Source organism: Acipenser ruthenus, chromosome 1 (assembly GCF_902713425.1).
Source record: "Acipenser ruthenus chromosome 1, fAciRut3.2 maternal haplotype, whole genome shotgun sequence".
NCBI lineage: Eukaryota > Metazoa > Chordata > Actinopteri > Acipenseriformes > Acipenseridae > Acipenser > Acipenser ruthenus.
The window spans coordinates 67,153,643-67,225,731 of record NC_081189.1 but is presented as its reverse complement, the minus strand read 5'-3'; the positions used below and the strand labels follow the sequence as shown (position 1 = coordinate 67,225,731).

At 36.9% G+C, this 72,089-nt stretch overlaps 4 protein-coding genes across 4 annotated transcripts in view; 1 reads left to right on the top strand and 3 right to left on the bottom strand.

Moving 5' to 3' along the window:
* LOC131696719 (TBC1 domain family member 2A-like) overlaps positions 1-4,213 on the bottom strand; it is a 19,243-nt gene extending 15,030 nt beyond the window's left edge. The window contains exons 1-3 of the mRNA XM_059027901.1: positions 4,127-4,213; positions 1,378-3,600; positions 413-802 (exon numbers count right to left, since the gene is read on the bottom strand). Coding sequence (XP_058883884.1) covers positions 413-802; positions 1,378-1,404 — 417 coding nt within the window. The 5' untranslated portion in view covers positions 1,405-3,600; positions 4,127-4,213. The remainder of the gene's footprint in view (positions 1-412; positions 803-1,377; positions 3,601-4,126) is intronic.
* A 40-nt stretch (positions 4,214-4,253) lies between these two features.
* On the bottom strand, positions 4,254-12,291 carry LOC117421168 (TBC1 domain family member 2A-like). The gene is made up of 5 exons (XM_059027891.1): positions 11,920-12,291; positions 10,049-10,544; positions 6,576-6,720; positions 4,864-4,997; positions 4,254-4,389 (listed from the first exon to the last, which is right to left on the bottom strand). The coding sequence occupies exons 2-5, from the start codon at positions 10,493-10,495 to the stop codon at positions 4,321-4,323; spliced, it is 795 nt and encodes a 264-aa protein (XP_058883874.1). The 5' UTR covers positions 10,496-10,544; positions 11,920-12,291; the 3' UTR covers positions 4,254-4,320.
* Positions 12,292-34,789: 22,498 nt separating this feature from the next.
* Positions 34,790-55,788, bottom strand: sparcl1 (SPARC-like 1). The gene is made up of 11 exons (XM_059027862.1): positions 55,705-55,788; positions 46,033-46,100; positions 45,530-45,595; positions 42,972-43,715; positions 42,230-42,332; positions 41,774-41,895; positions 41,106-41,226; positions 38,784-38,920; positions 36,218-36,366; positions 35,404-35,552; positions 34,790-34,959 (listed from the first exon to the last, which is right to left on the bottom strand). Exons 1-11 carry the CDS (start codon positions 55,766-55,768, stop codon positions 34,931-34,933), a joined length of 1,752 nt encoding a protein of 583 aa, XP_058883845.1. The 5' UTR covers positions 55,769-55,788; the 3' UTR covers positions 34,790-34,930.
* Positions 55,789-60,722: 4,934 nt separating this feature from the next.
* Positions 60,723-70,783, top strand: LOC117420461 (dentin sialophosphoprotein-like). The gene is made up of 14 exons (XM_059027888.1): positions 60,723-60,946; positions 61,697-61,765; positions 61,892-61,936; positions 63,715-63,759; positions 64,037-64,066; positions 65,201-65,230; positions 65,724-65,765; positions 65,874-65,906; positions 66,061-66,093; positions 66,838-66,873; positions 68,822-68,863; positions 69,138-69,173; positions 69,376-69,441; positions 69,557-70,783. Exons 2-14 carry the CDS (start codon positions 61,712-61,714, stop codon positions 69,923-69,925), a joined length of 861 nt encoding a protein of 286 aa, XP_058883871.1. The 5' UTR covers positions 60,723-60,946; positions 61,697-61,711; the 3' UTR covers positions 69,926-70,783.
* The last annotated feature ends 1,306 nt before the right edge of the window (positions 70,784-72,089 follow it).

The window sequence follows — 72,089 nt, the reverse complement described above, 5'->3', positions numbered from 1 at the left end:
CATTTATAATGCCTCGACGTTAATAAAGAAACTACAATATACTAAAACGACTTCCTCTGAGATACAATATTAGTATATATTCGCTGGACCCCTGGACTGGTTCTACTATAAATGAATCATTCTTAGACGGGAGTGGCAAACAGTAATTGTGTGTCTGCTCCAATGCTAATAAAAGCTAGTTAAGATGTCATGTTTGTAATGCTTATTGGATGCAGAGAAGGTGCAGAATACCGTATGCGACACCCCAGCAGTGAAAACATGGATCACTTACTTTACTGCTTTTTCACATCATGCAGGATTACATGGTGGTCAAACAAAACCAAAAAAAAGAGTGTGGTTTTATCCGTGTTTCTTGAAACAAGAGTTTACGTACTTCCCATGGCTGTAATGTAAAAGTAACTTTTAAAATAACCTTGAGGTGCTCAATCTTCTCCTGCAGCCTGCAGAAGGTCTCTGTGCCCATGGAGTTGGCTACAGTACGCTGGGGGTCAGCCATGCAGGCGGCCACCTGCTCGGAGAGCTTGAGGATGACTTCCTGCTTGGCGTTGTTCTTCTCCATCATGAGCTGCACGTGCTGCTGCAGCTCATTCACTTGGCAGTCCTGCATGGCCAGCCGCTGCTCCAGCTCCTCCTTGTCTTTGAGCAGGGCCTCCAGGCGGCCGTCCAGGTCCGCGATACACCTCTCTTTGTGCCGCACCAGCTCCAGCCGCTCCTGCTCCCCTGCTGCTGCCAGGAACTGTTTGCTGGTCCTCTTCTCCTGCTGTGCTGCCTCCAGGGCCTTGTGAAGGAGTCGCACCAGCTCCTGATTTCAAAACAAAAACACTATGGTCATTTACTCTTAAAGGTGAAGCTTCATGAGCTGTGTTGGAGGTTCCTGTAAATAAATTATACTGTAGGTGGTCCCTGAATAATGCACCTGTACTTTCTTTGTAATCTGAACCAGGTGGGATCAGACCTATTCAGATTAGTGATTTGTTTGGAGTACTCATATTAAACTGTACCATACTAAAAATGCCTGGTATAGTATTTGTTTTAGGTTTTTGATTCTTGCATTTCCTGAAAAATCTGTAATATCCCTTTGAATAAAAAAATACTGTTTTACTTATCATATAAGAACAGCTGTTAACATCATGCATTTAATTACACTTATGGCTACAGGTAAATTCAAACTATTGGGCCTCGGATTAGAATAGTCTACTGTACAATGCAATTTTCCCTAAAAAACAGCCTGTTGCAGTATTTATTAGTAGTGCATATGAGAAAAGGCTCTGAAGCTCTGCCCTATATTATACGTCAATGGCCTTAAAACCAATTATCAGACATTATTATTATTACTATTTTGTTTATTTTGCAGACACCTTTATCCAAGGGACTTACAGAGACTAGGGTGTGTGAACTATACATCAGCTGCAGAGTCACTTACAACAACGTCCCACCTGAAAGACGGAGCATAAGGAGGTTAAGTGACTTGCTCAGGGTCACACAATGAGTCAGTGGATGAACTGGAATCTGAGCCGGGGACCTCCTGATTACAAGCCCTTTTCTTTAACCACTGGACCACACAGCCTACTATTTTAATAACAATGTCCTTTTTTTAACCAATTATAAAAGATGAATTCAGTGAAGTGTTTTTACAAAAGACCAGCAAAATGACTGAAAATTCTGCACACTGCCTGCTGGTGGTCATTTTTCAAACCATTCAGGAGATCAGCTTAACTTGTGTGTTTTTAACAGGCTCAAAAAAGACCTTGTTTTTGCAGCTCTGTTCTTTGTACTCTGAAAGAAGAAAACAATGATAATGCAATAAAAGTACCAAACACTGGAAATACTGTCCCAGTATTACAATAATAAGGAGCAATGGTGTCTTGTAAAGTGGTTTCATAAGGTCCAGGATAACCGTGTCTTTAATCAAGACACAAAAAACTAATGATAAAATAAGTCAAAATGCACATGCACAATAAATTCTGTGCACAAATAAAGATTGTGTCTGTTGGTCTAATTTTAGATCAAATATACAGTTAGCTACAAACTCTTGCATGTTGCAGATCAGGTGCATTTGAGCACCGCGTAAAAAGTCGTATGGGTTACTAACAGGAAACAAGAAGGCGGCGATGCAAGATTAAAGTTTATGTTTGGGAAGCAATAAAATATGCTTATTGAAGCTCATAAAAATGTAAAAGGAAGTTTTGTGACCATACAGGCAAAAATGTAAGCTGTCTTTTTATCATCATGAGATACAGAGGAGTCATGAGCGAAAACACAGAATTGCATTCAGGAGCTCTATTGTGACTGTTTAGATCTAGCCCTGCAGAAACAGTCCCTGCACAGGGCACAAAATTACCCTTGACTTCCTGACTCACCCTGCACACCATGCACTCATGCCTTTACCAGCTGAGCCCCTCGAGGGCCCCAGAGATTTTGTATTTTAATACACTTGTACTGTATGTGTTGATGACAAAATAATAAAAAAAATTCTACATTGTAACCTTTATGGATTCATAGGAACAGTAGTACAGCACAAGAGTTTCAGTTACAGACAATGAAGCAACAACAGACTCTCTTCACTGTTTCAAAAGTGCCCTTCAACCATATTTTACATACACAGCTACTATAGAACATCATACCACCATGTTTATAACAATTTGGATTATCAGCAATACAGTTATCACACTTTTAAAAAGCTCTCTACTGTTAGGTAATGCATGAGTTATTCTGCTAAATGTGTTTGCCTTCACACCCAGTGACACCTTAGCCAAAGAGGAAAGAAAATGCACAGTAAAGCAACCAATTTGTGGTCAGCATGCAGGTTTCTGACTTGTATAGAAAAAGAGTTAAGACATCACACAGTAAATACAGTAGATCAGTACTTTAATCAGTTTAGGCAAAATTGTTGCTGGTCTTGGATTTGAGTTTGTATTACTTTGTGTAACTGCTTGACTAAATCCACTGTTTCTGTCTTATGTTCATTCATACCATGCTTATTATAGATACAACATCATATTTAAATACTATCATACAACTTTATAAAGGTTTACCACTGTGTTTTTGCACAGTATTTTTTACAGTTTTCCCATGCTTTCCCCGTGATTAGACTGTTATTTTTCCACAGTGTACCGTGGCTTTCCATGTTTATTAATATGCTTTACCATACCTAGCTGGTCTTTACAATGCTGACCTATGCTGTACCACTATGCTTTATGATTTTACTATGGGAAACATTTATAAGGTTCAATCATTCATTGTACAAGTGCCTCACAAGACATATTCTTTAATAACTCAGTTATCAGTTTTTATGTGCTTAAATATACTTCAGTCACCCAAACCAAACATATAAGTTTTGTGACTTGAGCTCCTCAGTGAGCGTGAACACCTCGTGCTGGAGTCTGGATAGTTTGTCCACGGGGCCCCCCTCCTTTCCTGACACCACCTCCCCAGAAGGCTGAAGAGAACTGGTCATTTTCTTCTCCCTCTTGTTCATGCTGCTTGATGGAGAACTCTTTCCTCCAGTCTTTGCTTCCTGCGCAGACTCGTTTGTAACTGAAGAAACTGAAGGAGCTGAAAGGACTGTAGGTGCTGGGGGTGTCAGAGGTACAGGCGGTGCTGGAGGTGCCAGGAAAGAGAGCAAGCAAAGAAAGCATTTGAAATGCACGAATATTTATTTTATATATATATATATATATATATATATATATATATATATATATATATATATATATATATATTTTGTTCTTAAACTTGCTGGTTCTTTATTTTATTCTGGAGCCACCTACCTGACAATATACCCTTCATAATCATTAAACAAAAAAAAGAAAATAATGATTATTTCTGGAATTCAAATTTGTTATACACACAAAAATCATCATAGAACCCATAGTACCGATGTTAATTCTAGGGTGCCTAGCCAAAACTACAATTTGCTGCAAAAGAAAATAGTTGTTAAAAAGAGCTGTTGTTTTCAATGAAAGGTGAAACTGTGAGCTATCAAGTGAGTTTTCTAGAAATTTCTTAAAAAAACGGCTTTATTGACACTCATTCTTTATCTTATTAACAAGCTTTACTCCTGCATGGTTCACCTTTTAGGAACAGGAAACCTCTGCACATTTATAACAGCAGAAAGAGTTCTTACCCTGCATGAGAAGAATGTAATAGTTTCAGAGCCACTGTGGTGGTCCCCGCATTGAACTGATCCAGACATGAACTAAGCAGAGACACAGACTTTGCAGGGCAGTTTCCTGTCAACTGAAGGACGCACCTGTTGTTTCCCCCAGTATCTGTGTCACAGGATCCTCACAGGGACAGTCTTGCGACTGCTGAATCTTGTCAAAGTTGAACACACTCCGCCTCAGCTCCTGAGCTGGCTTGTTTCCACAGATATTGAGGACTGTGTTCCTGTAAGGGCAAGGCAGGGGAAACACAAACTGACTTCTGAAGGCAAAGTACAGATAAAACAAAACTAAATGCATAGAAACAAACACACACACACAAACTAAAGTAGTACACAACAAATAACAAAATCCAAAGCTCAACTGGTTGCTTCTCTTGCTTACAGGCAGCTGCCTGGATAGGGCTGACTAGTTTACATAACAGGTTTGAATAACTTCTGTAAATTTTCAAATACAAAATGACCTTAGGATAAAAGCACATGTTGCTTCCCACTAGTGAAAACTTTGCTGTTATTAAATAGAAGACAAGAAATATATTTTGGTTACAAAATATTTGGTGCTAGCAAATCATGAGCAACTGACATTGCCCCAGCCATTGCCGTGATTTTGGTACTTACACTGTACGTAAGAGAGCCATTTAATTCAGTGTGCGTTCCCATTAAGAGGCACATAAAAACAAGGTATGCAGGTAGTGTCTTACTGTATCTCTGTGATGGGGTGCTTGAGGGGGAGCTTTTGCAGTGCATTTTGTTGCCAGGGGTCTGGCAGAGGCTGCGGCTTCTCCGACTAGGCCCTTGGGGGTCTTTACTGCTGGGAGGAAGTCCTCTGTCCTTCCTGAAAAAGAGCACAAGCATCTCAACTGCCCATCCCTTCAAACAAAGTACACATTTCATACATATTCATTTATCATGTGGAAATGCCATTCTAATGTACTGTAATACATTTGTACTTACTTGCTGGACTTCATGGAGTAAATATAATTAAATGATTAGATATACAAATGTATTATTTGGTTCCGTTCTCTGTATTTCCAAAAGCTGTAGATATATGTATGTTTTAGTGAAATGAAAATTTCCTTCCCTGCACCTTTTGCTTGGGAAAGTTTCTGGCAACATTAGAGAGTCTCACTCACAACAGCTGTCAGAAATGGTGTTTGCGGGCTGTGTTGTTTAAGCTGCTGTCTTAAGAAAGTACAGGTTAAAAGTATATGTCATTCTTATACCAGAAGACAAGAGTCAGCTGTAAATACTGGGTCTATTTTATTATACATACGGAGGTGCATATACATCTTGCCAGCTTTAAACCTGTATACAGTACCTAGTCTAAAACAGCACCAGATCTAAAATACTGTAAGTCTACTGGGTGTTGTTAATAAAGAGTTCAGTGGTATTTAAATCTGGTGTTGTTAAGACATTTTTACAGCTTGTCTTGTGAGTAGTTTGGACAGGCAAAAGGACTGTAAAATATAAAAATTGACAATTTCATTATCACGGCATTATTAAAACAGCATTGGGAGGGAGCAATATTAACCCAATTTGGTTAACCTGAATCCAAGTATGAACCAAGTATTTCATTAACATACATTCCCCACCATGACTGTAAATTCATGACCATGACATAAGCATTATGAAATGGCAATGCAGTTTCCTGAAAAGTCCCAAGACATGAATGGACGCACAATAAATATTGCCACAGAATGTGTACACCTAGTTTAACCAAAATTAGATAGGTGTGACATACAGATGGACAGATGAACAGCCAGAGTCACCTCCACACAACGCTGTTGTTATAAAAATGGAAACAAGGCAGAAGATAACATCACAAAGTGAATCCCTGTCTAGTTACCATGTTTGTGTTCTCAGCAACTAAGCCTGCTTCAAGGCTTCAAGCACAACAGAGCCGGTGAGTCATCGGCAGAAATGAGACTGTTTCACTGTGAACATTCTCAGCATGGGTATGGGGCAGAATTGAAATCACCCTTTTGTCATTTTGAGTTCTTTCCACCACACAGCACCAACATTCTCCTGTATGATCATCATTTTTGATTGTTTGAATTCATTAAGATATCTGACACCAGACACAATAAACAAAGTCCTGGTACTTTTGTTACCTCACCTAATTAAAGCATTGCATTTCTTGCTTCACATTACACCTCATGAAAATATCTTAGATATAATTACAATAAAGGGCAAAACATGAAAAAATATGTGGTGGTTACAAGAGTATAGCAACACTTTGTAAGCGTTTAGAATAAATAATTTAAATTGGGTTATTCCGGTTCAGCTGTTTTGTTTTGCATGCACACAACACCTACCCTGGAACCCTTTTCCCCATCAGATCACAAATTGAAGAACCCCACCCCACACACAATTTGGTTGACTTGAATTAAAACTGGGCTGTCAGTGAGCTTACCTTCCCAAGGTGCAGAAGGCAGCTGGCAGAGCTGTGTGGAGGTAGTGGAGGGCTCTGCAGGTATTTTCACCAGGCTGGTATTGTGCTGCCACCGTTTTATTTGCAGCTGCTGCAACCAATACAGCATGGCTTGGCTGTTTAATGCCTGTAAAACAAAAACAAAACAAACTAGATGGTAACTTTACAAGTAAAGTTGTGGGGCTTGCTTTATTGGGAAAGTGGTCAAAGTAGCTGATTTGTGTCAAAAGTCACATTGTTTATTAATTTTCTCATGCTTAGAATGTGCTAGAATTTGAAATTTCTCAAAGTTCTATGACAGTTAATTCAACAGTGGGAAGTAGCCTACTGAAAGAAGTTGATGCGGTTACTAAAACAGCTGTACCTCTTGATTGGTAGACGCCATTCCTGTTTTGATTTCATATTTGAATAGCTGACAAGTAGAGGAAGATTTCATTTGCTCTAAGTAGTTGTCTAACTTGTTGGGAAAGTGGTCAAAATGGCAGTTTATAAAAAGTTAGAGAAAATTTTAGTTGGTGCGGTTACTAAAACAGGTGTACCTCTTGATTGGTAGACGCCATTCCTGTTTTGATTTCAGATTTGAATAGCAGAGAAGTAGAGGAAGATTCCATATGCTCTAACTTTTTGTCTTGCTTGTTGGGAAAGTGGTCAAAGTAGCTGATTTGTGTCAAAAGTTACATCGTTTACAGTAAATAGAATGTTGGAAGTCTGGGAGTTTTTAAACAATGGGGAGCTTTAGAATGTTGAAAAAGTCCCATTAAAGTGAAGGAAGATGGACAAAAAAAGGATAAAAAGCTTAATAGTTTAAAAAGTATAAAAGATATGAAAAAGTTGTATACAAGCACACTATTCCAGACCAGTCTACACGTTTTAAAGTTTGAACGGCGTTTCTAGCTTAAACGGTGTAAGAGGAGTAGCGTGCCAAAGAATAAGAAGAAGAAGAAGTATGTCGAAGATTTAAAGTGGGGACTCTTGCTTCGCAAGCCCCACTAATAAAAATGGTTGGTAATTGTGACAGAGAGTGAATGAATCCTCGTCAACAATCTCCCTCCCAATCTCTGAGGGCGCTGTATAACCAGAACAGAGTCCCCCAGAATGGATGTTTTGGCAGTTCATTCCAGGGTCAGTCGGAAGCCGGACATTCAGGAAAGGGGTGGGGCCACGATACCTGAAGTCAGCGCCTTAATGCGGTAGGTGATGTGTCAGTCACAGATTGGAGGAGACGTGATTAGCCGCGCCACCGAAAGAGGGCATGATGGAGGGTTTTAAGGGGAAGTGGCCCCAGTGATCTGTTCCTTAGTTTTGATGGTTAAACTATAAGGACCGTATGCACAGGAGAATTAAAAGTACTGTGAGTGTTTTGTGTTTTGTTTGTTTGTCAGCTAACTGTCATTGTTTGTTTGGCTAGACGGCTAACACGAACCGGGAGCTGTCGCTGCACGCCAGCACCAAACCCCGGACTACACTGACCTACTGTTACCTCTGCGTTTGTCTTTCACCATTCACTTGCACTAGAGCACCCACTGTCAGGAGACATGTCTGTGTCTGTGTATTGTGTGTTTAAAAAGTGTTTTATTATTTCGGGACTGTAACCCTCCTTTTGCATGGCGCAATACACATTGATGTGTAGAGCCCATGCTTATTATTTAAAGTGTTGTTGACACGCAACCCAGCTGAAAATAAAGAGCTGTTAATTGTGAACTGTCTTGTGTGTGTTTGTTCTGGAGCACTGCATCATCACTACACCTGCACACTGCAAACCATTCCTTCACAGTAATCCATTTTTTTCATTGCCAAAATTTTAGATGTAGGGAAACCTGCTTGGGGGATGCTATTGTGTATTATCAAAGCAGCATCTGAAAAGGATTCCCTTTGTTATACTGACAACCTTTTTACAGCAAACACTTACAGAGCTGCTATTTTATAGCTTCATAAGAAAAAAAAAGATTAAAATGATAGCCTTGCTCTGTTCGCTTAACTCAAACTATAAAGGAAGGCTGTGGATTTTAAAGTGGTCACAATGCAGTCAAATACCAAATTCAATATACTTTGAAGTTTAATCTTTTACCTTCAACTTACTAAACCCTCAATACACCATACACTAAGTTTTTGTCTTTTCTTTGGATACATTCCTCCCCCACATTATCATACAACAATCAGAGCCTTTTCTTGCACAACTGGCTGGATGATGCTCATGTAAGATTACAAGTGAAAAGTTAGTAAGAATCCCTTCTTTCATAGCCAATGAACAATTTATAACTTGTTAGCTGGACAGTTTATTCTGAGTTCAGGCCATGGGAAGAATGGTGTGGAGTACTGCAACGTAACTTATAAGTGACTATATACTAAGATATTAGAACGGAACATACATTATATATAAAATTGCTACTGCTTCAAATTAATTCAACAATCTCTTTCATAATTGATCAAGCTTATCCGTAGATCATTATTACGCACAGTGTTAAGCATGTTAGCTGCAAGCTGTTAGATTGTTAATATACATTTTAAAGACTGAGAACAACAAAGCTAGAACAGTAATGCTTATTTTTGTGTTCACAAGCAAGAGCATTTGACAAGAGCATTTGATGAAATGTATGCCAGTAGATACAGGGAATACATTTCTATACCAGTTTAGGATGAATGTATTTATTTTAGGTAAAGCATAACATGAGACCATACAATGGCTAATTTAATGGAATTGTATGCGTGTATAAATTACATTTATATACAGTATATATATATAAAACTTTCAGGTTCCCAGTGCTCAAAAGCTAATTTTACACCCTGCACCAAATGACAGACATTCAAACCCCTATTGCATTGCAGTTCCCTCCATTGCAGGTTTTAAAATTATCCTGATTAGCCACAGTGTATAAGTAACAAGTTCCGATGTGTCATATTAAACTCAAAGTAAAACCAGGAATGGATCAAACTGCTACCATCCCTGGAACACAGAGGTATGGTAAAGAACATTAATAAACCATGGTAAACTACAGTAAATGCATTGTAGAACCATGGGAAAAATGCTAAATTCCTGCGTTAAATTTACTGTGGTTAAATTTACTGTGGTTAAATTTACTGTGGGAACCCTTGGTATTGCACAAAGGCACTTTCTTAAAATGATACATCGTTTTTTAAGGTTATTTGAAAAAAAATGACAGTAAGTGGAAGTCCAAACTGATTAGTGTATCCTCAACCAAAGCGGTTGTATCTAACAAAATAACTTAATTAAGACATCAGTATAGGCACAAACAGTGTTTTTTTTTTTTGTTAATGAAAATACATGTTTGCTGTAACTTGTGTTTGTTTCAACTCAGAACTGCACTTGTGTGTTCTACTCAACGAATGGAAGTGCAAGATGTATATGATTAAGTTTTATTGGCTGGCTTGTTACTGCTTCACGTACCTTCGCAGATTAGGGGATTTCCTATTACTTTAATTTTAAAAAGACATACCTTCAGCACAACAACCCGTCCTGGGATTTGAATTTGAAAGGTCCCTTCCTGAGCTTGATCCGGGTAGCCAAAGGTAGCGTTAGCCAGGTCAATGCTTCCCAAGGGATTGACATCCTGTGATGTTCTGTAGTAGTACAGCTGGCACTTCTTCTCTTCGAAAACAAACCAGCAGGCTTTCCAGGCCTTCAAGGGCCCCCCAAGTTTGTTCAGGTATCCACACAGTTTTGTGGAGGAGGGTTCCATCTTAGTTTTCATGACTGGCTTCTCTTGGGCATTGCTCTGGTCCATGTGTGTGGAATCACCCTCGTTCTCCTTGGTGCTTCCCACTTCCTCTCTTGCACTGGCAGTGAGGTCATGATGATTGTCTGGGCTTGTCAGATTGGGATCAGCTGGAGGCATGGGTTTTCCGACTTGACAGTCCTGCTCCATCTTTACAGTCCTCACCATGTGTCCTCACCAGATTTCAAAGAAAAGATGTTAACTGGTTTGTCTTTGGCTATTGAAAAGAGGTGTAGTATGGTATAATCAATTTTCATTCCCTTTATTAGCTTTTCCCTGCCCCTTGTCAGTTAGTTACTTTCACAAACACCAGCTTCAGCGAGGGACAAATTTGTAAATAAAATGTTACATCCTTATTATTATTATTATTTATTTCTTAGCAGACGCCCTTATCCAGGGCGACTTACAATCGTAAGCAAAAACATCCTTACAGTCCCATGTGAGTAACAATTAGTACAAAAAAAGAAGCTATCAGCTATGAAGGTCTGCAGAAGAGGTACTAGTTTCCCTATGCTCTCTGTGGTGATTGCAGTGTCCCTTATTCAGGATTATGTTCTATGAAAAATAAAATCTAAACTTCACACAACTTTAAATTATTGCAACTTTTTTAAAACACATATTTTAATACAGGATTCTATTGTTAATGAGCACATTTGCTGTAAATGCTTTTTTTAAAATACTGTATAACATACAGGCACTGTAGTAAATACTACTGGCAATTACACCTCCTTGAAAGTATGCTATAGTAAATTCTGAAAATTTCTATAACCACTTTGAAGTATGCATTATTCAAGGAGGTTATAGTAGACTACAGTACTAAGTACGGCCACTATAGTTTACTGCTGTATAATAAAAATGCATTTACAGCAAATTACCACTTTAAAGTATAGTGTTTACAGCAAAATACTGGAGTAAAATGCTGCAGTAGCACAGTTCATTTTATTAAATAAATAAACCCAATCTTAAATCAGCAATAGACAATTGGAGTGTTCTGATGTAGTTAAGACTGAAGGTGGCCTCCATAAGGAAAAAACACCAGAGCCCAATGACAAGGAACAAAGCGTATTAATGTGTAGCAGGCTACTGTCGTGTTTTCAAAAAAAGGGTTTAAAGCTGCCTGACAATGTGAACTGTACGCATTGTATACTTCAGCATAAACGCCCTTGCCCTAATACTTTACTGGAGTAGGCTTTCATCCAGCTATTATTAGTCTCCTTCAGAAAATGAATTTGGGATCTAAAACTGAAATATTGTGAAAACAATTGGTATTTCCTAGACTTATTTGGTAAACTGACCGTGGTTAGACGTATCAGAGTGTTGGGAATAATGTTTTAGTTTCACTAATTACAAGACACAGTACAGTTCCACTTGTGCAATTACGATACATACTCCTAACAAGAACACACACCCTTCATGTACAGTAATACAAAACAGCTCACGTCTTAACCACGATAATTCTTCATTGCAAGTACACATTTACTATCAACTGCAGCTTCAATATATTCCACTTTCGTTTTTTCTTGAGTAAACAACCTCTGAATCCCGTAACTTGAGAGAGCACTTAAATGAATAACACTTCTCTTGGTTCTTACCTCATTCACTTACAGAAACGACTTCTTCATTGTCGTAATACTAGAAGCTTTGTGTTGTCGTAATAGCAGAAACTTCGTATGAACTTTGTTCTCCTCAATGTTTCACAACGACAGTTTAAACTTGTTCCCCGTGCTATGGTGACAGTATAGGTCAATGGACTTGTTTTATCTCCTCTTTGACGATCGTTTTGTATATGCATTTCCTTTGGGTGGGTTATTTAAAAGGTCTTCCTGATTACAAACCTGTTTCTTCGTTCCTTGCTGATAGTGTTTTGGGAATTTTAGCAATGTCACGTCTTCCGTGCTTGCGTAATCCCACACACCACTGACCTCTGTGGCAAACAATTACAACACTGAGCAGTTACCTTGGGATTACACACCAGGTTCAGACGCATTGATTGGACTAATGTATCAGCAGGCGACCTAAGACTCACCGTTTCAACTGTGTCAGTAGTGCTCAACAGAAAAGAATGCATACAGAAAAATATTGTATACTGGCCATGGGTTTTGGTTTTGCCCAGAGCCGTAACTAAGCATTTAGCTACCGGGGCATGCATATATATATATATATATATATATATATATATATATATATAAAAATTGCATGCACCTCCGGTTGAAGAAACCGGAGCTGGATGGAAAGACTCCCTATCGTAGCTATCGGGGCATGCAAGACTCCATATCGTAGCTACAAGGCAATGCAATTATATATATATATATATATATATATATATATATATATATATATTAGTCTTTTTTTTTCTTTTTTCTTTTTTTTTTGGATGTTAGGAGTTAGGGTGGTATTTACTCGCGCATAGTTTTGAATGTTATTTCCTAGTCTCTCCTTTAACATGTCTGAAGGGGACACTGTATAACTTATACTGGCCATGGCCTTTAACGTCTTAAAACGTGTTAACAGTGAGCAGTTACCTTGGGATTACACACCAGGTTCAGACGCATTGATTGGACTAATGTATCAGCAGGCGACGTAAGACTCACCGTTTCAACGGTGTTTGTAGTGCTCAACAGAAAAGAATGCATACAGAAAAATATTATTATATATGCAATTATATATATATATATATATATATATATATATATATATATATATATATATATATATATATATATATATATATTTGCATGCCCCGGTAGCTAAATGCTTACCGGAGCTGGAAGGAAAGACTCCATATCGTAGCTATAGGGGCATGCAATTATATATATATATAAAACGTGTTAACAGTGAGCAGTTACCTTGGGATTACACACCAGGTTCAGACGCATTGATTGGAGTAATGTATCAGCAGGAGACCGAAGACTCGCCGTTTCAACGGTGTCAGTAGTGCTCAACAGAAAAGAATTCATACAGAAAAATATTGTATACTGGCCATGGGTTTTCGTTTTGTCCAGAGCCGTAACTAAGCATTTAGCTACCGGGGCATGCAAATATATATATAAATTGCATGCACCTCCGGTTGAAGCAACCGGACCTGGATGGAAAGACTCCCTATCGTAGCTATCGGGGCATGCAAGACTCCATATCGTAGCTACAAGGCAATGCAATTATATATATATATATATATATATATATATATATATATATATATATATATATATTAGTCTTTTTTTTCTTTTTTCTTTTTTTTTTGGGATGTTAGGAGTTAGGGTGGTATTTACTCGCGCATAGTTTTGAATGTTATTTCCGAATCTCTCCTTTAACATGTCTGAAGGGGACACTGTATTACTTATACTGGCTATGGTCTTTAACGTCTTAAAACGTGTTAACAGTGAGCAGTTACCTTGGGATTACACACCAGGTTCAGACGCATTGATTGGACTAATGTATCAGCAGGCGACCGAAGACTCGCCGTTTCAACGGTGTCAGTAGTGCTCAACAGAAAATAATTCATACAGAAAAATATTGTATACTGGCCATGGGTTTTGGTTTTGTCCAGAGCCGTAACTAAGCATTTAGCTACCGGGGCATGCATATATATATATATATATATATATATATATATATATATATATATATATATATATATATATATATTTGCATGCCCCGGTAGCTAAATGCTTACCGGAGCTGGATGGAAAGACTCCATATCGTAGCTATCGGGGCATGCAATTATATATATATAAAACGTGTTAACAGTGAGCAGTTACCTTGGGATTACACACCAGGTTCAGACGCATTGATTGGACTAATGTATCAGCAGGCGACGTAAGACTCACCGTTTCAACGGTGTCAGTAGTGCTCAACAGAAAAGAATGCATACAGAAAAATATTGTATACTGGCCATGGGTTTTGGTTTTGCCCGGAGCCGTAACGAAGCATTTATCTACCGGGGCATGCAAATATATATATATATATATATATATATATATATATATATATATATATATATATATATATATATATATATATATATATATATATATATATATATTTATATGCATGACCCGGTAGCTAAATGCTTTCCGGAGCTGGATGGAAAGACTCCATATCGTAGCTATCGGGGCATGCAATTATATATATATATATAAAACGTGTTAACAGTGAGCAGTTACCTTGGAATTACACACCAGGTTCAGACGCATTGATTGGACTAATGTATCAGCAGGCGATATATATATATATATATATATATTTGCATGCCCCATAGCTAAATGCTTACCGGAGCTGGATGGAAAGACTCCATATCGTAGCTATCGGGGCATGCAATTATATATATATAAAACGTGTTAACAGTGAGCAGTTACCTTGGGATTACACACCAGGTTCAGACGCATTGATTGGACTAATGTATCAGCAGGCGACCGAAGACTCGCCGTTTCAACGGTGTCAGTAGTGCTCAACAGAAAATAATTCATACAGAAAAATATTGTATACTGGCCATGGGTTTTGGTTTTGTCCAGAGCCGTAAATAAGCATTTAGCTACCGGGGCATGCAAATATATATATATATATATATATATATATATATATATATATATATATATATATATATATATATATATATATATTAGTCTTTTTTTTCTTTTTTCTTTTTTTTTTTGGATGTTAGGAGTTAGGGTGGTATTGACTCTCGCATAGTTTTGAATGTTATTTCAGAATCTCTCCTTTAACATGTCTGAAGGGGACACTGTATTACTTATACTGGCCATGGCCTTTAACGTCTTAAAACGTGTTAACAGTGAGCAGTTACCTTGGGATTACACACCAGGTTCAGACGCATTGATTGGACTAATGTATCAGCAGGCGACGTAAGACTCACCGTTTCAACGGTGTCAGTAGTGCTCAACAGAAAAGAATTCATACAGAAAAATATTGTATACTGCCCATGGGTTTTGGTTTTGTCCAGAGCCGTAACTAAGCATTTTGCTACCGGGGCATGCAAATATATATATATATATATATATATATATATATATATATATATATATATATATATATATATATATATATATATATATATATATATATATATAATTGCATGCACCTCCGGTTGAAGCAACCGGAGGTGAAGCAACCGGAGCTGGATGGAAAGACTCCATATCGTAGCTATCGGGGCATGCAATTATATATATATAAAACGTGTTAACAGTGAGCAGTTACCTTGGGATTACACACCAGGTTCAGACGCATTGATTGGACTAATGTATCAGCAGGCGACCGAAGACTCGCCGTTTCAACGGTGTCAGTAGTGCTCAACAGAAAAGAATTCATACAGAAAAATATTGTATACTGGCCATGGGTTTTCGTTTTGTCCAGAGCCGTAACTAAGCATTTAGCTACCGGGGCATGCAAATATATATATAAATTGCAAGCACCTCCGGTTGAAGCAACCGGAGCTGGATGGAAAGACTCCCTATCGTAGCTATCGGGGCATGCAAGACTCCATATCGTAGCTACAAGGCAATGCAATTATATATATATATATATAAAACGTGTTAACAGTGAGCAGTTACGTTGGGATTATACACCAGGTTCAGACGCATTGATTGGACTAATGTATCTGCAGGCGACGTAAGACTCACCGTTTCAACGGTGTCAGTAGTGCTCAACAGAAAAGAATTCATACAGAAAAGTATGAAAAATATGAATTATTAACCGGAGGTGCATGCAATTTATATATATTGCTTCAACCAGAGCTGGATGGAAAGACTCCATATCGTAGCTATCGGGGCATGCAATTATATATATATAAAACGTGTTAACAGTGAGCAGTTACCTTGGGATTACACACCAGGTTCATACGCATTGATTGGACTAATGTATCAGCAGGCGACGTAAGACTCGCCGTTTCAACGGTGTCAGTAGTGCTCAACAGAAAAGAATTCATACAGAAAAATATTGTATACTGGCCATGGGTTTTGGTTTTGCCCGGAGCCGTAACGAAGCATTTATCTACCGGGGCATGCAAATATATATATAAATTGCATGCACCTCCGGTTGAAGCAACAAGAGGTGAAGCAACCGGAGCTGGAATGAAAGACTCCATATCGTAGCTATCGGGGCATGCAATTATATATATATATATATATATAAAACGTGTTAACATTGAGCAGTTACCTTGGGATTACACACCAGGTTCAGACGCATTGATTGGACTAATGTATCAGCAGGCGACCGAAGACTCACCGTTTCAACGGTGTCAGTAGTGCTCAACAGAAAATAATGCATACAGAAAAATATTGTATACTGGCCATGGGTTTTGGTTTTGCCCGGAGCTGTAACTAAGCATTTAGCTACCGGGGCATGCAATATATATATATATATATATATATATATATATATATATATATATATATATATATATATATATATATTTGCATGCCCCGGTAGCTAAATGCTTACCGGAGCTGGATGGAAAGACTCCATATCGTAGCTATCGGGGCATGCAATCATATATATATAAAACGTGTTAACAGTGAGCAGTTACCTTGGGATTACACACCAGGTTCAGACGCATTGATTGGACTAATGTATCAGCAGGCGATAGATATATATATATTCGCATGCCCCGGTAGCTAAATGCTTACCGGAGCTGGATGGAAAGACTCCATATCGTAGCTATCGGGGCATGCAATTATATATATATATAAAACGTGTTAACAGTGAGCAGTTACCTTGGGATTACACACCAGGTTCAGACGCATTGATTGGACTAATGTATCAGCAGGCGACGTAAGACTCACCGTTTCAACGGTGTCAGTAGTGCTCAACAGAAAAGAATGCATACAGAAAAATATTGTATACTGGCCATGGGTTTTGGTTTTGCCCGGAGCCGTAACGAAGCATTTATCTACCGGGGCATGCAAATATATATATATATATATATATATATATATATATATATATATATATATATATATATATATATATATATATATATATATATTTGCATGCTCCGGTAGCTAAATGCTTACTGGAGCTGGATGGAAAGACTCCATATCGTAGCTATCGGGGCATGCAATTATATATATATATAAAACGTGTTAACAGTGAGCAGTTACCTTGGGATTACACACCAGGTTCAGACGCATTGATTGGACTAATGTATCAGCAGGCGATATATATATATATATATATATATATATATATATTTGCATGCCCCGGTAGCTAAATGCTTACCGGAGCTGGATGGAAAGACTCCATATCGTAGCTATCGGGGCATGCAATTATATATATATATAAAACGTGTTAACAGTGAGCAGTTACCTTGGGATTACACACCAGGTTCAGACGCATTGATTGGACTAATGTATCGGCAGGCGAACGAAGACTCGCCGTTTCAACGGTGTCAGTAGTGCTCAACAGAAAAGAATTCATACAGAAAAATATTGTATACTGGCCAAGGGTTTTGGTTTTGTCCAGAGCCGTAACTAAGCATTTAGCTACCGGGGCATGCAAATATATATATAAATTGCATGCACCTCCGGTTGACAACCGGAGCTGGATGGAAAGACTCCCTATCGTAGCTATCGGGGCATGCAAGACTCCATATCGTAGCTACAAGGCAATGCAATTATATATATATATATATATATATATATATATATATATATATATATATATATATATATATATATATATTACTCTTTTTTTTCTTTTTTCTTTTTTTTTTTGGATGTTAGGAGTTAGGGTGGTATTTACTCGCGCATAGTTTTGAATGTTATTTCCGAGTCTCTCCTTTAACATGTCTGAAGGGTACACTGTATAACTTATACTGGCCATGGCCTTTAACGTCTTAAAACGTGTTAACAGTGAGCAGTTACCTTGGGATTACACACCAGGTTCAGACGCATTGATTGGACTAATGTATCAGCAGGCGACGTAAGACTCACCGTTTCAACGGTGTCAGTAGTGCTCAACAGAAAAGAATGCATACAGAAAAATATTGTATACTGGCCATGGGTTTTGGTTTTGCCCGGAGCCGTAACGAAGCATTTAGCTACCGGGGCATGCAAATATATATATATAAATTGCATGCACCTCCGGTTGAAGCAACCGGAGGTGAAGCAACCGGAGCTGGATGGAAAGACTCCATATCGTAGCTATCGGGGCATGCAATTATATATATAAAACGTGTTAACAGTGAGCAGTTACCTTGGGATTACACACCAGGTTCAGACGCATTGATTGGACTAATGTATCAGCAGGCGACCGAAGACTCGCCGTTTCAACGGTGTCAGTAGTGCTCAACAGAAAAGAATTCATACAGAAAAATATTGTATACTGGCCATGGGTTTTGGTTTTGTCCAGAGCCGTAACGAAGCATTTAGCTACCGGGGCATGCAAATATATATATATATATATATATATATATATATATATATATATATATATATATATATATATATATATATATATATATATATATATAAATTGCATGCACCTCCGGTAGAAGCAACCGGAGCTGGATGGAAAGACTCCCTATCGTAGCTATCGGGGCATGCAAGACTCCATATCGTAGCTACAAGGCAATGCAATTATATATATATATATATATATATATATATATATATATATATATATATATATTAGTCTTTTTTTTCTTTTTTTTTTGGATGTTAGCAGTTAGGGTGGTATTTACTCGCGCATAGTTTTGAATGTTATTTTCGAATCTCTCCTTTAACATGTCTGAAGCGGACACTGTATTACTTATACTGGCCATGGCCTTTAACGTCTTAAAACGTGTTAACAGTGAGCAGTTACCTTGGGATTACACACCAGAAAAATTATATATATATATATATATATAAATTGCATGCACCTCCGGTTGAAGCAACCGGAGGTGAAGCAACCGGAGCTGGATGGAAAGACTCCATATCGTAGCTATCGGGGCATGCAATTATATATATATAAAACGTGTTAACAGTGAGCAGTTACCTTGGGATTACACACCAGGTTCAGACGCATTGATTGGACTAATGTATCAGCAGGCGACGTAAGACTCACCGTTTCAACGGTGTCAGTAGTGCTCAACAGAAAAGAATGCATACAGAAAAATATAGTATACTGGCCATGGGTTTTAGTTTTGCCCGGAGCCGTAACGAAGCATTTAGCTACCGGGGCATGCACATATATATATATATATATATATATATATATATATATATATATATATATATATATATATATAAATTGCATGCACCTCCGGTTGAAGAAACCGGAGCTGGATGGAAAGAGTCCCTATCGTAGCTATCGGGGCATGCAAGACTCCATATCGTAGCTACAAGGCAATGCAATTATATATATATATATATATATATATATATATATATATATATATATATATATATATATATATATATATTAGTCTTTTTTTTCTTTTTTCTTTTTTTTTGGATGTTAGGAGTTAGGGTGGTATTTACTCGCGCATAGTTTTGAATGTTATTTCCGAATCTCTCCTTTAACATGTCTGAAGGGGACACTGTATTACTTATACTGGCCATGGCCTTTAAAGTCTTAAAACGTGTTAACAGTGAGCAGTTACCTTGGGATTACACACCAGGTTCAGACGCATTGATTGGACTAATGTATCAGCAGGCGACGTAAGACTCACCGTTTCAACGGTGTCAGTAGTGCTCAACAGAAAAGAATGCATACAGAAAAATATTGTATACTGGCCATGGGTTTTGGTTTTGTCCGGAGCCGTAACGAAGCATTTAGCTACCGGGGCATGCAAATATATATATATATATATATATATATATATATATATATATATATATATATATATATATATATATATATATATATATATATATAAATATATATATATATATATATATATATATATATATATATATATATATGCATGCCCCGGTAGCTAAATGCTTACCGGAGCTGGATGGAAAGACTCCATATCGTAGCTATCGGGGCATGCAATTATATATATATAAAACGTGTTAACAGTGAGCAGTTACCTTGGGATTACACACCAGGTTCAGACGCATTGATTGGACTAATGTATCAGCTGGCGACCTAAGACTCACCGTTTCAACTGTGTCAGTAGTGCTCAACAGAAAAGAATGCATACAGAAAAATATTGTATACTGGCCATGGGTTTTGGTTTTGCCCGGAGCCGTAACTAAGCATTATATATATATATATATATATATATATATATATATATATATATATATATATATATATATATATATATATATATATATATATATATATATATATATTTGCATGCCCCGGTAGCTAAATATATAAATTGCATGCCCCGGTAGCTATATATATAAATTGCATGCACCTCCGGTTGAAGCAACCGGAGCTGGATGGAAAGACTCCCTATCGTAGCTATCGGGGTATGCAAGACTCCATATCGTAGCTACAAGGCAATGCAATTATATATATATATATATATATATATATATATATATATATATATATATTAGTCTTTTTTTCTTTTTTCTTTTTTTTTTTTTTGGATGTTAGGAGTTAGGGTGGTATTTACTCGCGCATAGTTTTGAATGTTATTTCAGAATCTCTCCTTTAACATGTCTGAAGGGGACACTGTATTACTTATACTGGCCATGGCCTTTAACGTCTTAAAACGTGTTAACAGTGAGCAGTTACCTTGGGATTACACACCAGGTTCAGACGCATTGATTGGACTAATGTATCCACAGGCGACCTAAGACTCACCGTTTCAACGGTGTCAGTAGTGCTCAACAGAAAAGAATACAGACAGAAAAATATTGTATACTGGCCATGGGCTTTGGTTTTTCCCAGAGCCGTAACTAAGCATTTAGCTACCGGGGCATGCAAATATATATATATATATATATATATATATATATATATATATATATATATATATATATATATATATATATATATATAATTGCATGCTCCTCCGGTTGACGCAATCGGAGGTGGATGGAAAGACTACATATCGCAGCTACCGGGGCATGCAAGACTCCATATCGTAGATGTTAGGAGTTAGGATGGTATTTACTCGCGCAGAGTTTTGAATGTTATTCCCGAATCTCTCCTTTAACATGTCTGAAGGAGACACTGTATTATTTAAAACGTGAATTAACGTCTTACAACGTGTTAACAGTGAGCAGTTACCTTGGGATTACACACCAGGTTTAGACGCACTGATAGGACTAGGATGGTATTTACTCGCGCAGAGTCTTGAATGTTATTCCCGAATCTCTCCTTTAACATGTCTGAAGGAGACACTGTATTATTTAAAACGTGAATTAACGTTTTACAACGTGTTAACAGTGAGCAGTTACCTTGGGATTACACACCAGGTTCAGACGCACTGATAGGACTAATGTATCCGCAGGCGACCTAAGACTCACCGTTTCAACGGTGTCAGTAGTGCTCAACAGAAAATAATACAGACAGAAAAATATTGTATACTGGCCATGGGCTTTGGTTTTGCCCAGAGCCGTAACTAAGCATTTAGCTACCGGGGCATGCAAATATATATATATATATATATATATATATATATATATATATATATATATATATATATATATATATATATATATATATATATATATAAATTGCATGCTCCTCCGGTTGACGCAATCGGAGGTGGATGGGAAGACTCCATATCGCAGCTACCGGGGCATGCAAGACTCCATATCGTAGATGTTAGGAGTTTGGATGGTATTTACTCGCGCAGAGTTTTGAATGTTATTTCCGAATCTCTCCTTTAACATGCCTGAAGGGGACACTGTATTACTTAAAACGTGAATTAACGTCTTACAACGTGTTAACAGTGAGGAGTTACCTTGGGATTACACACCAGGATCAGACGCACTGATTGGACTAATGTATCCGCAGGCGACCTAAGACTCACCGTTTCAACGGTGTCAGTAGTGCTCAACAGAAAATAATACAGACAGAAAAATATTGTATACTGGCCATGGGCTTTGGTTTTGCCCAGAGCCGTAACTAAGCATTTAGCTACCGGGGCATGCATATATATATATATATATATATATATATATATATATATATATATATATATATATATATATAAATTGCATGCTCCTCCGGTTGACGCAATCGGAGGTGGATGGAAAGACTACATATCGCAGCTACCGGGGCATGCAAGACTCCATATCGTAGATGTTAGGAGTTAGGATGGTATTTACTCGCGCAGAGTTTTGAATGTTATTCCCGAATCTCTCCTTTAACATGTCTGAAGGAGACACTGTATTATTTAAAACGTGAATTAACGTCTTACAACGTGTTAACAGTGAGCAGTTACCTTGGGATTACACACCAGGTTTAGACGCACTGATAGGACTAGGATGGTATTTACTCGCGCAGAGTCTTGAATGTTATTCCCGAATCTCTCCTTTAACATGTCTGAAGGAGACACTGTATTATTTAAAACGTGAATTAACGTTTTACAACGTGTTAACAGTGAGCAGTTACCTTGGGATTACACACCAGGTTCAGACGCACTGATAGGACTAATGTATCCGCAGGCGACCTAAGACTCACCGTTTCAACGGTGTCAGTAGTGCTCAACAGAAAATAATACAGACAGAAAAATATTGTATACTGGCCATGGGCTTTGGTTTTGCCCAGAGCCGTAACTAAGCATTTAGCTACCGGGGCATGCAAATATATATATATATATATATATATATATATATATATATATATATATATATATATATATATATATATATATATATAAATTGCATGCTCCTCCGGTTGACGCAATCGGAGGTGGATGGGAAGACTCCATATCGCAGCTACCGGGGCATGCAAGACTCCATATCGTAGATGTTAGGAGTTTGGATGGTATTTACTCGCGCAGAGTTTTGAATGTTATTTCCGAATCTCTCCTTTAACATGCCTGAAGGCGACACTGTATTACTTAAAACGTGAATTAACGTCTTACAACGTGTTAACAGTGAGGAGTTACCTTGGGATTACACACCAGGATCAGACGCACTGATTGGACTAATGTATCCGCAGGCGACCTAAGACTCACCGTTTCAACGGTGTCAGTAGTGCTCAACAGAAAATAATACAGACAGAAAAATATTGTATACTGGCCATGGGCTTTGGTTTTGCCCAGAGCCGTAACTAAGCATTTAGCTACCGGGGCATGCATATATATATATATATATATATATATATATATATATATATATATATATATATATATATATATATATATATATATATATATATAAATTGCATGCTCCTCCGGTTGACGCAATCGGAGGTGGATGGAAAGACTACATATCGCAGCTACCGGGGCATGCAAGACTCCATATCGTAGATGTTAGGAGTTAGGATGGTATTTACTCGCGCAGAGTTTTGAATGTTATTCCCGAATCTCTCCTTTAACATGTCTGAAGGGGACACTGTATTATTTAAAACGTGAATTAACGTCTTACAACGTGTTAACAGTGAGCAGTTACCTTGGGATTACACACCAGGTTCAGACGCACTGATAGGACTAATGTATCCGCAGGCGACCTAAGACTCACCGTTTCAACGGTGTCAGTAGTGCTCAACAGAAAAGAATACAGACAGAAAAATATTGTATACTGGCCATGGGCTTTGGTTTTGCCCAGAGTCGTAACTAAGCATTTAGCTACCGGGGCATATACCTTGGGATTACACACCAGGTTTAGACGCACTGATAGGACTAGGATGGTATTTACTCGCGCAGAGTCTTGAATGTTATTCCCGAATCTCTCCTTTAACATGTCTGAAGGAGACACTGTATTATTTAAAACGTAAATTAACGTCTTACAACGTGTTAACAGTGAGCAGTTACCTTGGGATTACACACCAGGTTCAGACGCACTGATAGGACTAATGTATCCGCAGGCGACCTAAGACTCACCGTTTCAACGGTGTCAGTAGTGCTCAACAGAAAATAATACAGACAGAAAAATATTGTATACTGGCCATGGGCTTTGGTTTTGCCCAGAGCCGTAACTAAGCATTTAGCTACCGGGGCATGCAAATATATATATATATATATATATATATATATATATATATATATATATATATATATATATATATATATATATATATTTGCATGCCCCGGTAGCTAAATGCTTAGTTATATATATATATATATATATATATATATATATATATATATATATATATATATATATATATATAAATTGCATGCTCCTCCGGTTGACGCAATCGGAGGTGGATGGGAAGACTCCATATCGCAGCTACCGGGGCATGCAAGACTCCATATTTTAGATGTTAGGAGTTTGGATGGTATTTACTCGCGCAGAGTTTTGAATGTTATTTCCTAATCTCTCCTTTAACATGCCTGAAGGGGACACTGTATTACTTAAAACGTGAATTAACGTCTTACAACGTGTTAACAGTGAGGAGTTACTTTGGGATTACACACCAGGATCAGACGCACTGATTGGACTAATGTATCCGCAGGCGACCTAAGACTCACCGTTTCAACGGTGTCAGTAGTGCTCAACAGAAAATAATACAGACAGAAAAATATTGTATACTGGCCATGGGCTTTGGTTTTGCCCAGAGCCGTAACTAAGCATTTAGCTACCGGGGCATGCAAATATATATATATATATATATATATATATATATACATAAATTGCATGCTCCTCCGGTTGACGCAATCGGAGGTGGATGGAAAGACTACATATCGCAGCTACCGGGGCATGCAAGACTCCATATCGTAGATGTTAGGAGTTAGGATGGTATTTACTCGCGCAGAGTTTTGAATGTTATTCCCGAATCTCTCCTTTAACATGTCTGAAGGGGACACTGTATTATTTAAAACGTGAATTAACGTCTTACAACGTGTTAACAGTGAGCAGTTACCTTGGGATTACACACCAGGTTCAGACGCACTGATAGGACTAATGTATCCGCAGGCGACCTAAGACTCACCGTTTCAACGGTGTCAGTAGTGCTCAACAGAAAAGAATACAGACAGAAAAATATTGTATACTGGCCATGGGCTTTGGTTTTGCCCAGAGTCGTAACTAAGCATTAAGCTACCGGGGCATGCAAATATATATATATATATATATATATATATATATATATATATATATATATATATATATATAAATTGCATGCTCCTCCGGTTGACGCAATCGGAGGTGGATGGAAAGACTCCATATCGCAGCTACCGGGGCATGCAAGACTCCACATCGTAGATGTTAGGAGTTAGGATGGTATTTACTCGCGCAGAGTTTTGAATGTTATTTCCGAATCTCTCCTTTAACATGCCTGAAGGGGACACTGTATTACTTAAAACGTGAATTAACGTCTTACAACGTGTTAACAGTGAGCAGTTACCTTGGGATTACACACCAGGATCAGACGCACTGATTGGACTAATGTATCCGCAGGCGACCTAAGACTCACCGTTTCAACGGTGTCAGTAGTGCTCAACAGTAAAGAATACAGACAGAAAAAATATTGTATACTGGCCATGGGCTTTGGTTTTGCCCAGAGCCGTAACTAAGCATTCAGCTACCGGGGCATACAAATATATATATATATATATATATATATATATATATATATATATATATATATATATATATATATATATATATATATATATATATATATATATATATATTTGTATATATATATGCTCCTCCGGTTGACGCAATCGTAGGTGGATGGAAAGACTCCATATCGCAGCTACCGGGGCATGCAAGACTCATTATCGTAGATGTTAGGAGTTAGGATAGTATTTACTTGCGCATAGTTTTGAATATTATTCCCGAATCTCTCCTTTAACATGCCTGAAGGGGACACTGTATTACTTAAAACGTGAATTAACGTTTTACAACGTGTTAACAGTGAGCAGTTACCTTGGGATTACACACCAGGTTCAGACGCACTGATAGGACTAATGTATCCGCAGGCGACCTAAGACTCACCGTTTCAACGGTGTCAGTAGTGCTCAACAGAAAAGAATACAGACAGAAAAATATTGAATACTGGCCATGGGCTTTGGTTTTGCCCAGAGCCGTAACTAAGCATTTAGCTACCGGGCATGCAAATATATATATATATATATATATATATATATATATATATATATATATATATATATATATATATATATATATATTAGCTCAAAGAGCAAGTTGCCCATATATATATATATATATATATATATATATATATATATATATATATATATATATATATATATATATATATATTATTGTTATTTTTTTTTTTTTTTTTTTTTTGGATGTTAGAAGTTAGGATGGTATTTACTCGCGAATAGTTTTGAATGTTATTTCCGAATCTCTCCTTTAACATGCCTGAAGGGGACACTGTATTACTTAAAACGTGAATTAACGTTTTACAACGTGTTAACAGTGAGCAGTTACCTTGGGATTACACACCAGGTTCAGACGCACTGATTGGACTAATGTATCCGCAGGCGACCTAAGACTCACCGTTTCAACGGTGTCAGTAGTGCTCAACAACACCGGCGTAGATTTAGCTAGGGACGGTAGGTACATGTCCCTAGCAATGGCAAGGGACCGTTGTCCCTACCAATAATGTTGATAAATCTGAAACGTCTTTTGTCATGTTATTTTATCCGCTCCAGAAAGGGTTAACTCTCTCAAGATCCCCTCGTTGCTACTCCCTCCTCCAAAAAAAAAACCCCAAACCGCTAATTTGATTGGCTTAGGCACTAGGTTCTCAACCGGGCGGTGAACGTTTGAATAATAACGTACTAGTAATAATAACAGTGACGTGCCAAACGATACTCCCGATTTCGCCCTTTGAGTGCAGCGAGTTATTAAAGAGAGAAAAAGAGATAGCTTTAAAAAGAATGGCACCCTGGGATTTGTAGGTGTTTCATTGAGGCGCAAAAGTGAACAAAGACTCGGGAGTTAAAGGTGATTCTCTGGGTTTAAAATAAGGAACATTATAGTCAATCTTAAACGGTGTATATTGTGGCACATTTTTCACATTTATTTAAAAAAATAAGAACACATGTAATCAGTTAAATTCGATATTTATTTTGTGTTTGTTGGTTAATGCGTTGTCACATTATTTCAATCCTTCTCCTTCCTCCCTTTGTAACTAACTTACTCCTTGCTTGATATTTTTGTATCGTGTGTGTAAAAAGCGAACACGAACATATATTTGATTGAATGGACAGTGTGACTATCCAGGCGGCTAAATAAACGCTCTATATTATATAGGTAGTCATAAAAAATATATATTAAAAAGTCAAATTAACCGGGGGGGGGGGGGGGGGGGATATAAAAAAAAAATTCAGTGGGGCGTGAGTAAAAAAAGGTTGAGACCCGCTGGCTTAGGCTGGACTCTGGAAAGACGCTCATCTGAAGCTGCCGCTTGCCGGTCAGTCTGATATGAGTGTGAGCCACTGACTGAATGAAAGCCACGTACCGCGGCTGAAGGTATTGTCAGCTCGTCAGCAACATAGTTTGAGAGAATAAACCTACCTACCTACCTAATGGGTAGGTAAGTAGGTTTATTACGTTGGCGACCCATTGCTAGCTGCTAACCCCACGTCCTTGGTGGCTAGCTAGCTTGTTTCACAGCTAATCATTATGTGTGTGTGTGTGAGAGACAGAGAGGGAGACAGACAGAGAGTCAGTGTGCGTGAGCATGTTTTGATATCGTCAACCAACTAACGTTAGCTAATCACTTCAATTTGGCTTTAGGTGTAAAGCATAATGGCAGCCAAAAAAATAAGGAAGTTTTTTTTACAAAAAGTCAAAGTGTAAGTAGGAAGATGTTGTTAAAGTAATAAACACAATTGATAATGATTCTCATAGCAAATGAAAAAATAATGTACTAATGAAGTTAGCAGAGTCATACTTTCTCTCTAAACAGCATGCATCAATTTATCATTTTATCAGGTGAAAGAAGCAGTGCAACCTGGTAAAAGCAGTACAGAGGCAGGTGGAGCAACAGAGTCGCAGGTGAGGTCTGTAATGGCTTAGTGATAATAAAAGTGAAAGTGTTAGACTCAGTTTTGAGATATATTATTGTTTGAGGCACATTGTGATATGATAGTAGGCTAATGCTGTATAGTAATAAAGTTAGCATATCCATATATTTTCTCTCTATATGGCATTCATCAATTTATTATTTTATCAGGTGAATGAAGCAATGCACCCAGGTACGAGCAGCAGCACAGACACAGGAGAGGTAGGCAGAGCACGTGAGCGTGCATGTGCTCATGCTTGTAGTGGTAGGGGTAATGGTAGCTTCAGTAAGGCTGGGATAGGTTATAATTCAGGTTATTAGTAATTCTATAGCAGGGATGTCAAACCAGCTTCCAGGAGGGCCACTTTATCATAGTGTTTTAAGTGTATACCAGCCAACTTCATGTCAATCAGATTATCCTCAATTCATTCATTTCAAGCCACCAGAAGTGACCATTTAACAGCTGTCTCCTAAAAAATGTCTTCCCAGGGGGGCACGCCCCTGAACCCCCCTAGCGATGTGACTCCACCCCCCTAAAAAATTGTGTCCCCACCAATGTTCAAACCAAACCTACGCCCTTGGGTCCGGGTGGCGTGAGCCAAGGCTTTGACCCATCCTAATTTCACGTGCCTATCATCATAGACTTCCTATTTAAACCCAGTCACAGCCCTGCTCTTTCTCTTGCGTTTGCTTTTTCCTCCTCCTCCTCACTTTATTCATATGCCACGTGTCTCTGTGTCGGTCCCCTCTGGGGGGATAGTGAGTCTCACTTCCCCGACCTAGAGTTCCAGTAACTCTGCAGGTTCTTCATGTGGTCAGAGGGGAACACCGGCCACACTATTTTTTCGCAGTACATGCGCTATATTTTGCCTCAAGAAAAAGGCTCTGTTCTACTTCCTCCTTTATTGTCCTGGGACATGGCCCTCATACTCTCAGTGCTTGAGTCCCATAACTATTATTTGTGTTCTTTCAGATTCTCTTCTCTTCCTTACATCAAGGCTTCGTATTACCTGTTGAGTCCTCTGAGGGTTGAACCTGGTCAGTAACTGGGACCCAGTCGCGAGGCTCCACGTATAACAACTCTCTGAGAAGTCAGAGGACTCTGTATAATAGAGCTAGCCTCGACTCCATAGGGAAGGATCTCTCAGTTGGAGTCCGGCCTGTCCTTTTCTCTCTGAAATACACCTTCACCTGTTGCCAATCGACACAAAAGAGATCATAAACAAATATATTAATTCATGTAATGTATGTAGTGTATTTTATACATCATTGGTTATGTTTAACTCTTATAAACGTGCAACATGTACATTAAATGCTGATTTTACATTGCTGACACCAGTGCTCATTGTACTACAATACTAATAACTATTATAACATTAGATGTCCATCATTGATCATAAACAATATCAGCATTGCATGGCTAAATATCCAAATGCTCTTTGGATAAAAGAAAACCTTGTCAAAGCAACAGATAAGCTTTTCCCAATGTCTAGCATGGGATGGGCGTTGTGCAAAGCTGTAATTTACACTGATTGTATGTATAGAGACAGCAACAGATAAAATCGATCCATTTCCAGTCTTAGGATCAATACGTAACATTTATACATGTGAACATGGTGTACACTGCTGCTGCTATGGATGCAATCATATTACCGTAGGGCTGAATGCGTTAAAGCACAATGGATTTAATACTTTTTCAGTCAGGACAATCTTGCGTTAAATAATCACCTTTACTATAATACAAAATCTTACATAAAAAAACATTGAACCCAAACAACGGTTGAAGAAAAATAGAGTAAAAATAGTTGGAGCACTCATCCTTCAGATCATCCCGGTGCCGCCTGCTAAAAAACAAAGAATAAAATAAAGATATACAACGTGTTCGTCCCGGTGAACAAAATATAAGGCAGAGGAGCATTGTATACTCCCCCCAAAGGAGAGGCTGAGAGATTAGAGAATCCCTAGTTAAATAAAAATAAAATATATGTACTGTAAATACATTTATAATTATGGCCACCTACACCACTTAACACATTTTGTTGAAATGCACAACAAATATCGAAAACAAAAATATAGTGAGCTCCCAAAAAAAACAAAACACATAAGGCCCTATTTAGCAAATATGTGCGCAGCCGCTTCTGCTAGGGCAAAAATTACAGCGTTAGCAAACTGCTGCGATAGCGCACGAAAACATGATTTAGAAGTCGGGTCTCATGCATGGGCTAACTCACATCAAATAGCAAATCATGTGCCCAGTCTATCAAAGCACAGTGGGGAGAGTAAGGTTACAACCAATAAGATTCAACATTCCCTTTAAGAACACCTGTGTGCCTGTGATAGCGAATGGAGGGCATTTTGAAACCAAAAAAAAAGAAGGAAGAAGAAGACAAAAAGTGCCAAGTGAGGAGGATGACCAAGCCCCTCAGACATAATCTATAAGGCTTTGTCTGACCTGCCTGGCACTTGCAGCATCTGCAACCTCCACCACTGGGGCTTCAAGTTCAGCATCTGCTTCCTTCAAACCCTGTAATATTTCCTCTGTAAGTTCAACATCACATCCATTACACAAAAAGCCAGGCTGATATTGCCTTCTGAGGAGTGTACTGTAGTGTTCCCCCAGAGACATCCAGGCATCGGAATCGCATTTTGTGGATTCCAAATGTTCACTCAATTACAGTACAAGCATTAAAGGTATGGTTAACCCTCTATTCAGCAGGGGTCATGGGGTTGAACAGCTGTGTCAGTAGCCACCGCTTCAGTGCATACCTGTGTCCCCTATCAACCAGCCTCTCAGACTGTCATCCCACTGAAACGCAGCTGCCACCTGCGAATTAGCAAGGATAAACTAGTCATGAGCAGAGCCAGGATGGTTTGCATACACATATGATGTAGTTGTTGGCATCACACACTACTTGCACATTGACAGAATAGGTCCCCTTACGATTTATATAGAGGTGCCTATTCTGTGTTGGTATGCGTAGCTGCACGTGTGCAATTGATGGCTCCCAGGACACCAGGAAACCCATACCTCCCAAGAAAACCCTGCTTTGTATTTTGCTGCAGCTTGTGAGACAGGGAAATGGATTAATTCTCCTGCTCGCTTTACTAAAGCTGAAGTTACATCTCTCACTACACGATACAGCCGTCTGTATCATAACCCACAGTGGAACGAGCCAGTGGCATAAAATGTTAGTGGTCTGGAGGCCAGATATCTCAGCATGGAAGCGTGGGGATAGAAAACAGAATGAGTGTGTGTAATGTGAACAGTTAATCCTTCCCTTCATTTATCAGATTTACTATGTTTAAGAAAGATAGAAAACACCCCTTCCTTCATAATCAAATCTCCTACAGGAAGGTCTCTCAGAGGATTGAACAGTGTGGATCTAGTAGCAAATTCCCTGCACCTTAAAAACCAGAACAAAGCTTACAGACTCATAGCTTCCACCAGGATGTTTGTATATAAAACAGTTGCCAATAGCCACAACATATAAAGGACTTCATAGTCATAACTTGTTTTACAGGCAGATATTCTACCAGCCAAAAGGAGTCCACCAACATTACTGTTCAGTAGTTCGGGACAAACACCAATCACAAAATGTTTTAGTACAAATATTTATTGTAGAGAATGCAGAGTATGCAATTTTACAGAAAAGTATGCTGTATATACACATTCATTTGGCATCAAACTTAACTTGGTTGAGGGTTCGCTGCCTGGCTGACTGGACGAGGCTGAGAACCCCCATTGATAAAACATAAAAACTGTTATTAAGAAAGGTGGAGATGAGGAGGTGGTGGGTTACGATGAAATCAAAACGCAACTGAGAGATAAGTGAAGAGGGTATTTATAGTGCTAACAATTTAATTAGCTAATGTGTAAATTGAATGATTCAATTTGGTGATGCGGAGATTGGTGTCTGACCCTCCTCCCGAACTTTAATTATAAATTTCATTTATTTTGGCATGTTATAGTACCTCTTATAATCTTATAGTACAATATTGTTTGTATCTTACATCTTGGAAATGTTAATCATCTAAATAAACAGAATAACTGAGTCTAGTGTGTTTTAAACCAATGCATGCTCTTGCATCTTCGGGTTCTTCCATTATTATGCATTTGCAGATGATGAATGGGATTACGAGAGGCATTGCATTATTTTATGATAATAGTAAAGATAGATTCTGTATCATTTTTACTTGCAGTATCAAGTTTCAGATTTCATTCTGCACCTTCCATAGAGGTGTTATATAATACCCAATAAAGGGCAGACTTGTGTACTACTGTTTAGAGAATAAATACAAATAATAGAACAAACACTTTAAATAAAATATGTTTTATTAGAAGTGTTAATAAAGCATGACTGGAGAAACAAGTATAGTGCAGGACATTTTAAGCATGTACAGTCTTCACAGTTCACATGTATGCAATCTTAGATTTTGACATTCTGTTAACCACGTGTTTAATAATACAGGTGTTAATAGATGCAGAATATGCTTTCATATTATTGATCTGTGTATCAACTGAACTGAATGTTCAGTTAACAATAGAGCAGGTCCTTGATCATTAGCCTTCATTCTCAAGTTAGTTAATAATAGTAAATTTAGAAATTAAAGCGTTTGTTCAAATCTAGCGTAAATACAAAGCCATTGACACTGCAAATGCACATTTAAAGACTTCAGAATATATACCTATAAATGAGATGTTCTTGTTACTCCAACATTTTCCAATATATGACATCCACTCTTTATTGGACATCTTTATTGGTCATCTTTTGTATGCATATCACACCACACAATGAATGTAAACTTACAGTGCCTTGCGAAAGTATTCGGCCCCCTTGAACTTTGCGACCTTTTGCCACATTTCAGGCTTCAAACATAAAGATATGAAACTGTAATTTTTTGTGAAGAATCAACAACAAGTGGGACACAATCATGAAGTGGAACGAAATTTATTGGATATTTCAAACTTTTTTAACAAATAAAAAACTGAAAAATTGGGCGTGCAAAATTATTCGCCCCCTTAAGTTAATACTTTGTAGCGCCACCTTTTGCTGCGATTACAGCTGTAAGTCGCTTGGGGTATGTCTCTATCACTTTTGCACATCGAGAGACTGAAAGTTTTGCCCATTTCTCCTTGCAAAACAGCTCGAGCTCAGTGAGGTTGGATGGAGAGCATTTATGAACAGCAGTTTTCAGTTCTTTCCACAGATTCTTGATTGGATTCAGGTCTGGACTTTGACTTGGCCATTCTAACACCTGGATATGTTTATTTGTGAACCATTCCATTGTAGACATTGTAGATTTTGCTTTATGTTTTGGATCATTGTCTTGTTGGAAGACAAATCTCCGTCCCAGTCTCAGGTCTTTTGCAGACTCCATCAGGTTTTCTTCCAGAATGGTCCTGTATTTGGCTCCATCCATCTTCCCATCAATTTTAACCATCTTCCCTGTCCCTGCTGAAGAAAAGCAGGCCCAAACCATGATGCTGCCACCACCATGTTTGACAGTGGGGATGGTGTGTTCAGGGTGATGAGCTGTGTTGCTTTTACGCCAAACATAACGTTTTGCATTGTTGCCAAAAAGTTTGATTTTGGTTTCATCTGACCAGAGCACCTTCTTCCACATGTTTGGTGTGTCTCCCAGGTGGCTTGTGGCAAACTGTAAATGACACTTTTTATGGATATCTTTAAGAAATGGCTTTCTTCTTGCCACTCTTCCATAAAGGCCAGATTTGTGCAGTATACGACTGATTGTTGTCCTATGGACAGAGTCTCCCACCTCAGCTGTAGATCTCTGCAGTTCATCCAGAGTGATCATGGGCCTCTTGGCTGCATCTCTGATCAGTCTTCTCCTTGTATGAGCTGAAAGTTTAGAGGGACGGCCAGGTCTTGGTAGATTTGCAGTGGTCTGATACTCCTTCCATTTCAATATTATCGCTTGCACAGTGCTCCTTGGGATGTTTAAAGCTTGGGAAATCTTTTTGTATCCAAATCCGGCTTTAAACTTCTCCACAACAGTATCTCGGACCTGCCTGGTGTGTTCCTTGTTCTTCATGATGCTCTCTGCGCTTTAAACGGACCTCTGAGACTATCACAGTGCAGGTGCATTTATACTGTGACTTGATTACACACAGGTGGATTCTATTTATCATCATTAGTCATTTAGGTCAACATTGGATCATTCAGAGATCCTCACTGAACTTCTGGAGAGAGTTTGCTGCACTGAAAGTAAAGGGGCTGAATAATTTTGCACGCCAAATTTTTCAGTTTTTTATTTGTTAAAAAAGTTTGAAATATCCAATAAATTTCGTTCCACTTCATGATTGTGTCCCACTTGTTGTTGATTCTTCACAAAAAATTACAGTTTCATATCTTTATGTTTGAAGCCTGAAATGTGGCAAAAGGTCGCAAAGTTCAAGGGGGCCGAATACTTTCGCAAGGCACTGTATTTATTGACAATCACACAGTACGATGGCTACACAGTTTAAATTCAATGCTGAAAGATGTATTTAATGGCAGTTGTGTCGACATCACTTGCAGCACTTCAGAATAAGAGGTTGGCATCCATGTCCTCTGTAAATAAACACAACACAGAAACAATGCAAGTATTATTAAACATGACTATTGGCTCAGAAATAGCAAGGCCTCATCCTGTTAAATGTACATTTAAGGGTAGTGAAGTTCTGTTGTCAGAACATGTTGCTACCCTAATGCTTTTAGAATAGTAAAAGCAAAAGGTGTTGAGTCACAGAAACATTCCATTGTCAATTACAGCTCTTTTTGGTTATGACCAATCTTACGGCAGATCGAAATGAATATTTCTATGCAGGGTATGTTGGTTTTCAAAGTATTATGAAGGAATATGCACAGCTTTATAATGTTATATTGCCTTTGTGACGGTGTTATGAATGCTACGTAATATGCAATTCAAACATAACATTACAAAAAATGCAATTTAATGTTAAGACTGGGCAATGTCATTACACTGAGGATTTGTTTTATTTATGTTTTTCCTACCATCTTTGATGCCAAAGCAGTAGCACCATTCTTTGAAAGAGACCTGTTTATCCTTATCAGCATCACACTCTTGAAAGAATTGTGAGGTACAGTGCTCCATAGGAATGAGAGGAGCACGCAGCGAAGCCAGTTCAGAGTGACTGAGGTGCCTACAAATAACAAGTGAGGTTTGTATAATTCATTTTCCTGACATTAAAATATTGAATATTTTTAGGGGCAAGTCTGTAATTGAGATTGCCATTGTTTATATACTTGCAAGGAATAAAGTCTACCCAGAAATTAAATAAAATGCAGACCCAAAAGTGAGTAGCATCTCAATTAGTGTGTCCTGAGATACATAAGGTTAAACTTTAAATACATTTGCATATGAATAAAAATATTTGTTACCAAATTACTTTAAAATATTATTTTTGATAACCATGTAACAGTAAAGTTTTTCCATAATCACATGTTAATCGATCATAAAACTAATAAACTAAAGTGTGTGTGTATCTATATATATATATATATATATATATATATATATATATATATATATATATATATATATATATATATAGATATATATATATAGATATATAGATATATATATATATATAGATACACACACACACATATATTCCATTCTTCAAATAGCAAGCACCTTCAGTGGTAATTTCTTCCTTTCAGAAAATACCCCATCCAGTAGACAAACCTTTGGCTAATACTTTCCCTGTATAAAAATGACACTGACTCTCAGCTTAAACATTTGTCTTCTTGACTTAGTTTTACCCTAACAGTATTCACATAACTGTAGGTATTGCTGTTGGGATACCTGTCCGCCTGGTGTTGGTCCATCTGTGCAAACTGCCAGTGCACTGGGTAGATATACATGTTGTAGTTTTTCTCAAAGTCCCTGGCAAGCAGCTCAATAGAGTGGTCACCAGCTTGAAGGTGCCTCTGGCTCTCATATATCTTTTGGGCCTACAGTATAGAATTAAGAATAATGATTTCATATAGTTATTTCTACTGATTGTGTTAAAGTTAAAGTGTGTAAAATGCTGGGTTTTAAACTACAACATACATTTAGCTGTGAAAAGGAATTGCTTGTACTAAATGTATCATTCTTCATTGTAATAAAGGCATGGAGGTATGATTAGCATGGCTTTCCAATAATACGCAACCCTTCATAACTGAGCTAGACTGACCAATTTAGCTTTAAACGAAAGGAAAGCATTTCATATCACTCAATGGTAGTGGATGAAAGGTGGGATCAAACTTGCTATTACCTGAAAGCTAGTTGTGTGTAACATTCTTTGGTTTTTAACCACTCCTTAGTTCGAAGCCACTGAAATTATAAGCACGTATTAGTAACTTAAATACAGGCTTCTGCTTTTTTTCCCCCAATAAGCAAAGAAGTAGCTGTCCTTAATTTATATCGGTTTGGTTGCATTTAGTAAATGTGACTAACAGTACGCAGTGGAAAGAATTTGTGCAAATGCAATACTATTCATAGACTAAGGGTCAGCAAGGTACTCTCTCATTGAGGGGAAAAAATAAATAATTTGTTGTTTGGAGATCACAAGATAATTCTCAGAATATTAACATTTCAATTTGGTTTGGTCAAGATCACAAGAGAATCATCTGATCCACATGTTTCTATTTTAATTTTTTTATTTAAATAATTATTTACTTACTGGCTGTGTAACAAGTTGCTACATGTAGGATTTTATATAGCATGTTGAAAATTCATCTGTTGAATTCTACTTTCTACATCTTTTATGAAATGTTGTTTTGAATTAAACATTGTGGGACGGCTTCAGTCTGATTTGGGGGAATCATGCCATAATGATTACCATTGAGCATGAAAATGTGAGGTTACCATATAGTGGAACAATAATAATTAAACAAAAAACATGAACATGTTTTTTTTGTTTTTTTGTTTTAATGTGTTAGATATCCAGTTGCATTTGGGAGTTTACACCAAGAGAACAATTATCCATTACCTTTTTAGTATAATACTGGGTAAAGTATATTCCTCCCACAGTGCAATGCAAAAGTAGAATGTTGTAGAACTGTATGCTGAACATGTCACACAAGAATTTGAAAATGTATACAATAGCATGACTTATGACTAGGCTTGTTACTTTTCGATATTAAATCGGTAAAGCTTGTTAAACGTCGAATTCCCCAAAAATATGACCGATATACATTTATACATGATAAACGTCGGTAAAACCACTCGCTATTTTTTATTTTCTTACCAAAAATAATAATTTAGAAATCATCTCTAGTTTGTGTAGTTTTCATACTTGCTGTCTGTCCCGTCTCCATTCTGCTCAAATACGGTTTATTTGAGACCATTTTTAAATGTATAGCTCAACTGAGACGAAACATTATTTCAATTAGAATGTTGGTTACCATGGTTTTGTTGCATGTTGAATATGATAAAGAGGTGTTTAAAACATAAAGGTCGATTTCACCCATTCTCTGCTTGAATTGAAAAATAAAGATTGAAAAAAAAACAAAAATGGTAAATTCTTTCTAAAATAAATGTTGATATTAATCGTCGATTTGGCAAAAAAAATAAAAATTGAATAGTAGCAAGCCTACTTATGACCTATTATTTATGTGTTCTGTGCCGCTATTCGATTAAGCTCCCAGGCAGTAGGAATGCCACAGAACACCCTGGCATAATTCTACACCACTGTGTTATCATTCTATAAACCCTTCATTGAGAACACATATATACTAACCCTCTGGAAAATGTAATTGACTACCCATAAAGGGCTCATAAAGCAACACTGTATTACATGTACTGTACATTTCTTTGTAATTTTTTTTTTTTTTCTTGAACATAACCTTTATATTTAGTTACTTATTTCTGAGAAGAAAATAGAAACAGCTGCAGAAAAAAAAACACATTTGTTTCCGTAACATGTATTTTAAAGAATCGAGAACAACACAATTAGCAGTTTGGATTCTTAGGTGAAGATCCTTTCAAATATTTAAGTCAAATGAGATACAAATATAAAACTCTTATGGCTGGCATGGTCATTTAGAGCAGGGGTGCCCAATCCTGGTCCTGGAGGGCTGGTGTCCTCCTGGCTTTTGTTCCAACTGTCCCCTAAATTACTTAATTGGACCAATCATGCACTTATTAGAAGCTTAATTGGTCCAATTGAGCAATTTAGTGTACAGTTGGAACAAAAACCAGGAGGGACACTAGCCCTCCAGGACCAGGATTGGGCAGCCCTGATTAAGGGGATATGAAGAGGACTAGCATAAATGCTTTTAATTTCAATCAACTACTTACTAAAAAATACTGAGAATGAGCACAAACACCTACAATATGCAGTATGTTTTTCTTTATTCATGTGAACCCCTGTATAATTACTCACCCTAAGATGCTGCTTTGCTGTTAGAAAGCCAGGAGTTTTCATGTCAAGCTCAAACAGCTGCAGTAAAACATTCTTCAACCAGTCACGCATACGGAGAGGGAACTGTGCCAGCTCATCATTCAGACAGGGAGCAATGTCTGTACAGTACAAAACCAACATCAATCCAGCAATGTCTGTACAGTACAAAACCAACATCAATCCAGCAATGTCTGTACAGTACAAAACCAACATCCATCCAGCAATGTCTGTACAGTACACAACCAACATACAGTGGCTCTCAAAAGTATTCACCCCCCTTGGACTTTTCCACATTTTATTATGTTATAACACGGAATCAAAATTGATTTAATTAGGAGTTTTTGCCACTGATCAACATAAAAAAAGTCCATAATGTCAAAGTGAAAAATAAAATATACAAATTGTTCTAAATTAATTACAAATATAAAACAGAAAATCATTGATTGCATAAGTATTCACCCCTGCTTTGCTATGACACACCTAAATAAGCTCTGGTGCAACCAATTGTCTTTAGAAGTCACATAATTACTTGAATGGAGTCCACCTGTGTGCAATTAAGGTGTTTCACATGATTTCAGGTTAAATACACCTGTCTCTGGGAGGTCCCACAGTTGGTTAGTACATTTCCTAACAAAAACTACATCATGAAGACGAAGGAACATTCAAAGCAAATCCAGAATAAGGTTCTTCAAAAGCACTAATCGGGTAGGATATAAGAACATTTCCAAGGCATTGAATATCCCCCGGAGCACAGTAAAGTCCATTATTAAGAAATGGAGAGAATATGGCACCTGTGAATCTGTCTAGAACAGGCTGTCCTCAAAAACTGAGTATCCGGGTGAGAAGGGCACTAGTCAGGGAGGCCACCAAGAGGCCTATGGCAACTCTAAAGGAGTTACAGTCTTCCATGGCTGAGCTGGGAGACACTGTGCATACGGCAACAATAGCCCGGGTGCTTCACAAAACTGGCCTTTATGGGAGAGTGGCAAAAAGAAAGCCATTGTTGAAAAAAACTCACATCAAATCTCAGCTAGAGTTTGCCAGAAGGCATGTGGGAGACACCGAGACCAAGTGGAAGAAGATTCTATGGTCTGATGAGAGCAAAATAGAGGTTTTTGGCCTCAACGCTAAGCGCTATGTTTGGCGCAAGCCTAACGCCGCACATCATCCTGAGAACACCATCCCTACCGTGAAGCATGGTGGTGGCAGCATCATGCTATAGGGATGCTTCTCTGCGTTAGGGCCTGGAAAGCTTGTGGAGATAGAGGGCAAAATGGAAGCAGCAAAGTACAGAGAAATCCTGGAGGAAAACCTGCTGAAGTCTGCAAGAGACCTGGGACTTGGGAGAAGATTCATCTTCCAGCAGGACAATGACCCCAAACATACAGCCAAAGCCACACTGGAGTGGCTTAAAAACAAAAAGGTCAATGTCCTGGAGTGGCCCAGTCAAAGCCCGGACCTCAATCCAATTGAGAATATGTGGAAAGAGTTGAAAATTGCTGTTCACCAAAGGTCCCCATCCAACTTGACGGAGCTGGAGCAATTTTGCAAAGAAGAATTTTTGCCCAGTGTCCAGATGTGCAAAGCTGGTAGAGACTTATCCAAATAGACTCATGGCTGTAATTGCTGCCAAAGGTGCCTCTACCAAATATTGACTCAAGGGGGTGAATACTTATGCAATCAATTATTTTCTGTTTTGTATATTTGAAATTAATTTAGAACAATTTGTAGATTTTATTTTTCACTTTGACATTATGGACTTTTTTGTGTTGATCAGTGGCAAAAACTCCTAATTAAATCCATTTTGATTCCATGTTGTAACACAATAAAATGTGGAAAAGTCCAAGGGGGGGTGAATACTTTTGAGAGCCACTGTAAATCTATGTAATGAAGTATTGCAGCATTTTCAGTTACAAAAACCAACATAATACATTTTCATTTTTTGGACCACTGGCCTATATGTCTTTGTGACAAAGAGAGACTAAAAGCCGGGACTGGTCTCTTTTATTCTTCCCACCACCCACTCAGCCATTCCTGTCACAGTCTTGATTGAACCTTAACATTCATTTTAAACTGTGAATACATTCTACAATATGCCAAGACACTTTTATATAATCTAATACTACATTTACAGTAACTCTACGATAATCTTGTTCATTTGTAACAAGCATAATAAATTGATACTGTGTATTCTAGTATATACTATATACTGCTATTTAAGTACTTGCAAAAACAATGCAGAGTCATGGCATGGATGTTGATGTACTTTTTTCCCCCAGCACATAAATAATATTTGGAGATTACATTTGCAAGACCCAGTGTAATCCAGGTGAAGTCTGTGTCCCTTTTTAGTGCCTTCAAGACTGCATTTAGTTGCAAATAGTTGGCAGGAAGTGTCATAGGTCTTGTTATCAGTTCCACACACCTAAGTAAAGGAAATACGGAAGAGAATGTCACTCTGCTGTGAGTGGTTATTATCAAAACAACCGATATAAGAATAAAGAGTACAAGATAAATATGTTGATATGTTTTTAATTGAAAATACAGTAAATCTGACTTAAATGTTAATGGAAAATAACAAGGAATAATTGAACGTAAATTTAATATCAATTGCATATCTTTAAAATATTTATTTAACATGAATTTAATATGCAATTGCATATCTATTTAATATTAATTTATGCCACGCAATATAAAGCGTTACCACAAAAGAACATGAGCAAGAACAGTAAAATGATAAATTAAGGATTCACATAGGCAAGTTCAGTCAGTGGCCATAGTGGTCTTTTGTTTAATGGGGCAATTTTTCTGCTTATTAAAGACTAGCTTACATACAGTACATAACTGGTTAGTTAATATATAATAACCTATTTATAAACTAATATAAATATATAATAATATCCTGGTATAATAAACAAAAAAGGTGGAATATAAAATGGTGTGTCAGATTAATTCTCAGTATCGGCACTCACATGCTCAAACTCATTCACGCTGGGAAGGCAAGAGCTAGGATCCTGACAGACACACTCTGGCTTGTTTTCCTCATTTGCTTTACAGGTCTTGCCTCGCTTGCAGCGAATGCCTTCACAAGGATCTGGAATAGTGTAAAAGACATCAAATCACACTGAAGTATGCCTCCATTGTTATGCTTTTGTTTTGACCGTCATATATTACTGTAAAGAGATATGTTTGGAAATCAGAAAAAAACAACAACAAAAAAAACCCCACTAAAATATTGTACCAAGACATAATATACAGAGAGAGGTGTAAGATTAAAAACATTAAAGGCAAAACATTCTATCAGTTGTTGTTGCACTGGTAGTCAATGAAGTGAGAAAATGGTTCAAATGAAATTAAATACGTCAGCAGATTCCACATACCCACAATGTGCTTTGTTATTGCAGGCTCTGTTGTGATATGATACTTACTGATAAGTGCTTCCTGCACATTTACAGTCCTGGCAAGGCCATCTTGGGGATACAGATCCTCTGTCGCTCTGATCAGTACAGGATTCATGCCAATTACTGAAGCCTACATTTACATAGGAACAGGGTGGCAAAAATATTATATGTACTGTAGTTACGTGTGTTGACCTTTTCAAAACATACAAAAGGTAGACATGAAAAGAGGGAACTGTGATAACCTGTAACAGTGCATTCTTTAAAAATATGTATTATCTAAACTAAACAGCAACAACAATCAATTTAAATAGAAAAGGACTATAGGACCTTTTCTGTGACAAAGTAATTGTGCATTGGATGTTGACAGCATTTATTTATTTATTTATTTTTTTTTGTATTTATTTCGTATTGCTGTAATGTTTCTAACTGTCTATGTATTGTTGTCTCTTGTATTTATGTTGCCTCTCGGCCAGGTCGGCATTTTAAATGAGAACTTGTTCTCAATGTCTTTACCTGGTTAAATAAAGGTTTGAATTGAATTGAATTGAATTTGATACATCACTGTTTAAATCACTTAAACAATCTTTTTTTTTTAACACTGTTTAAATATTATATATATATATATATATATATATATATATATATATATATATATATATATATATATATATATATATATATATATATATATAGAGGACATTAATTGCATTGGGAGATCAAAATGATAGATAGTTCTGTATATGATAACAATATTGCATGTAGGAGTTACCTGTTTTCCATATTTCCTCTTTCTGCTTTTCTCGACTGTGTTGTCACTCGCTTCCAGCTGTTCATTTTGATCACTCTTTGGCAGCTCCTGGTGGCCATTGCCTTGCTCTGTAGCTTTTTTTGCTTGTACATTTTTATTTTTCTTGCTAACATTATCCTTTGATGGGTCTGCACTGTCATTACTGCTAATCTCGCTCTCCTGTGTGCTGTCTGTCACATCCTGAACTGCTTCATCTTGGTGGCTTCTGCTATTGTCTTCTTGCTTTTCACCTTCATCCTCTTGCGCTTCTACCATTGTCTTAGTCCCTTTGTTATCGTCTTGGTCCTGACTTTCTTCTTGGCTTTCATTATCTTCCTCTCGTATATCTGTACTGTTCACCACATTTTCAAAGGTATAATCATCATTTTGTTGAACCTCATCATTTGCCTGTTCTTCCTTTGATGTAAAGTCCTGGTCATTAATGTGTTCTCTGGCCTCCTCTTCATCCTCACTAGAACGGACTTTCTGGCTCCCTGCATCACTGTCCTGATATTCAGTCAAATCAGAACCCTCTTCATGGCTGCTAATGCCATCGCTTTCTTGGGAGCCATTTTCATTTCTGCCCTTGCTATCATCATTGACTTTCTTGCTGTTTTCTCCAGCTTCAAGCAGACTTTCATCTTGGGTTCTCTCCTGTTGTCCATTATTGTCTGGTTGACCAGGCAGTGCATCCTGGTCAGCTGGTGCTGGTGGCTTATCTTCCTCCTGTTTGTTGAAATCATCATTATCATCATAACTGAGCTCTTCTTCCTCAACCTCTTCACTACTGTTCTCCAGTGATGTAATATTAGGTTTCTCTAACTCTTCACTGGCAGTAACCTCATGTTAAAACATACAAATACATTCTTGTAAAATGTCAAAAAAAAATGTGTTCACTGATACTGTATGGTTTTGTTTCTATAACATTACTGCAACAGGAACTGAAGAAGACATGAATATGGTAACTGAAAGCAACAATACATAATTCCAGAAAGAAAATGAACGAATTGGTAATTAACAATAATAAAAAAATACAATATTTTATTGTAACTTCCTGCCCGTAAAGGTTATGCCTTCAAATTTAAGTCAGTCTGGTAAAAAAAAAAAAAAAGAAAGGTTGCTATATAAGCTGTATCAGTGTGTAAGGGCTGTTTTTGTCGCAGATGAATGCAATATGTCAGACACAGACAGCTATAAAAGCTGCGCAGCTTCACTCAGGCCAAGCAGCAAATGCTGAACTTTTTCAACATTATCCAACCCTATGCGATTTCAGGTCGCAGACGCATGAGAAAAGGCTGTAAGACTTTCCAAAAAGTGTGGATGATGTAATTCCGACCTGTCCACGGGGTCGAGGATCCTCAAATTAGAAATGAGGTCTGAGTCTGAAGTATGAACCAGCCCTGTACAATTCTTTGTACAATTCTTTCTGCTCTTTTGTGTGCAGTCTGAGTTGTGAATACATTTCTCTTCTATCTATTTCATTTCACTCATTCCTAGTAAACCTTTGGAATTTCAGAGATGAATATATTCAAGATACAGTAAAACCTGTCTAATCCTGCCCCTGTACAAACTGCCATTCTGTATAATTCACATCATTTTTGGGTCCTGACCAATTGAAATTGAAATTAATTATGTGATACCCTCGACAATCTGAAACCTGCCTATTCTGGAATCTAGCGTGATTTTTTAAATCTCTTCTTCCTAAAATCAATGTAAACCTGCCTGTAATCCGGCACTGGGTGCTGTCTTTTTTCTTTTCTAAATTTAAAACTTGTGTAAAAAACAAAAACAAAAGCAGGACGTTGTGTTTATACCCACATGTCCCATTCTGACTTGTGCAGCTGTTTAACAGCAAATAAATGTCTAAACGTCCACAAAATCTCTTGAAAGAAAAATTGCACTTATCAAAAAAGCTGAATGTTTACCTAAACCAACACAAAAAAGTGAAAAAATAAAAATCAAAGGCAAACCATTTCAGACTATCTGAAAAGATGCCTATTTAAAAGCAACACAGAGAAAACCTAAATGCCAGCAGAAGGTGTTTAAATCCTGAATTCAAGTACAGTACAAACAAGTGAATGTCCTTCTATGGGAATGGTATAAACAGGCTTGTACTATAAAAGGTAAAGATTTGTTGTTGAGGCACTGTTGTGTTTAAAGTTTGCTGAGGCATTATTACAATTATTCTACTGAGCATGTATATTAGTAAAGTTTTTTTTTTAATAGTTTTGTCATGTTAACTTTTTTAGTTAGAGTATTATATTTTTTTACAATAAATCCAGCACAATTTTCCAGATAACTAAAAACAATAACCATTATTACCGGTTATTCTAAGCTAGTGCTCAGTCCAATTTTATCCTACAAAGAAATGCAATCTATAACACAATTAGACTACAATTTCATAATAAGTGGTAGAAAAAGGTCCAAAATAGAGCAGGACTATGAGTTCTAGGATGCTGGAATAAAGATCAGTCATTGTTTTGATCATTAAGACAGACCTCTAAGAGTTTACTATTTACAGTATGTTGCACACATATTACCTTTTGTTGCTGCTGCAGCAGAAGACTGGATGCAACATGGTGTCGTCCATGAGGGCTGCTTGTTACCTTAAGAAAAGAAAAAAAAGTTGTTAGGTGAACTACTGTACAGTACAAAATGGAATAACCAGACTGTCAGTTAATCAAACCACTACCTATTTAATTTTTCTTTGAACATCTGTTTGACATTCATTTGGCGTTTGCATTCTACAAGGTTCATAACTGTCAGCATTTTGCTTTTAATGCAGTCATTTTCGTTCTTGCAAAGCTCCCTTGTTCCTTCAATGTCTGGATACATTATTCAGAGAATCAGATATAACAGCTTACATCCCCATTAGTCTGGTAACTTGATATTGAAACAATAACAATGATAATACTTTTGTATATTCCAAACTATCACAAAATATTCTAATACCAATTTACAAAGTAGGTTTATTATGTTAAAAAAATATGTAGTCACTATAAAACATGTAAACTGAAAGGAAAACAATGAGATAAATACTTACTGGGGCAGCAAAAGCTGAACCCAAGAGCAGAAGCACCAATGATTGGATCTTCATTTCCTGTTTTACACCTAAAACGGTTATTTTGTATTAATATATACTGCTGTGTATCAGTTGTACATATACATTGAAACTATACAGATGTTAAATATAGTGATCCCCATAATTGCTAGACCATGATGCAAAATGGTATATTTATTGATTTAATCAGCGTACAAATATAATCCACTTCACAAACTTTAAGAGATTTTCACCGGTATAAGACAGGGACAAACCTTATGAATAATCATTAATTGAGAAGTGCGTTAGAATGTTGACTCTTTACATCCAAACAATGTAGCACACTGCAGTAAAGTAGAAAATAGAGTTCATTTGAGAGCTGGAAGCAGCACACAGTTCTTAAATAAGAATTGTAATTTGACAGTTTTCCCATGCTATTCCGATGCTTCTTCAATGCATTTACCATGGTTTTCCATTTTGTATTACCTTTCTGGGTTTTACTATGCTTACTTGTGTTTAACCATGCCTTCACTATGCTTTATTACACTTTGAAATTGTTTTACCATGGGGAACGTGTATGATGGAGTGATCAGGTCCATGTGCAGTACAAGTATATTACACCTTCACAGGGTGGGGCATGTACAAAGTCTTCATACCAATAATGTCGCTATACAGACACCACAATGAGACATACTGTACAAACATATGCCTACAGTTTCTATATAAAAATGTGTTTCAGTAGACTGCAAGTGCATGTTGTGTAATGCAAATGGGGGTACACTATACTCCACATATATTACAGAGATTGTGCATTGTAAAACTGTTGCTTATTTAATAGAGTTTTGTTTTTTAAGAAATCCCTAGCTCAACATATCATTTAAAAAAGTTCAGTTAAAGTTCAGTTATTAGGCAACTGGCTATTTGCCAATTTCTATACAATTGGATACAGCTACAGTATTGCTCGAAACCTCAGATGGAGAAGGGTATACAAAGTTTGTTTAGGTAAACCACTTCTTTTTTTTCCCCATTTACTAGATGCTGAATTTGATACTAGACTTTATGATATGTTTAGGAAATGACCACAGGTTAGCTACTTAATTTAGGAAGCAGCTAGCCCAAGTGTCGTTCTCCTCCACAGATAAGGTAGCACTATTTGAATTAGCAAAATGTTACATCAGTTGAGGTGAGCAGGCCCTTTAATTTTGATATGAGTATGGAGAGTACTTCACAAAAGACATCATCTACGCATATGGAAGTGAGAGGTTTGGAGTTGAAAAAAGGAAGGAAAAAGTACAAACTATTCCTGGAAAGTCTAGACGGCAGCAGGAGATTGAACGCTTAGTTAGAGAAAGGAGACAGCTGAGGAAGCAATGGAGAAGAGCAGAACAAAGTCAGAAGGAGGGACTCAATCTCTTACAAAGGGTCATAAAAGATAAGACTGCAACATTGCGCAGAGCTGAGCGCCTACGGAAACGCTACAAAAAGAAGAAGCGTGCGAGAGCTAACTTTTATAAAGACCCATTTAAATTTGTAAAGAAGTTATTCACCAGTGAGAAGGTTGAGCTGGAGAGATATTTGGAGGAAACACATACAGATTCAAAAAAGCAGGAGCCTGTGTCAATTCCGTCAGACATCCCACCTATCAATCCACCAGAATACCAAATGGAGGACTGTGCACCTAAGTTGAAAGAAGTAGAGCAAGCTGTGAAAAAAGCAAGGGCTTCATCATCTCCAGGGCCTAATGGAGTTCCATACAGAGTGTACAAGTTCTACGAATTCTGTGGAAATTGATGAAAGTGGCATGGGAAAAACAGGTTGTACCAAGAGCATGGCGCCGAGCAGGTGGAGTCTTTATACCTAAAGAAAAAGATTCTACAAGCATCAGTCAGTTTCATCCTATTTCCCTATTAAACGTAGAAGGCAAGATTTTCTTCAGCATTATTGCTCAGAGATTGTCAACTTACCTATTAAAGAACTGCTTCATTGACACTTCAATACAAAAAGCGGGCATTCCAGGTTTCCCAGGATGCTTAGAACACATCAATGTGATCTGGCAACAAATTCAATCAGCTAAAAAGGAGAGGAAGGAGCTCCATGTGACATTCCTGGATTTGGCTAATGCATATGGTTCAGTGCCACATGAACTTCTTTGGGCAGCATTTGATTTTTTCAGTGTACCGATGACAATAACAAATTTAGTGAAAGCCTACTTTGGAGATTTGCAATTTAGTTTCTCAACTTCAGAATTCAGCACTACATGGTAATGCCTAGAGGTTGGAATAATGGCAGGATGCAGCATTTCTCCACTGACTTTTACCATGGCAATGGAAGTAATCATTAGGGCATCAAAATGGGTAGTAGGAGGAGAGCGCTTGGCTTCTGGAATGCGACTACCACCAATTCGAGCATACATGGAGGACATGACAACCATGACTACAACAGTAGCCTGCACTAATCGGTTATTGGGCAAATTAACCAATAACATTGAATGGGCACGAATGCAATTCAAGCCCACTAAATCAAGGAGCATCTCTATAATTAAAGGCAAAGTAGTAGATAAAACATTCTTCATTAATGGTGAGGCAATACCAACAGTGTCTGAGAAGCCAGTGAAGAGTCTTGGGAGATGGTACGACGGGGATCTAAAGGACACAGTTCGTGTGGGAGAAGTTAGACAACAAGCAGTGGAAGGGTTGAAGAGCATAGACAGCAGCGCTCTATCGGGCAAACTAAAACTCTGGTGCTTTCAGTTTGGTCTACTGCCGAGGTTGCTGTGGCCACTGACTGTGTACGCGGTTTCTTTGGCAACAGTAGAGAAGCTGGAAGCTTTAATCAGTTCATACATCAGGAAATGGTTGGGAGTTCCATGCTGCCTCAGCAGAGTGGGACTTTATGGTAAAGGAATACTGCAGCTACCAGTCTCCGCTCTAACCGAGGAGTTTAAGTGCGCCAAGGTCAGACTGGAAATTACATTAGTAGAGTCACGCGACAAATGCATAAGGGAGGCAGCATCTGTGTAGAAAACTGGAAGAAAGTGGGCGGCAAACAAAGCTGTGGAAGATGCAAAGGCTGCCCTTCGAATTGGTGATATCATGGGGCAAGTTCAGCATGGAAGAGGGGGTCTTGGTCTCAGTTCAGCTCCTCCTACATGGCACAAGGCAGCCCCAGCTCAAAGGAGGAAGCTGGTAGTCAACGAGGTGCAAAAGCAGGAGGAGAGGATGCGGTGTATAAAGGCCATTTCCCAGACCAAGCAGGGAGAATGGATGAGATGGGAGTGTGTGGAATAACGCAAGATTGGCTGGCAAGACCTATGGTCAATGGAACAGAGCAGGATCAGTTTCCTCATCAGGTCAACATATGACGTTTTCCCATCACCACAGAACCTAAACCTCTGGGTAGGAAAGGATCCCACATGTAGTTTGTTTTCATCACCTGCAACATTAAGGCACATTTTGACAGGATGTAAGATGGCTCTTAGCCAAGGACAGTTTACTTGGCGCCTTGACCAGGTGCTGCGATGTTTGGCCTTAGCATTGGAAGACAAGCGTAACATGACCAATAAGTTGCCACCTGTTCCATCAAAACATTACACACAAAAGACAACATTCCTCTGCCCAGGAGAGCAACCACCAAGAAAAGGTGTTAAAACCAATCCTCGCCCAGGACAACTGGAAGCTGCTAGAGACTGGAAAATGCTGGCAGATGTTGGTCAACGGCTTATTTTTCCACCTGAGATTGCCACCACTAACCTTCGACCAGATATTGTCTTGTGGTCTGGATCAGCACGCCTTGTTCACCTGGTAGAGTTAACAGTGCCATGGGAGGATGCTGTAGATGAGGCGTACGAGAGGAAGAAACTGCAGTATGCTCAACTAGCCACTGAAGCGGAACAGCGAGGATGGAGAGTCCGGGTTTACCCAGTGGAAGTGGGTTGTCGAGGATTTGTGGCACACTCTACAACCTGGTTTCTCAGAGACGTCGGATTTAGTGGCCAAGAGTTGCGTCACACAGTGAAGAACTTATCTGAAGCAGCAGAGAGGAGCAGCAACTGGCTGTGGTTGAGACGGAAAGATTCTGGCTGGGGATCTCAAGCACAATAGAAAGAAAGAAACACTGATGTACAGGTAAGTAAGCTGGGCTGAGTTGAGTGGGGGACGGAGGGGGGTGATGCTGGGACGCCAGAATCACCGTCGAGCCCTCTTGAGGTGTCGTGGGCTAGTTGACGAAACACTGAGGATGGAAGGTGCCCACTTGAAGACCCCAGAGATGTACCCTACTTAGCTCAATCCAGACGGTTGTCATGCTGATGCGCTGGGGAGGCCGCACTGTGGTTGATCCCCGAAGCCAGCATCGCAGCCGTTGTGTGTGCTGATGCGCCAGGGAGGCAAAATAAGCTGATCCCTGGAGCCAGCATTACACTTCAGCCATTAACACCAGACAGAAGGATATCTACATCATCATATGGAAGGAAACGTAAATGGATGAAGACACATATGGATCACATTAGTTTACTGTAAAGCTACGTCTTAGTTGGTGCTTATCTTGGCGAGAGCCGAGTTCAAATCAGCATGAAGTTTTAACATCTACTCTCGTGTAATGGAAAACGTTATTGTTAATACTGCTAAAAATACAAACGCAGTATAATCAAGTTTATTTTATATTACCATACAACAAACCATACACATACCAATCATTGTTAGTCTATATCAGAAACTATATCCTTTTTTCAAAAAGTGCGCGCATCAACTAATTAAGAAACAGGACCGTCTTTTTTAAAGGGATATACACCTAACACAAACAAACATAATACACAGGAAAATTGGCTTAAATAATTTGATGTATATATTATTTTTTTCTTCCAATCAGAACGTGCAAACATGGTACCAAACGCAATTTGCATGCTGCATTAAGCACTCGGTTAGTAATGTATTTTTTAAATGTACACTTTAGGTATTATAAATTAGATGTACTTTTAAAACATCAAAACATATCACAAAATAATGCAACATTCAGCATGACACTGTAGGCTACTTAATACATTTAGATGTGTCGTGCATTAGAGAAGATTAAATTACTTTAAGGATTGGCTAGTCTGCGCAGTGAATATTTCGGTTTTGAGGTAGCTGATGATGGCATGAAATAATAAAACAATATAAGAAGACCTTGTTTTTCTCCATGGATATTAAGATACTAAGTTAAAGTAAGTTATTGCTTTTCTTATGTAAATATCTGTTAATGTCTATATGTACAGTATACGTTTCATATTGCGATTGTGTTATAGTTTTCTGTATTTTGGAAGACTTCAATATTATTGATATCGAAATACATGCACGATATTGATATACAATCTTCATATCGTTGCCCACCCCTAATTATTATCTTCCAAATATTTTTTATTTTATTTAATATACAGTTTCATATTATCTAGAAAAAAAAGTTACTACTTAGGTATATAGACTAGTTAAATTACACAATACATCATATAAAAATGGATAGCTCATGTGACAAGGTGGAGATTGGGTGCAAACGCATCTTTATCACTGCACCAGTTTGCACAACAAAAGTCAGTGGCAGATTCCCTACATAAGTGCATCACATAACACATCCTTTTGCACTTTATATTAAACCATCAACAGAATGCACTTTTTTATTTCTAGAATCAGCTCAAAGATATATCAGACTGGTAATACATTATGAGTGTGCCGAGTAATGAGTATGAACAAACATATGTCACTAGTATCTAATTTATGAGTATAAAGCTTCTTACACTTTTTACTCAGCCACTTCCTGTTGTAAAACTACGTTAGGAATTCAACACTATTAAAATAATTAACAAATAACGTTAAAACAATGTCTGATTACACTGTCAGGAATTCATTTTTAAGGAAGGTCTGGTTTAAGCCCCATCCAATTTGCAGTATGATCTGAGTTCAAATACTGTGTGTGTATAACACCACCAAGTACGAGAACAAGGCTTTTCTGCACACACATAATACTTAATTAACAAATACATTCCATTAAACAATTATTTATGTAGCCTATACTCGAAAAATACACGGTATAACAACAAGTTACAATAAAGTATTACAAAATAAGTTAGATTTTCTTTTGGGTTAATCATACTACATCTTTTTTACCACAAACCTAGAAAATCCCAGACACTATTGCTAATTCTTACTATTTATTTTGTTTTACAAACAACAGTATATTAGATATGTTTTGCCTGGGGAATTGTCCATTTTCATTACTATAAAGTATGCTACAGACTTTTCAGTTCTATATGTGTCCAAACAACTGTGAGTCAGTAAATGTACAACTCAAAACTTTGGAAAATTAAAGCTGAAAGAGCCAATGTGATCAACAGGGCCCCCACTTTCCGGTTATCATTTTTCTTTATAAATATCTTAAAATAATTGTAGAACAGTGGGAATAGTTGGTGTGATGACAGGCTTAGTCTTTTTCAAAGACCAGATTCACACTCTGACAGAGAAAAATAAACATCAGAAACTGCTAGACTGGAAAAAGAGTTGACTAAGTAAACACACTTGTTTTCTCCTGGTTTTAACAAAGAAGTGCTCTTGCACATGCATCAAACTACAAAGGCATCTTGGACCAACTCCAAAGAGGATTATATGTAGGCCTATGTGTTGTAGCTGAGCTTATCTTTTAGTAAAAGGCTGCATTTCCTAAATGTCTGGAACATCATTTTAAATGTATGGTAGATATAATTCCTGAGACAGACAGTCTGATTACACAATAGTGAGGGTAACACGTTGCAGGTGTTTCCTGATTTTCCTTTTTTTTTGTTCAACTGAGCAAAATAAACACACATTCTAAAAAACATTAACAGGGAATGTAGAGTAACTGACATATATAAAATAAAGAAGGAACCCACACACGTCCAATAATGCTCTATACAGTAATAGTGATCTCTACAATACCTCTGAACAGGAACAGCAAATTAACTTAACCTTCAAAACTTTTAAATCTAAACTAGCAAGATATACACATTTTGCTTTCCCCATTACAATACAGTGCATTCATATATAACACCTTTTATTGACAAGAATCCGGCAACTTTCCAGTCCTGGAAAAGACAAACATACTACAGAGAAACTTACTAAACCAAAAAGTTGGAAATAACCCACATTGATGTGGCTCTTTATATACAACCGTTTATTACACCACCTATAATGATATAATCTCTAAAAATGTGATGTAAACATATACAGTGAAATATATATATATATATATATATATATATATATATATATATATATATATATATATATATATATATATATATATATATATCCCTTTGCAGTCCATTTATTAAGTGCGTGTCAGGCACGTCACTGCAGGTCTAATTAATTTTCACACGCGTAGTTAATTTTAGACGCGCTGTTTAAAAGTATTTTTTTCCACAGTCAAACGGGTTTAAATGGCCCTGCATATCAACAAAGCACTCACAAGGCATCTCCAGCCCCGCCCCACCCTTTCGTTTGCTATAGCGTTCACCTATGTAAGAAATAAATAATAATAATAATAATAGTCGTACATACCGATCAGTCAACTCCTGATCACTTGTTTTATCACCAAACTCCTCAATAATGCGATCCAAGTCATTATTTTATTACTATAACATCTCAAAAAAGCTCTGCAAATGTCCGTGTTCTCTATGCGATGTTGCCAGCTTGTTTACTTACGACCGCCCCGATACCAGGGCCATGTATGACTATGTGATATGCCTTTTTTTTTTTTTTTTTGACTTGTCTCGGCTCCTGTCGCTCCCACTCGGCCATTGAATGGTTTTCTCGGCTTTTTCCGGAGAAAAAACGACTAGAAACCCGTTTTTTGCGTTTCTATAATGATGTCGGACAGGGTCCGACAATGGACCGCAAAGGGATATATATATATATATATACAGTATATATATGCAGGGGTGGAAAGTAACGAAGTAGAACTCTGTACTTTACTTAAGTACTTTCTTTTTGGGATACTTGTACTTTTTTAATCAAGTATGTTTGCTTAGAAAATACTTTTTCTCCACTACATTTCCCAGAAGCATCTCGTTACTCATTCTTTCAGCACACAGAGGGTGCGTTCATGGAGATCATTCTGCACAGATTCTGTGCAGAATCTGACCAATTTAGCCAATTATCTTCTAAGAATTGGTCAGATTCTGCACAGAATCTTCGCAGCATGGTCTCCATGAACGCACCCTGACTCTTGCGCTGGCTAGGATTCTGATTGGGTAAAGCAGAGCCGCATGCGCAGTGTCTGCTTGCTTTGATGATGACACAGTATGCTGATGCCCAACCAGAGACCGTTTAGATTTTTTAAATAACCAATCAACAAACACAACGTTTAGCTGCAGAGGAAGCATTAGTAGTTTAGAAGAGTAACATGAATCTACAAGCAGTCTCAAAACAGGATTTTTTAACATTTGATCCTAGAATTGTTTCGTGAATTGTGTTTTATTTATGGATAAAAGTTGTGACTTGAGATTTAAATTAAGCATTTGAGCCCGAAGGACCGGGCTTAATTGTGTGGTAATGCCCTCTTCATGCAGTTACTTGCCTGAGCTGAAGGCGAGAAGGCTCCAGAGGGCTCAAATGCTATTGTAATGGATACGTTAGACAGGTGGACTCCATTCAACTAATTATGTGACTTCTGAAGGCAATTGGTTGCACCAGAGCTTAAAAAATTACGTTTTTCTAATAGTTTTATCCTGACTTTATGAAGAACTAGTTTTCGTTGCTAAACGTTTACCTCAGTATTCCATGAGTAATGCGGTTTTCTCAAAAAACATCCGCGGTCTGTTCAGGCTCTTTGGTTTAATCCAAGCCTGTAGGCTACTTGCAGTTGCGGCATAAACTTAATACAATACCATATTTAATTCAAATGCAGCTGTTCGTACCCTGTTTTGTGAAGTGTTTGCTATTGATAACTTTTTTAAATAGGATTTGAGTGCATATTTGTACAGCTAGCTAAATATCAGTATTTACTGTTAGGCTACTCTTTTTTTAATGTGTTATTGGTAATTGTGCTGTTGTGTTAACAAAGTTTATTCAAAGTGCTGTCAGAGAACAGGTACCATGTCTGTGTTGCTGGTGATCCGTTGAAATAAAGTTATTGAATGTCAGTCTGCATCCATTTGTTTTATATATATATATATATATATGTGAATTAACTGTATTGCAGGTGTTCTCCAACAAAAGCATTCTTCAGAAAATTTATATAATTATCTTCAAATAGGTGTTGCCAAGCGGAATAAACATACATCCAATTTCTTACATGTGCAAAGAACAAATTTATACCGCACACAAAATATTAATATTAAACATTTTATTTTATTTTTTCTAAAAAGACAAAGCGATCTACCGGTTTTGGCACAGATGTGCCTCCTCAATTTCAAGTTGTTCTTTGCACATGCAAGAAATTGTATATATATATATATATATATATATATATATATATATATACATACACACACACACACACACACATTACTGTATTTTTCTTAAATGCGACACAATATATGAGGCTATATATATATATATATATAAATGTAGCCAAATGTTGAAATACTCTTATTTATTGATGCATTTAAGAAAAATACAATAATGTATTTGTATTCTAGGAAAATATATCTATATATAAAAAAAGTATTACCTTGACTGATGTTGCAAAGACAGGTTTGTTTCTTAAAAAAAAGAAGTATATGGAGTAGAATCATGTAGAAGAGCCTGATCCAGATGACAGACACACACTGAAGCAAAGTTACTGTCGTGCAAACTGAAATGTCCAACTCTTTTATTCATGCTTCTCTGTCTGGAAACATTGATAGCTTGCTGGAATTGAGCTCTGCAAAAGACACCGGCTTTGAAAGGTTCATAAAAAGGGTGATGTAAGTGGATGTGATATCTGAGCCCAGATTTATAAAACATCATACGCCACTTAACCCGACTTGTAAAGTTATGATTTGTATTCTATACCATGGTAATGCCTGGTCTTTTTTTACTAGTATATGAAGGGTCAGCATTCAGTCTTTAAGACATCACTTGGCTGTAAATGCCGATTTGTTCACATTCATTTTTCAATGTGAAAACCCATTAGCATGGCACACTTAGAGCATGTACACTAAATGCTTTGGGTTATGGTAATAAATGGTAATAAAATACTAAATTGCTTACAGTCATTTTTGGTTACAGTATGTTGTAATAGGCAAATAATAAAGCCAAACTGGCCCATTTAACATTAGTATCAGGGATCAAAAGTGAGCAGAAACCATGGAAACTAAAGAAAATACTGTAATAAATGCCCCTACTACAGTATACATTAATACCTAGATGTTCAAACGTTTTCAGTCCAATGTCTGTACAAAAACTGTTGCATGAAGGCATGCTGTTCCATATGGGTGGCAGAAGAGGTCATCCCCAAACATAACACTCAGGAAATATTTATTTTGTCTGGAATGGTACTTCTCAGACAATACACAAGGGGGCAGAAGTATCAAGGCACTTACACAGAGTATTTCCACCAAAACTCAGTGACCAGATAAGGAGGGCATTAGTCAGAGAAGCAACCGTAATGGTAACTCTGAAGGAGCTGGAGAGATCCACAGCTGAGATGGGAGAAACCGTCCATGGGACAACTATAACCCGGACGCTCCACAAAGCTGGGCTTTATGGAAGAGTGGCGAGAAGAAAGCCATTGCTGAAAAAAACCCATATCAAATCCCGTTTGGATTTTGCCAAAAGGCAGAATGTGGGAGACACAGCAAACATATGGAAAAAGGTTCTCTGGTCTGATGAGACCAAAATTGAACTTTTTGGCCTTAGCGCAAAACGCTATGTGTGGTGCAAAGCCAACACTGCTCATCACCCTGAGAACACTATCCCCACGGTGAAGCATGGTGGTGGCAGCATCATGTTATTGGGATGCTTTTCATCGGCAGGGACTGGGAAACTGGTCAGGATTGAGGGCAAGATGGATGGAGCCAAATACAGGGAAATTCTAGAGGAAAACCTGTTTCAGTCTGCAAGAGACCTGGGACTGGGGCGGAGGTTCACCTTCCAGCAGGACAATGACCCTAAACACACAGCCAAAGCTACACTGGAGTGGTTTATAAACAAGAACCTGAATGTCTTAGAATGGCCCAGTCAAATCCCAGACCTCAATCCGATTGAGAATTTGTGGCAAGACTTGAAAATTGCTGTTCACCAACGGTCCCCATCCAACTTGACAGAGCTTGAGCAATTTTGCCAAGAAGAACGGACAAAAATTGCAGGATCCAGATGTGCAAAGCTGGTAGAGACTTACCCAAAAAGACTCACAGCTGTAATTGCTGCCAAAGGTGCTTCTACCAAGTATTGACTCAGAGGGGTGAATACTTATGCAACCAACAAATGTCTTTTTTTTGTTTAATTAACTTTTGTGTCACAATAAAAAATATTTTGCACCTTCAAAGTGTTAAGTATGTTGTGTAAATCAAATGGTAAAAATTCCAATTAAATCCATTTTAATTCCAGGTTGTAACACTATAAAATGTGGAAAAGTCCAAGGGGGATGAATACTTATGCAAGGCACTGTATATATATATATATATATATATATATATATAGTTTTTATTATTATTATTATTATTATTATTATTATTATTATTATTATTATTATTATTATTATTATTATTATTAAAGGTAGAAATAGCTCTAGCAGTGAGGAAGAACAACGAGGAAGTGCAATTCAAGTGATGTTTACGGCAAATCCAGCACTTCTAGCTATGTATTTTAATCCATGCATAATTCTTGAGTTACTATTTCTTGTATTATTATTATTATTATTATTATTATTATTATTATTATTATTATTATTATTATTATTATTTTCAGTTGTCTGGCAAGCTTTGAAAACCTAAATTCACAATAAATTAACCACATATTTCTTTCTTTTTTTGTTCTCTCTGATTTGTGTATAGAGTGATTCTTACACTTCTAGTTTGAGCAGAGAAGTCCAAAGTGCTCAAATCAAGATTGCCCACTAGGCGGTGCTCAAGAAACAAAAATAGGTCATCAAGAGGAGAATGAAAAACAAGTGTATGTGTTGTGTCTTTGCCTTTCAGATGGAGCTTTAATTTATGTAACATGACCATAGAATATTGGGACAGTGCAAAACACAGAGCCATATCAGATACTGATGGAGCTCCACTCAGCTCGAGGCACCCCAAATCACCCCAAATCAGCCTACCCCAGGGTCTGTCAACCTTTTTGCTTTCATTTTAATTCTCCATCTTAAAGAGTAAGTAGTGGGGTTCCTAAAAATATAGCATTATGCGTCACCACGTGTTGCTACAACTGTTTAAATAACGTACCTGTAATTTTTCTTTTCATTGTTAACATCCTGCCAACTTTTTACACTTAGAACTTTGAAGTCTGTTTCAAAGCTCTTTTAAAAATGGCTGCGCTAGTGCAGCAGGGGTTGAGATCTGTCCTCTAAATCGCTGCAGGAAGAACGATTAAAAAAAAAAAAAACATAACAGCAAGTGGTCTGGTTTTTCTTTTCCGTACCACATCATGGATCGTTATTGCTGTGTTACATGTCTGACAATAATCCTTACAATATCCGTGCACTAGAGCAGACATTTTGAAAAGAGCTTTGAAACGGACTTTAAAGTTATGAGTGTAAAAAATTGTCAGGATGTTAACAATGAAAAGAAAAATGATGTGTAACGCTGTATTTTTCGAACCCCTCTACTTACTCTAATAGCATACCAGCAACCACCCTCCTCCAAATACCACAATCTCCCACTGCAGTATCTGTTTGTATTGACGATTAGAGTTTGTTTTTACTGGTTCTTTTTTTTGTGTATAGCTATATCCCACGTAACAGTACTGTCATACATATGTGATGTCACAGGATGTCTCAGTTGTTTCCTGTTTGTTTCCTGTTTTTCTTTCTTGGTCAGACCCCTAGTTATAGCAGCAATGTTTGTGTATGAAAAGTGAATAATTTTCAGCCACTATAATTAATAAAATATGCTTTTCTAACAAATTACAATTTGGATTTAAAAGACAGTTAGGGTCATTATAAGGATGGTGCAATGCAGACTAACATTCTGCCCAGCTGAGCAATAATTATTCACTAAGTATGTGCGAATCTGACACTGTACAGTATTTTCCATCATGCCTGTGCATGGTAACCATTCATTTTCCAGTTTCAAACCAAAATTAGGCACTTTTATGTTTTGCAGATTTGAAAAGCTTTTTTATTCAATGCGATTGGTGTTGCACTTTATAATACATTATGGAGGGAAAAAATATATATTCTCCCAATTGTGGAGCTGCCATTTAAGCTTGTATTTAACATGTTTTCTTGAATGATCTTATATTAACTGTAAGGTGCCAATACTTTTGTCTGCGTCTGTATCTTGCCGCTCTTAAACAATGAAGCAATGTACAACCTGACATTGAAAGTTATGGTGTTTATTATCAGACAGACATTTATTTTTAACTTCAAAAAGAAATTCCCAAATATTGCTTTACTGCACTTGTTCTTTCACTCTGTAAATGCTGATCCTTTTTTTTTTTCATAGTGACAGCAGTTATTTAGTGCACCTTATTATACGTGGTCTGAACATGCTTTAAGTGTGATCTCAGGCACTGTGCAACACCTGCACCAGGATGAAAAATCATTAATATTCATGTTTATTAAGTCACCCGTGTGCTGCCGACACCAAACATTGACACAAAAGCATGTTTGTTAAATCTATTTGCGCTCATTTGCACCCTAAACATATTGCAATAGCAGTTAGCATTGGCTAGAGCAGTGGTTCTCTATCCTGGTCCTGGGGGTTATCACTGCCCTGCTGGTTTTTGTTCCAACCAAGTGTTCAGTTGCATAATTGAACCCTTAATTGAACTAATAATTTGCCTAATCTGAGCTTTTTAATTATTTTAAACAGATGGAGATTTCAATTTAGGTATAAAATTATATAAGGAACTTAAATTCCCCAACGTCTACACTATTTAAAAAGTCAAATTAAGCTCATTATTTGTTCAATTAAGGGTTCAATTAAGTAATTGAGAGCTTGGTTGGAACAAAACCCAGCAGGGCAGTGGTCCCCCAGGACCAGGATTGAAAACCACTGGGCTAGAGCACTGGATGTTATGCAAAATGACATATAGAAAATGACACCTTAGCTTTAGATACACCGGATGTCTTTCTCCAACTATGTACTGGTATGAAATTAGAACCCCTAAGGAAGTCCGGTGTGGCTCTGACCACATCGCATTTTTATTTTTGAGGTCACAGAAACAAACAATTTGGAGAATGTGTTTTTAGCTATGAGATGTAGGCTTTACAAAGCACACCACTTGATATGAATGTACAGTACTACTTTATATTTTAAATACTGAATATTGTCTTTAAAAAAGTGTGAAATAGTTCAATTTTCTTCTAGACAAAAATTAAATATTTGCCTGCCGGAAGATACACTCATTATAACCTTAAGAATGTGGGCGAAAACTCTGTGTTCACTCTGAGCAGACTATATAATAATCAGTTAAATTTAGAAACCTTTGACAAGGCAGTCAATGGAGAGGAAAGGAGTGTAAACATCTTTAAACCACAAGAGGATTTTAGAATAAACATGCTTCTCTGGCAGAAGGAAGTGTAGGAGTTTTGTAGGTTGGTAGGAAAAGTCACTTACACTTTTGTCCTGTCATATTGATATGAAAAAGTTCTGATTGGTTGCAAGATACCTGTAGTAGAGTTTAAATGCTGGCTTCATCAAACTAATCTTTAGACAATTTCACTGAGGATAACACATTTTTTCAAACAGCATTTAAGATAACAAATTAAGGTAAACCCAGGATATTTTAAAACTACCAGTGCATTTTAACTGAACAACAGCAAGGTAAGAATACTGATTGGTCTTTTTTATTCTGTTATTTACTTAATATTGCTGTGTTTTATTTAGCTGTTTTGTGCACACAGTTTTGCTTTGGTAAGGCAATTATAATTGCCTGTATTGCTCTATATTGGAAATTAACGGAAGACTTATTAATGGGTTACCAGTATAACCTAGTCAGAAATGTCAAACAAAAAATCGTAATATTATTCAGTTTGATGTATGTAGCCATGATATACATACAATATACAATTGTATACAACTTGGTTGCATTTTGTAGCTGAAATGACTGTGCATCAAATAATCTATGAATATTCTGTGACCCTCACTAATATTGTAATAAAGGTGAAATGACATTCTTGCTTAAAGTTAGTACATGCGTACTATTTATCTGACCTTAAGGAATAACAAAAAATGCCTTGCTTGTAACTTGAGTAGGTGTCCTGTTTTGACTTTTAGAGTACCAGTAAAATGTATTCATATAGTGTTACCAATGATACTGCAGGTTCCAACGCCTCATTAAATTAAAAATAAATAAATAAATAAATCAGGAATAGCTTTAGGCTAATATGTTCCATTTCACGTTTTTAAAGCTAGACATTCTATTATATTTACTGTGTGGAGAAAGAGCTGCCTGACTTGTAATTGAAAGTTCCAAATAATATCGTCTTTGTGGTCTAAATCTATGTTTATAGCTACAATACAAAAAAAGTAGCAGTACAGTCTGGTAACAAAAATGAACCTTTTCTTTGGTAGAAATTAACTGCAAGAATGAAGACAGTCATTGCCATTGTCTATCTACTGAGTGTAGTCTACACTGTCCCAGTAAGTGCTTTGAATCTAGTTGATGTTGTTTGATTAATGATACATAAAAGATCAGATTTTATTAATATGTTTTTGTTTGTTTGTTTGTTTGTTTGTTTGTTTGTTTGTTTTCTTGTTTTCCAACAGATTTTTCAAAATAGTGAAATGAAAGATAGCCCAGAAAACAACATCGTAAGCCATTCACAAATTTATTAAATATATCATGTAAGGCTGTAAGAAAATCGTGATTTTTTTATCAAGAAGTTGCGACCAATGTGTATTAAAGTTGAGGTTTCGGCGCAAATAGATACAAATAAATAACCAGAACATAAGTTCTTAAGACTCCCTCTTCATCACAATTTGAAATAAAACGTTTTATGCTGTGTTTCATTCCATGTAAAGAGTTGCAGCTAACAATAATGACGCATAACATACAGTACTTGCATAACAGTAAAAGCTCACTCACAAAATTGAACAGCCACAACAGTATTTGCAAAACGGCAATAAACCTTCAGTCACAAAATTTAACAGGAAGTAAGTCCAGTACTTGCATCATGGCCTACAGTCTTCTAACCATAGCAACGGGAAAGAAGATAACTGATTGGCTAGTGAGGATGACAAGCCATACCAATACGAAATTACATATAAATAATTGAAACATTGTGTCACATTAAAAGTTGCGGCAACTATAAAAAGTTGTGGTCTGTGTTAAAAGTTGCAGTTTCCGCAACAAATTCACGGCCTGTTATTTTCTTACAGCCTTAATCATATGGAGTTATACAATGGGACACACATGCCTCTGCATACTTTAAATAGGGCAATGTACAAGGAACATGGAATACAGCTTTTCTTTTTTGGACTCATTGCCAAATGTGGTTTCTAGAGTTGTAGATGGCAAAGGGAAGTAGGAGTATCTAATGTCCAACTTAGAAAGAAAAGGCAGTGATCAAGTAGTGTTTATAAGATAAAGTAATTGTAGCCATTCCTAATGAATAACATTTACTGCTGCCAGAAGAAAAACAACAAGTTGCGCAAGTGCCCATAATTCAACATTTAAGACATAAACAGGAAGGTGACAACAAGCAATCCAGTTACAGGGTACATAAGGACCTTTTTATTTTATTGTGTTTCATGTTCCCATGTGTTGATACAACTGTTTACGTAAGGTGTGTGTATTGTTTAATTTTTTTTTTTCTTTTACATTTTGACCACTTTTTTAAACTTTTAAATTCCATTCCCTGCCACAAGATGGCTTCACATGTACCCACATAGACCTCTCAGAACTACATTTCCCATCCTCCTCCTGCTGACATAGGTAACGGAGATGGATTTACCAGTGAGCAGAAGGATGATGGGAAATGTTGTTCTGAGAGGTCCATGCGGGTACATGTGAAGCCATCTCGAGGCAGGGAATGGAATTTAAAAGTTTAAAAAAGTGGTAAAAATGTTAAAAAATAATAATAATTAAAACAATACACACACACCTTCCGTAAACAGTTGTAGCAACACATGGGAACATACACAGTAACGCAATAAATTAAAAAGATCCTTATGTACCCTTTAAGAGGAAAGAAGTTCAAATAAAATGACATAATTCAATCAGACCTTGACAGGCAATGTAACAATTAAAATAGAGTTAGATCAAAAAAATGTGCTGGATGATTTTAAAAAAATAACAATCTAGTCCAACAAAGATGAAGAGTTGAGAGTGAAGCGTGCAAATAAATTAATATCATAAAATGAATTAAACCTTTTTTTCTTACCTGATCTTGGAAATTTACCTCTGTTCATCTCTATAGGTGTGACGTATACACTATTTTGTTTTAAACTGTGTATCATGAGTGTATAAGCTCTGTTAATATTACATGCAACTTAAAAGGTCTTACATACAGAACTTTACTGCAGTACTTTTTTCTCTATAATATCTATACCTTTGTTTCCACTCCACTAAGTTTTCTTTATATTTTTAGGAACCCAACAGTACATCGGAAATGAGTATTACCACAGAAAACATGGTAATTATATGTACTTAACATTCAGGCTATTTGATTGAGTTTTTTTTTTTTTTTTTTACAATTTTCTCAAATCTTGATTAATTTGCCTTCACCTTGTAAAATCTACTTAAATTGTCATTTAAGTATCCAATATTTTTTTTTATTATACTTATTTGATTTTTAGATATGATTATTCCATTAATGTATTTAAAAATAATCTCCACAGGCACTTGATTTATTAAATTCCACAGGGGATTATTTTAAAGTATTTAACATATTAATTATTATTTCTTTATAGACATCTGAAGAAAATACATCAGAAGATACGGTAATTGTACAACAATCTTTACAATAAATATTTACAATTTAGTAGTACATTATGCATAACTCTAAAACACTAAAATGAAGGTATAAGTAGTAATACTAAAAGAAACATATACAACCTTTTTTATTGGAGACATTGAGAAATATGTCTAGTCGAAATGCTGTCAGATTTGTATACATTAAGGGGTAGATGTAAGGATACGCACAACATGATTTGCGGGTGTAAACCCCCCATATTGCGGCCATAAATCGTGTTTAGCAACCGTAGTCTGATTTTAGCGGCCGCTAAAAATGTGGCGTATATGTAAAGAATGGTGTTCACCTGGCGTTCTGCACCCGCTATCAAATTTGCACTTTGCCATCATTTATCCATTAAAATTACATTGAAATTAATTCAAATGAAGAAAAGAGCATATGATTTCCTAAGGATACTAGCATAACTGATGTTGGCTGAGGCTTTTCCGAACAACTTCGTTTCATGCTGAGTGACCTCAGCCGTAAGGACTCTCGGCTCCTTCTCAGAAAACCTTTATTTTCTTTTCTGTGTGCCAAGAGGACTTTGCTGCCCTTCCTCTGACACCTCTGGGCTGCAAGTGTGGCCGCTAAACAGACCGATGCGCTCACTGAGACCCTCATTACCATAAAAGTCAAATGTAACCCTGCAAGTAAAATATGACCACTATTGGGTGCATTCTCATAAGAGAAAAGGGAGTAAAGGAGTTTCTTATTCACTGAGGAATAAATCAAGCTAAACAAGCGGAGGATTGAGAATAGTCCACCATGTTTGAACGTGGCTGTTTTAACCTCTCGCTTCTATTTTAAATTCTTTCATGTAATACCTTTACCTTCACCATTTGAATTGGGTTATACATTTTCTCTGTACAGTCATCTGAAGAAAGTATTTCATAAGAAAGTGAGGACATTTAAACATCCATGTACATTCATACCTGTAACTGCTGGCTGAAATCAATTTGTATTAATAATGTATTCTAAATGTTATCTATAGTATTTTCATGAAACAATTGGTTTGCCTGTATTCCCATCAGTCTGGTAGTGCTAGTGGCAATCAAGGCTAGATTTGGATACTTAGCGTCAAATGAAACCGTTAATGTTTTTGCATTTTCAATATATTTTACAGACTTCAGAAGATGATACCTCTGAAGACCAGGTGATTGAAATTGACATTTGTAGAGATGGCATTTTGCATAAAGTATTAATTATGTATTTGCTTATAAATTTTAATTTCTATGATAAAGTTGATAGTTTTGTATTTTCATATTTTGATACAGCCACATTCAATGTTCAAATTGCAGTATGTGTTTTAAAAATACAATTTAAAGCAAGGGGGGGGGGGGGGGGGCAATTTCCCCAACTGGTTTGCCCAGACTTTTTACAAAAAAAAAAAAAAAAAAAAAAAAAGTTGAATTAAGGGCACAAACACTAGTCTAACTGTTATGCCACAGTCAGACAGCAGGTCAGATGAATTGTTTTGTTTTGTTCAATTATCAATTATTTCAGTATAGTTCAAATAAATAAATGAATTATGTGCAGCACTACAACGATATTGCATATGAAGTAGATTGCATGTTTTTTTTCAATACTGTGCTTGTTTGTGTATGTGTTTATTTGTTTATAAATGTATTTGTTTCTGTGTCTTACAGACTTCAGAAGAAAGCAGTTCATCAGAATCATCAGAAGACAAGGTAACTTCAACTTCTGCCTTTTTCAGAGTTTGTAATTCTTAAACCAACAATTACAATTAAAATGTATAGAATTGGTGATGTCATTGATGTTTTTTGTTGTATTTCTAGACTTCTGGAGAAAACAGTTCATCAGAAGACCAGGTGATTTGTACCTGCTTGCATTTTCAATGATTTACATAACAAATTTAAAACATTTTCACTATTTTGTTTGGACAGTGTTTTAAATGATTAGACCAAATCAGATACTACATACCATTATTATCAAATAATATTCATCAACACTTTGTCTCTACAGACATCTGAAGAAAGCAGTTCATCAGAAGACAAGGTAACTTAAATCTTTTAGGAAAAAGAATATTTGGCTAAATGAGTCAAATAGATTATCCAGACTGGGTTTTTTTCCTCAGGGGTGAATTATTGACCATTTATGAACAACACAAGACACAATGACGCTTCAGAATCAGTATTAAGAACCACCACTTTAGATCATTAGTTGATTTAGATCATTAAAATCTTTACATCAACTATTTATGTATGTATGTATTTATTTATTTCATTGCAGTCTTTAAGTCCAATTTTTTAATGTTTTTAATTTTTTTATTAACATATAAAATGTGTATATATATATCATTTTTTTTTAACAAACCAAAAGACAATTTACAGACTTACAATTAAACAATAAACACTACTGCACATTATTACAAGAAGATGGAATGAAAGTTAACAGCACACACACACACACACACACACACACACACACACACACACACACACACACACACACAAAAAAAATAAAAAAATCACAATAAGGATAAAATGTATTGTCCAAACATTGCAGAGATATCATATTAGGTATATATTGAGTTTGATAATGAGGTCATACAAGCTTGACTGTAATAACTAAGAAATATGCTTAATTAGAGAGATATTGATATTCAAACCAGAATGATAAAAGGAATTGAAATGGCATCAGCTCACATATCCCTATTTATTTATTTATTTATTGATGAATGCTGTTTCTGAGTGATATTTGACACTGATAATTGACAGTAGATTAATTATATCCTTTCAGACCACCGATGAAAGTGACAGCAGCTCAGAAGACACGGTAAGTCCTATTAAACTGGTCTTCTAAAGCCCCTTTCACACTGGCACTCCTACCCGGGTCGCAGTCCCGCACAGTGTGAAACCACGTACCTGGGTCGGGCCCGGGTCCCGGCGACCCACCTCAGGATGTGGGTTGACACGCTTTGACCTGGGTTGAGAGAGACAAAATGCATGATGGCCGTTCGTGAGCCGACACAATAAAAAAAAGCCACGCCTGCATGAAGGTTTCACTTCTGCAAGGAACATTTCTGTTCTGTTTAGCCATATTTTTTTTGACTGAGACACAACATGAGCCAGATTGCAGCAGGGATGAATAAACATTTGCTCTAATCAATATTTGGGCCGACGGTTCAATACAGAGAAGCTTGGATGGAAGCGTCTGTAACAAGCTGCTTCCGGGTCATTGATACGCGCATTGTGTACTTGCGTCTGTCACCCAGGTCAACCCTGCTTTATCAAAAGCAGTGTGAAATCGTGTACCCGACCCTCATGAAACCGGGTACTGCCTGGGTACGTTCAGAACCAGGTAGATCATGCCAGTGTGAAAGAAGCTTAAGCTATGTGGGTCAATTGCAGCATACCACTTGATGTGTCTAACTAGTGGATTAAGCAGTTTTAATCCACTTGATTGGACTAAGGTTAGTACACCTGCTGATCCAGACTGCAGCGTCCCAGAAGTTAATCATCACAGGTGGATCATCTGCTAAATCAGACTAACCCAGATCCTGACTGCAGCTTACTAAATCAGATTTGTGACAATCCTGTTCAAGTACATTAACTTGGTACTTAGGATAACTAACAGTATGCTTGCTTGTCCGAAGCATTTAATGCTTACAGTGTTTTGCAGAGACAGCTGCATTTTCCCCTGAAATGAATAGCACATCTGAAAACTTTATTCTGTACATTTCTTATGTCCGTCACGTTCGGTCAGTCAGATCTGTGAGAATAAAGTATCACACAATAAGGTGATATATATCCTACCCTACAGGCCCTTCATTTAAAATAAACATTTTAATCATGTACCTTTGGTACCATTTTCAGTTTAATGCAATACAATTTCAGTTAATATGCCTTAACTATCAAAAACTGCATTATCACGCAATTAAACATTTCAGTGCCTATGCAGCAATGTTGGCAGCTTAAAAGTATGATCTGCCAGTTTGAAATGTGCACAAAAAGACTTGAAATTTGATTTATTTTTACATGAACATGTTTGTGTGAATCACACTGGTGTAATAAAAATGTGTCTGTCTTTTTGTACAGGAATCCCTTTACTTTATACCCTATATTTATCTGACACTGAATTCTGCATATCGGCTAAGTAAAGAAGGGTATATACAGCTATGGCAAAACGTTTTGCGTCACCTAAAATTTTAGGATTGAGACATGATTAAAAAAGAAAAACTATATGGACTTAATTTACATATTTTATTTAACATCATGTAATCAAAGAAACTACAAAATGATATTGCAAAAGTCCTACCGGAAGCCATAATAGTAGTACAGTATTTCATATTAGATTTCTATTATAAAGTTGATAGTTTTGGAAAACTACAAAGCAGTATGTCATTTAATATATTAACGTAACATTATGCAGCAGGTTTCAGTCGGCTTTATGAAGCAAAATTAATTAATTCTATAGGGTGATGCAAAACATTTGGCCATAGCTATAGGTTAGTCCTCATTATCTGTCTGACTTATTCCACTTGTTCTGACCAATTAAACCAATTACCAGGATCATCTGTCTGGTACGCTGCAGTCAGGATTAATTTGTACAGACTCGCAGGATTTTCTAGTCCTTATTTTAATCCACTTGATGTGACTAAATCACTGGTTCATTGCAATTGACCCCACATGTTTTGCTATGGTTCATAAAAAACAGTCAAGAAATTTACTTTTTTTCCCCATAGTCATAACAAATATTTACATTGTCAATCATTCATTTACAGAGATCTGATGAAAATGACAGTATTGATACTTCAGAAGACAAGGTAACTCAACACACAATATTTCACAATGCTGATGCAATGAGTGTAGCCTGGCACAGCCAGACCTGTAAGGCGGGGTGGCGAGGTTTTACAGCCCCTAGAGGGAAACATTGTTACAGCAAAAGTCAGGCCAAATGTGAATGTTCAGAAAGGACATAAAAAAGAGGATTCAGTTAAGTTAGTACACAGGATTCCAAGGCTATAAAGCAATATTTTACACCATTGTACGCCTTGTAATGATGATCATATATTCACAGTATAATATATAATTTTACAGACATCTGAAGAAGTTGATGACACCTCAGAAATGGAGGTAAGTCAACAATACACAGACACTTTAAATCAAGACAGATATTTTTCACATTATTATTTAAGTGATGTTGGTAATGTTCCATTTGAATATATACTAATAAGAAAAATCGGAGTTCACTTTTTTAATATAGGGCAATTGCTTTTTCTTGATTGCATTCAAACATCTTAATATTATAAACATATTGATATGTATATTTTTATAGAGTGATTTAGATGAAAAGGGGAATACCAGAGATGACAGCAGGGACAGTGAAGATGCTTATAAAAGGGTAAGTTGAAGAAAGTTAAATACATGAAATACCTTCTACAAATGTGGCATATACTCATTCCAAACACATCAGAATTTATCCATATTCATACATATATATATTTTTTTACATGTAGAACAGGATTAAAATCTTTGACGTCAACCACAAAAGTGATGAAGATGATGACAGTAGTGATAGTGAAACTGATGAAGATACCAGTGAAGAAGATAAGAGCAATGAGAAGGAGCAGGAGCCGGAGGGGAGTGACAGTGAAGATGATTATGAAGACAGTGAGCATGAACACAGCAAAGAAGAAGGTGGCAGCAGCAACACGGACACGAGACATTATAGAAGAGGGGAGCGTTGCAGTGCTGGAAAAGGGGATGATGGCTGTGAAGATTCTAGTGAAGAATATGGTTTTCAAGACATAGGTGACGATAGCTATGCGTTTAGCGAGGAACTTCTCATGCATGGAGATGAGCCTGAAGAATTTCAGTCATGGTGACCTTAATAAAAAAATAAAAATAAAAAACACTGTATACATATAATCACCTCAATTTATATTATGCAGCGCCTAGTGTTCACATGCTTTAAAATGGAATTCAAATCATGATTTTAAATCATTAAGGTGGACATCTGTTAACATCAGGGTTTCCAGATGTAAACTACCTTCAGCACATATGACATTGATCTCAAAACTGGTAATGGGATTGACAGAGGATCTGTTAACCTATACAAATATATCATAAGATAAAAAAACAGAAAGAAACAACCAATGAACATCCCACTGAAACATACTGTACTGGAAAATAGTGCATTACTGCCCTTGACTTTTCTGAACTGTTTTTGCCAAACCCATATCTAGGATGACAAAACTTGTGCTGCAAAAAATATTTAATAGCATCACTATAAACCAGAATATGTATTGTTTATCATGTGAGACCACTGTATTAGTACTGTAAAACTGTATAACTGTAAAACAAAACTAACATTGGATTCATACATGTGTGTAAAACAAACCTGCAGTATATTTACAAAATGTTCTGTACAACCCTTAAGGCAGTTTTACATGAATGTTTTTTGTTTATTTATTTTTATATTTTACATTGTATGAACATATTTTTATTTAAAATAAGCAAGATGTATTTAACAACAAATAAAAAACACAGTGTTAAAAGTTCTGAATATTTCCTAATTAATAAATGTCATTCATTTTTAATACTGTATGCTTTTTTGCATAGCAAGTGAAGTTTCTTGCGTTCTTAGGTTGTACTTTTTTTTTTAGGGGTAAGCCCTGTGAAAACTATATTCAGAATTCCAGTGATTATCCCAAGGTGATTATTTCCAAACATAATAAACATTACCTCAACATCACTGTTTGTATTTTGTTTTTTTCTCAAAGAAGTAAAAATTTGCTGGAAAACTGACATTTTAAATAATAGACAATAACATTTCTCCTCCTCCTCTTGACAACAGTGCACGGTTCATTAGCCGGCAGTCTCTATTTGCAGCAACAGATTCACAGCAAGCAACACGTCTCCCAGCACACGATTCCCCACTCTCTGAATCCACACACACACTCACACACCTGATGCACCTTCTTGTATCCCCTCTCAGACCTAGACACAGAAAACACAGTGTGATACTTTTTGAGTATTTTCTACTTTTATTTGAAAATGCAGTTTAACTTTAAAGGTCAGGCATTCACAACATGGGAAAATGTACCTCTACAAAAATGATCACTGTTGCAAAATGTCCCCAAAACAGTCATTTGAAACACTATTCAGTGACCCAGAGATCGAGATTTACTTTCAAAGAAAGATTGCATATATAATTTACACCTCCGAACACAAGACTGTGTCTTAGCAAGTGGTTGTAAAGAAAATTGTTGTGTGAGTTGTATTTGATTATATAGCTTTTATTATAATATTTGTAAGTAATTATAGTGCTCATAGAAAAATGCTGACACATGCTGAATGAATGATTCACAAACATTTTGTTTGATGAGTCTGCAAAAAATGGTGGCAAATAGGTTTATGACAATTGTTCTGGTGTTGTATTGTACTTCAATTATTTCCACTATACATGAAACAAAGCAATTTACTTCAAGCATGTATCACTTGCACCTCTGACTACAATGATACTTTAATTGAAAAAGAGTCATTTTAAAACATATTTACTGTTTTTCTTTTTTTTTTTAATTGATTACTGTTACTATACTGCACAGACAACATTGTACATGACTTGGCATCTTTTATGCCAATGATATGTTAGTGGAAAAAATCTGAGGCTACCACTACTTAATGTGTACTTTATAAAAGGGTAATTGTTAAGTTTAATGCTTCTGCGTTTTATAAACACTAAAAACCTCCAGCACTTGCTGTTATATAGTTACATATACAAAGCTGGTAACCTTCTGACCAAATATAATTATATTTAACCGCACAGTTATTAAATGGTTAGGTTGTTGTGTTTATTTAAGAAAGTACATCCACTTTTTCCCATAAATGGTTTATGTACATGTGATATTACAATACACCAAAAAGCATATTATTGTTTTGTGAATGTATAAACAAGTTAAACTCTATAGTACACTATAGCAGAAAGCATATATTTTCAGTTGCCAGTTTTTCTTATGCAGTATTTCACGGGGTGTGAGCTGGGTTGAA

Bases quoted from the DNA above. Each gene is read 5' to 3' on its own strand.
- LOC117421168 (XM_059027891.1), bottom strand. From the start codon at position 10,495: ATGGTGAGGACTGTAAAGATGGAGCAGGACTGTCAAGTCGGAAAACCC. The intron at 4,998-6,575 runs GTAAGCTCACTG...GCTCTTTTTCAG, and splicing joins GCCTTCTGCACCTTGGGAAG to GAAGGACAGAGGACTTCCTC. The intron at 4,390-4,863 runs GTAAGACACTAC...TTGCCCTTACAG, and splicing joins CACCCCATCACAGAGATACA to GAACACAGTCCTCAATATCT.
- sparcl1 (XM_059027862.1), bottom strand. From the start codon at position 55,768: ATGATTCTACTCCATATACTTCTTTTTTTTAAGAAACAAACCTGTCTT. The intron at 46,101-55,704 runs GTAATACTTTTT...TAACCGTTTTAG, and splicing joins TCTTTGCAACATCAGTCAAG to GTGTAAAACAGGAAATGAAG. The intron at 41,227-41,773 runs GTGAGTGCCGAT...TCCTTTACTTAG, and splicing joins GCGTGAATGAGTTTGAGCAT to GTGTGTGGAACTGATAACAA.
- LOC117420461 (XM_059027888.1), top strand. From the start codon at position 61,712: ATGAAGACAGTCATTGCCATTGTCTATCTACTGAGTGTAGTCTACACT. The intron at 64,067-65,200 runs GTAATTGTACAA...TATATTTTACAG, and splicing joins AAAATACATCAGAAGATACG to ACTTCAGAAGATGATACCTC. The intron at 69,174-69,375 runs GTAAGTCAACAA...ATATTTTTATAG, and splicing joins ATGACACCTCAGAAATGGAG to AGTGATTTAGATGAAAAGGG.